This window comes from Tenrec ecaudatus, chromosome 7 (genome assembly GCF_050624435.1).
Source record: "Tenrec ecaudatus isolate mTenEca1 chromosome 7, mTenEca1.hap1, whole genome shotgun sequence".
Lineage (NCBI taxonomy): Eukaryota > Metazoa > Chordata > Mammalia > Afrosoricida > Tenrecidae > Tenrec > Tenrec ecaudatus.
In genome coordinates, this window is record NC_134536.1 from 123896008 (window position 1) to 123967545 (window position 71538).

The 71538-nt window shown below is 43.6% G+C and overlaps 2 protein-coding genes across 2 annotated transcripts in view; both read right to left on the reverse strand.

Moving 5' to 3' along the window:
• Window positions 1-4806: 4806 nt before the first annotated feature.
• Window positions 4807-32974, reverse strand: OPN5 (opsin 5). The gene is made up of 6 exons (XM_075554077.1): window positions 32845-32974; window positions 28172-28291; window positions 22936-23106; window positions 18024-18358; window positions 7324-7565; window positions 4807-4870 (listed from the first exon to the last, which is right to left on the reverse strand). Exons 1-6 carry the CDS (start codon window positions 32972-32974, stop codon window positions 4807-4809), a joined length of 1062 nt encoding a protein of 353 aa, XP_075410192.1.
• Window positions 32975-68996: 36022 nt separating this feature from the next.
• Window positions 68997-71538, reverse strand: part of ADGRF4 (adhesion G protein-coupled receptor F4) — a 13379-nt gene continuing 10837 nt past the window's right edge. Inside the window, exons 6-8 of the mRNA XM_075554078.1 lie at window positions 70590-70631; window positions 70123-70182; window positions 68997-69050 (exon numbers count right to left, since the gene is read on the reverse strand). Coding sequence (XP_075410193.1) covers window positions 69003-69050; window positions 70123-70182; window positions 70590-70631 — 150 coding nt within the window. The 3' untranslated portion in view covers window positions 68997-69002. The remainder of the gene's footprint in view (window positions 69051-70122; window positions 70183-70589; window positions 70632-71538) is intronic.

Below are 71538 nucleotides of genomic sequence, written 5' to 3' on the forward strand. Positions count from 1 at the left end.
CAGCTGCTCTTCAAGAGAAAGATGAGACTTTCTACTCCCCTACAGATGACAGTCTCAGAACCCTGAAAGAGGCCATTCTAGCCTGTCCTCTCGGATCAAGGTATGTCAGAATCAAAGTGATGACCATGAGTGAGGAGAGAAGGTAGAGATGGAGATATCCAGGAAACCAAACCCACTGGCACAGAATTCATTCCAACTCCCAGGAGCCCTCGGTGGGGTTTCAGACAATGTCTTATCTATGGGAGCAGACAGTCACATCTTTCTCCTGTGGATCAGATGATAGGTTTCAAACACCAACCTGAAAGTTAGCAACCTATACCTACCCCAGAGCACCCTAGGGTCCAATATCTCTGGGGGCGGGGTGGGGAGGGGGCTGCATACCTCAGTAAACTTAAATGAAATTTGTGAAATTGTTTGAGGACTTCACAAAATTTTCTTGAATCATTGTAAGTCCCTGGGAAACTAAAACCCACTCAGAAAAATTATCCATCCACATAGAGTCACCCATGCAAGAAAATCTTCAAGGACTACTGATTCTTTTTTTTTTCTTTTTTCTTAATACCCCCAAGGTTCAGCTTGCTCCTTCCCTATCAATCCTGCCAATACTTCTAGTGCCACCCAGCTCCTAAAGTACCATTAAAAATACAATATGGGGAGGGTGGGGGGAGAAAGGGGAAATCTATCACAAGGATCAACCTAGAAGCCCCTCCCTGGGGGACAAATAATGGAAACGTGGGTGAGGGGTGACTGAGGACGATATAAGGAATGAAACTAATAATCTATAACTTATCAAGGGTTTGTGAGGGAGGGCAGACAGGTCGGGGAGGGAAGGGAAAGAAATGGGGAGTTGATATCAAGGGCTCAAATGGGAAGAGAATGCTTTGAAAATGATGGTGGCGGCATATGTGCAAGTGTGCTTCACACACTGGATGAATGTATGGATTATGATAAGAGATGTAAGAACCCCAATAAAAGTATTGTTTTAAAGAAAAAAAATATATAATATGGAACCAGACCATAGAGGATCACTTTTTACATCATACTTTTCTAATTGGAAACAGAAGTTTTTCTAGGATTTTCCCCAAAGCCTCAACTATTTAAATTCCATTTTGCCTAATAACTATGCTAATCCTTCCTTATACCTGTGTTCAGGGCCATATTTTAGTTAAACAGTTGATAAATGGCAGGGTACAATTTGCCTTCAGAGACTTTGGCATGATACCGTTGTTAAATTTTTAGACAAATAGACACTACCCTGAATGTTCTTTTCTGTCTTCTGTACATCATTCATTTGCTGAATCCTCCCATCCAGCACAAACAGTCTCCCTCGCTTCATTTTCTTCAAGTCTTTTGAAGGCAAATTTTAAAAGGCCCCATAGCGTCCTTTTCCTATCTGCTTGACTCCCGAACTTCACAAACTTCCATATTATCAGGAATCATTTTAGAATATCTTGGCCTATGTTGCATAGCTCCACCTGGGCTGGGCAGCCTGCCTTCTCCACATCCCAAGTATAGCTCATCATCTGGCCCCCTGGGCACTCTCCTCTTCATTGGACACCATCATCCACATAGGATCAAGCCATCTTTGACTCCTCTCTCTCCCGTACAATCCACTGTTAGTGCCTCCCCCATCAGAAAGCATTTGAAACCCCCATGCTTGCATCCAGCTCTAGTACCATTCCTCAATTCAGGGCCTCATATATGATCATTTTTATAAGGCCTTTTACCTTATATCCCAGCCTCTAATCTCGACCCATTCACAACCCACCACACTACCCATCCCTCTGCAGTGCCATTTATACTTATAGATGGCATCATTTCCTTTGCTGGCCTGAAATGCTGGAGGACCTCCCCCTCCCTTTCTAAGTGAAATCCATAGAACAGTATAAGCCACACAGTCTTTGGATAGCAACTATTCCTAGCCCTACCTCTCACCCCTCCACCTGCTTTAAAGGTAATAACAGTAACCAGTGGAAGTGATGATGGCAGTCAGTTGCTACTGAGTGGACGCTAACTCATGTGGTCAGTGTAGCGCTGTTCTCCATAGCGCTTTCAATGGCTGATTTTGGGGGTAATGAATTGCCAAGTCTTCCTTGCGAATATACCTTTGGGGGACTCTGTCGGGCCAGGTCATTATTTAATGTGACTGTTCTACACACAGTCTCTAACTCCCACCAGGCGACCTCTCCCTGCATGGGTCTGGTAAGAAGGTGGGGAAGATACTGAGAGGATTCACCTCTGAGTAATTGTGAACAGGACTCCCTGAAGTGTCGTCCTGCTGTGTATAAAATAAGCCCTCTGAGAAGCAGCAGTGATCCCATTACCAGCAAGAGCCACGAGTGGGGCACATCCTATGGACCTCAGATTCCCGGGCAGTGAACCTCCTGGGTCCAGAGTAAAGCTATCCCATCAGAGGAGCAGCAACAGAAGCAGGAGTGTGAGCTTGGGACAAAGCGATGGACTTCCCAACTCACAGAACAAGTAAAGCTAAGAGCTTTTGTGCAAGAGGCTGGCTGGTGGAGTGGGGCGCCTCTGGGGACTGACTAGGGGAAGTTGACTTGCTGACCCACAGGGTTGAGTGCCCTCAGGCTAAGGCTGACTGGAATGGGGTGCCTCTGGGCCCTTAATCTGGGGGGCTGGGTTTGCTGACCCAGGGACCTTGAGCGGAAAGCCTTCTGGTTGAAGTTCATAACACATTGGGATGGCCCATGGGGCATTTATTAGCAAACCAGAAAGAACTTTGTAACATGTCTTCCTGGTCAACAATACAACGCGGTGAGTGTTTCTCAGGCGCATTACAACTTGTTAACTTCCTTAATAAACCCTTTGACCGTGGATTTTTCCTGTGAGTTCTGTGCAGTCATTGCGATGGATGCTAGAACCCAGAGAAATCGAGTACACCGATTAAGACAATAGGAACTCAATCTTTAAAAGAAAATAATAAGAATTTATCAGCCAAGTACCTTACCTGTTCTCACCACCCCAAAGCAAAGCAAGCCAGTTAACTGTCTTGAAGTCGGTCTCAGCTCCTTGTGACCATGTAGGGTGCAGAGCATAACTGTGCCCCATTGGAGTTTCGGGGCTATAACCATTCAAAACCTAATTGTCAGGGCTTTCTCCTGAAATACCTCTGGATACACTAGAATTTCCAGTAGCTGGTGAGTGCTTAAATATTTGTGCCAGGTAGGAACTTTGATCATAATAGCAATCGTGAATAGTGCAGAGGGTTATAGGCATTTCGCTGCAGGAACAATGCTAACTGACTCTCGTAGGCATAATCCCACTAATTCTCAATGTAATGGTGATTGTTGTTACTGCTCCCATTTTACAAGGTTTCTAGGGCATATAGACCTAGGCAGTCTGATTCTGCACTCTAACCCTGCTTCCCCTCCACCTAGGGGGTATGCCCCTGCATGCTTCTATTCTTGATATTTGTCTACATCTGCCCACATGCCAGTTCTGCTTCTTCTCCCCAGACTCTATGAAGTGATCCCAAGACACTGGCAGAGGTAGGCCCTGTTTGGGCTTGCTCATAGAGCATGCTCGCACACATGTATCTATGTGGTCCTCATTATACTCTTGGCACACATCAGCCTATTCTCATGCTACACCCAAGGTCTCAAGAAAACTAAAATGCAAAGACACTGAAAGTGTGTGCATTGAGGACTGAGCCATGGAGGAGGATCTAATTCCCTATAAACCCTTCGAGGAAGGGATAGAGAGAGAATTCTCACTGCTGGAGAAGCCCCTTGCTTTCTACTGTCACTGCCCTCACCTCTGGTTAACAGAAAAAGTGATCAAAGGACATGAGCAGGTTCACAGGAGGCAAGAAGGACACTTAGCTAGACCTTGAAGGGATCTTGGGGATTTGTTCCCAATAATTATAATATAGACACACACACCCACACACACGCACAAAATGCCAGACAAGGACTGAAGTCAAGGCCTATTTAGACCTAGTGTTTACCCACCAGCCGCTTTCATGAGCTCATAACGGGCAGGGATCTAACTTGGATATTAAATCCTCTCTCAGACTTTTATCCCCTTCCCTGATCCTTCAAGCAAGACCTTCCTTGAAGAAAAAGAGCAACAGAAAAGGAAATAACAGTAACAAGAGGCAACCAAGTACAAGAAACAACATGCATAGAAAGCTACTTTCAATAAATGTGGTAGCTGAGTAATTATAATTAGTACGACTCTATTACATCTACTATATTAGTGATTAGAACTTAATGAGAAAAGCCCACATAGGTAAAATTACCATCTAAAGGGTTATTTTTGTCCTCAAATTGGGGAAAGTGTGCTACCTAGGGAATTAAGACAAAGCCAATTTCCCTAAAGGGCCAGGTGAGGGAATCACTGCCAGGAGCTCGTTACTGCTTTCATAGGAGGAGAGAATGACCGAGGAAACAAGCACCTGCCCAACCCACTACGCCCACGATGGCCCCATTGAAAAAGGATCGAATCCCCGACTTGCCACTGAAAAGTAAGTCAGTACAGCTTGACAACATTTTCTCAATATCTTGGACTGTATGCTGTCTGGGACACCAATAGGTTTTCAAGGCTGAGACAAAGGAAATTAAAAGAGGGCGTATACTGACAATACTCCTGGAAAATTCCTGAAGAATAGTGTACGCTCTGACTTTGGAATTCCCCAGCTAACCCTGGATTGAGGAAAAGGGGGAAAGGTGTACAAAATATAAAAATATAATATAAAGAGAAAAGTGTGATCACAATCCAACAAAACAGCGGGGGAGAGACAAAGACGTGGGCCGAGGTGTCCGTGGAGATGCTGCGTGCCCATCTTCATACCTCTTGATGGATTTCCAGCACAGCAGAAGACTCCCTGACTGTGGTGACGGTATGCAGCCTAGAGCAGGGGAGAAGAGGGTCATGTAACATGTGTAAGGAACGTTACATGCACGAGACTCTAATGAGAACTACATACAAATAAATCATGTAATTTAGAATATTCAGAGTGAAGGACTCCTGGACCCGAGGTTTTCTCTAGGGTCTGGCACGCGGAGCGACTGTCTTACACGCCCGTATAAATCTCACTGCACTGACCTATCTCTCCAATGGGGCCTGTGTCTTCTTGGGAAGTCAGCCATTGCGAAGGAAGGGGGGTGAGGTTACCATAGCAATGCCGGAGTTGGGAGCATGGTGCTCCCTTGCTCTTTCTCCCTCGTAACATACTCGCTGCCAGTGAGCCCATTGTGACTCCGAGTGATCTTCTGATCGGACTAGCACTAACCCTGTGGACTTCCAAGGCTAGAAATCTCTCAGGGAGTAGAAAGACACAGAACTTCTCCCTCCCCATGAGCCTCTGGTGGAGTCAAACTGCTGACCCTGGGGTTAACAACCCGACACACTACCCACAACACTACCAGTCCTAGAACTGTACAGTGTCTCACTCCTTCCATGTACACCCCAATGCCTTTGGAACAGGCATTTTCCATCTAAGAGTAGACAAGCATTTGAAGCCAGCCCTCACAGGTCCCTGACATGGTGGCTCCTCAGTGTTGTTAGTGTTAGATGCCCCTACCCCCTCATAGTGCCCCCATGTGACCGAGGAGAACTGCCTCCTGGGATTGTCTAGGCTGGAAACTTTCTGGAAGCAAATTCCCAGGTCTTTCTCCCACAGAGTACCTGAATGAGTTTGAACAACCAACCCCTTAGACTAACAGCCTGATTCAAGACTCTAAAACCAAACAAATGCACTGACATCAAGTCTATTCCAATGCATCCCAACGCTATATGTGGTGTCTGAGGAAGCAAATCTTCGCAGGAGTAGAGAGCCTCACCTTTCTCCTGCAGAGCAGCTGGATGAGTTTGAACCACTGAAGTTGAGGTTAGCAGTCCGATGCGGACCAAGCAAGAATAGGATACAGACAGACTCTGCATTCTCCAGTGGAGTGCCCAGGGCTTTGAAGCACCCAACTCATGGTTAGCAGCCCAACAGAGAACCCTCGAGGCCACAAGGGCTCCTTCCTTCCACAGTTCCCTACTTTCTCCACCAAAAGCTAACGCTCTAGAAATAACCCTTGCTCTCCTCCAGAAGAGGAGAGCATTTCTTATAAATGGCTAACAGGAACGTGTGAACTAAGCTGTCTCTTGGCTGGCTGACTTTTTCCAAAGGTCTGTGGCCCTAGATCACATAAATTCCCCTCCTTCCACATCAATCTCCTTCTCCCTGTTGGTGAGTGCTGAGTATTTGTGTGCTGCTCACGCTGGGAAGAGATATGCAGAGCACAGGGCTAGGCCGAGGCACAATTACAAGGTAGGTACAATTTGTTTTCAGCCATTCCTTTCAAATTCCCATCGTCTTCAGTGCAAGAAGTGGCCCGTGATCTTTTTCCACCCCTGCTCTCAGACACTTATTCTCACCACCTGCGTTCATAATAAAGCATTAATAGCTGATAAGGACAAAATGGTATTCCTTCCAAAATAGAAGCATTTTAACATTTGAATGTAACTACTCAATTCAAAAGAGAATGCTTTAACTGCCAGTTATGAAAGAGGAGAAAGGGAAAAATACTGACCGTTGTCGGCCAAGCCCTAACACATGCCCATTTAGTTTAAGGCACGCACCTCAATAGAGGGCATTTTTATCGCTTTATCCCAATTTTAGGCTCTTCTCATGAATTTGTTTTCCCCAAACTCTGGAAGCTACTGTCAACAGCAGGATTTTTCTTAAACAATGGTGTTTCCCTTCCAAATTGTGTATCGTTTGCACCGTACCACTTAGCAGGGCACCACAGCAAGAGTGTGCCTTCTTGTAGCCTTTTTTCCTTTGACACTAAAGTTCAAAAGATTTGTCACTTGATCAAGCAATCTGAAAGAATAAGAGATTTTTAAAAAACCCACATCTTCCCATATAGGTGCCTTGTCAGCCTCTGACTATCAGGACCTCATATAAAACGTCGTCAGACCATTGAAATCCATAGAGTTTTCGTTGATTGTCTTTTTCAACAACCCTTTCTTCCTAGTCTCTCTTACTCTGGAAGCTCCAATAAAACCTTTTCAGCATTGTAGCAACAAATAGATAGATAGATAGATAGATAGATAGATAGATAGATAGATAGATAGATAGATAGATAGTCACTGGCCCCTACTTTATCAAACCCAACCAATTTTTTCTCACCATGTCATCGAATTCCCACATAATTGATGTCAAGTTTCAGGAATTTCAATGGAGAGAGAATAAGTCCTCATTCCACAAACCTCAGTGGTGAGCTCTAACCCCAAGCTGAGTGGCATGAATTCCACAGGTTGTTGAAACAAAGAAAGTACCATTCATTTTCCAAGCTTCGGGAATTTTACCTGAAGCCTTCCAAAGACTTCTTCTTGGTTGCTCTCAAACCACCAGTTTGGCAACAGGCAAATTTGTAATCAATGACCTGGTAAATGATCGGGTTGTACATTGCTGCGGATTTTGCCAGTAGGGTTGGCACCACAGAGAGCTGAATGGGGATGGAGTCCGGCTTTCCAAATGCTGACCACACAGAGACCACGGCATAAGGGATCCACGCAATCAGGAAGCCAGCACAGATCAACATCGCCACCTGGTGAGAGAAGGCAGCAGGGAAGAGAGTCAAGAAGTCTGAAGGAGGAAGAGAGCTTGAACAATCGGGATGGAGTTCGGCGTACAGAACATTTACAATCAAGAAAGCTTACCGGTTTCCTTTTATCTTGCTCCTAGAAATAATTTTCACACATACTTCTAAAAAGTGAAGTTGAAGGGGGTTGTTACAGCTCTTCAAGCCATTGACCATTTCCTACACTGACTCCTATCCGGATTTTGCGCACACCCAGCGACCCTAAAGAACTCTCGGATTGTGGGTACACACACCACGAACTCTCAGATTGTGCGTGCATGCACCACGAAGTCATGCTTAAATTGTGATTCTGAGATTTTTAGACTCCTCAACCCACATCCACTTACAAATCTAGGCTGAGCATATGTTCACCTTGATGAAATTATAAATCACCCATATTTGCCTCAGGAAACTTAGCAATTGTGCCCCATTTGACATTTAAATAGGAATCTTCTTCAGAGATTTCAATTACATGTTATTTCTTTGGGCTCAAGCTTTTCTTGATTTTGAAGCTCAGATATTGGTATCCCATAAAATAGGTTCCTCTGACGTCACCCCAAAGTGACACCGTTGCAAGAACAAGGCTTTTCCAGAAAATATCTTTCTCCCTCCCAAAACTGAGATTGTGTTCGGGTTTGGTCTCTTTCTATTTCTACCAAAGAAAAATTAGAGATGACCCCTAAGGTGCTCCTCCTGGTTCTTCACCACTTGCAAGGTAATCTCGTTAGCAATGTTGTAATTAGCGATTTGGTGAGGGCACAGGGGGCTCGGTCGTAGGAGTCTTCCCGGTTTGACTCGTGGCCGTTGCTTCTCTAATGCAGCCATGACTTATCTGTCAATGAAGACTCGCTTGTTACTCTGCTGGGGAGCAGGTCCTAGACCATGGGAGCCTAGAAAGACTTGACAATCGACCTCTGAAAATTAGCCGAGGCAGACAGTCTGAGCCTGTTGGGCACAAGGTCTTCATGAGTTTGGGGCCAGCACAACCATCCGTGTCTTTTAATGAGTACTCTCTACTCGACCCTGTAGATCCTTTCACTTAAGTTTGACAGAATCGAAACCCTAGACCTAACCAATACAATGAGTGCCTGTGCTGAAGGTGCCCCTGGTTAAACTGAGAATAAGTACATACGACAAGGCTGAGGTGATTTAAGTACCATGATTTAGATGTCCTCAGAGGAGGACGAAGCTATAGCCTATCAGTCAGATGAAGAACGTGTGTGTGTGTGTGTGTGTGTGTGTGTGTGTGTGTGTGTTGAGTAGGGTCTATCACCTGCCCCCTTGGAAATGGAAATAAATAGTATTCAAGATATAAGGTAGACATGAGTATAGAGACAGGGACCTGTGAGGTAGTATGGGGACTTGTAGGTAATAGTCACTGATGTTTGAGAACACAACAAAAGATGAGGCTGGAAACGGGCACAGCCTGCATGTACGCAGGGTTTTCTATAACAATCAACCTGCATTATAATAATCAACATGTACCTGTAGTAATCAACAGGCATTATTAAGCCCCTCCTCTATATTTTGGGTCGAGCATAAAGCAACGAAGAAAGCAAACACAAACCTTGCCCACAAAGACCTTCCTCCCACAGCAGGCTTGCTTAAGCAGCAAGAAATAATGATGAGATCTTAATTAGGGTAATGACATTGGCAAACAAAATGCAAGCTTTGGATTTTATTTTAAAATTGGGATACTTCAGGTCCTAGTAAAGAGATATTGACTTTGAAGTATCCTTTAAAAAATCATGGAGAAAAATCCATTATCTTTCAACTATTTTTCATGACCTTTTGAAGTCCCCTTGTACTGTTATCTACTAGAATATTCTATGTGCAAATGAGCCCCTTGTATTTTGTTTTGTTTTTTAAGTTTGTTGTGTTTTTGTTTTCATCTTCCCTATATACCTTCTACTTTAACATTTTTTTTTGTATCTTTCCTACAACCTAGGTTGAGTCTATGGTGTTTCAATCATAGGCGTGACAGGACCCAAGCCTGGGGACTGTACACCCCTGGCTACAATTATAGGAACAGGGATTGGCACATGACTTAGTGAACAAAATTACGCCCCTCCTTTGGGGTATTATAGAATTTTATCTCGATTTTCCTGCAAGATGGTAGGATGGAGCTATCTGAGACTCGGCGCTATTTCGTCTACCCCTCAACCATTTATTTAAGAAAAATAAGATATAACCATTACCATAATCAAGGTCATGACAAACTACTGTGAAAGATCAACGCTGAACCAAAAGGTACAAAATGTTTTGCTACTTGTAGAATAAGAATATTTGGCTTAGAAACACAGCTCTCTGCATGTTTTCCGTAGAATGCAGTCTTATGGGTAGGGGTGGATTTCTGTCTTTGGTGGGAGCAGATCCATTGACTGCGAAGCCTGGTCTCCTGTGTTCAGTTTACCTTACCTGTGGAACTTCTTGTCTGTAGAGTGTGTGTGCTCTCTCAATCTCACATTTGGCAGACTGTGTCAAGCAAGAAGCTTAGAAAATCTCCCCTGGAAACTTACCAGAGTCTGAAAGTTCGTCTAATAAGTACAAAACCCATCTCTAAAAATGAATCTTACAATGGAAAAAAGAAACAAGAAAAAAAGAGTCAATGCTCTTCAATGTATTCTTCAATTTAGCAAATAAAGCATCTACAGAGAGGGATGCATCAACGGAGGCCAGTTATCGCGTGTTGCTTACACTCCTGCTTACTGGCTTTGAGTCAACCTTCTCATCCAAGCTTGACATTATACTCAAGTGCTAATGGAATCGTTGGGGGACACTAACGATGAACGTTCTCAGCTGCTAGTGGAAAAATCCACATCAAGAGACCTCAGAAGAAAGGCTTGGTAAAATGCTGCACCCTCCCCCAACCCACCCCTCAAAAATCAGTCTTTGAAAACTGTATGGACACACTTGGACGTCACCATGAGTCAGAATAATCTCAACAAGCACTCCTTTGATTTCGTCTTAGGTTCGGTTTTATGTCTTTAATGCACCCCTAGAACTATGTATCCTATTGGGCTTGCTAGTCCCATCTTTCTGTTGAAGTTTCCCCAGGAGAAAAGTTGCTTTTTGTTTGTGTGATTTCTGTTTGTAAATGGAATAGATGGCTCAAAGCTTTGAAGTGAGAACTATTTTTTCCTAAATCCCCAAAGAAACAATAACTACATAAAGTTTGCTTCAGCAAATGTCTGGGGTCTTAATATAGCTCCATCCCTCTTCCTTCGGTGAGTCATCCAATGATTTTTGCAGAATTTCAAAAGCTATTTTCTGTGCTGCTCTCAAAGTCATTGACAAAAAATAAGCTAGCACTGAGTCTGTAATAATCTTACATAGTTTCTACTTTTATGGGAGTGTGTAATGCAGAACAGGAAGGACTTAACGCCTTTGCATCATGCTATCCTTCTTAAAGTACACGAGAGAATTAAGTATCCGGCTGGTTTTTAAACACAGAGCAAATGAATGATTGTGGATTTTCTGGGAATAAAGTGAAATACTTCAAGCTGAATGACTATTAATTGTGTCTAAAGCAGCAAGAGGTAGAAGACTAGACCTAGAATATTACTTTGATTTTGGAGGTGAATACAAGGTTAACTGGTGTGAGACACTCTTCTTCACCAATTCATTTAAAAATATATACCCCCAAATTTTAGAATTATTTTACAATAGACAAAAAGTGTCAAGACTTTCACTCATATTTATGTTTCCACCACCTTCTACCCATCTTGGAACCTGTTCAATCCTTTCATCAGTCTGTTCCTTGTTTTCCCTACTCCTAGATGGGTCCCCATTCTTCTACTTCCCAAATTTTCTTTCTCACGTTGCTTTTTATTTTTCTATTTCTTTTCACCCCTTGGGCTCCCTGAAGCCCTGGTGGCATAGTGGTTAAGAGTTGGCGCTACTAGCTGCAAGGCTGCTAACCAGCTGAGGTGATTGTTCTCCACGGGAGAAAGATGGGGCTTTGGACTTCAGTGAAAAGTTAGTCTTGGAAACCCACAGGAGCAGTTCCATCTTATAGGATCTCTGTGAGTGTAGGGAGTTTGGCTCCTTAGAAAAGCAAGAAGACTTCACATCCCTAAATTACACAGTTTCTTGGTGGGAGATAATTCACAGAACCCATGCTTAGCATCTAAAAGAGGAGCACACATCTGTAACCCAAAGCAAAACAAACCCAATCTATAGAGACCCTACACCACAGGGTAGAACTTCCCTTGATAAAGCGCCCAATGCTATAATCTTTATGGATGTCGACTGCCACATCTTTCTCCCACAGAGTGGCTGCCGGGTACAAACAGTCAACATCTGGGTTAGCGATCAACTGCTCAGCCCTTGCGCCATCAGAGTTCCATATCTGCAGGCGGGCTTATCTTCATTCTCTTTTACTGCCCAGAGCCAAGGGCCATCAATAATAGCTCAAGTGGTGATTCATGCGAGCGTCACGTAGCAGTGCTGCCCAGGATCGATCTGCTCAAACGAATTAAGCAATTACCGCAATAATTGAATAATTAAGTTGAAAGTAAACCCTCCAAATTACAGACACCTCTGCCTTTAGATCCCATACATCTAGACTACTCCAGCAGAAACGATTTCCAAGCAGGGCAGTCCTACCCTCTTTCCATGTGCTGAGCAACGTGCAAAATGCAACGTGCAAGGTCTTTCCATGTGCTGAGCAGCGAGGGCACTCGGTGACAGAGAGCTTGCCCAGTCATGGCACGCCTGCACTGACTCGTGTGAGGGGAGCCAAGTCTCTGATTATCTAAGGACTGCCATGTCAGAAGGAGTTTCTAGTTCCTCTCACCAGGCTTCTTTGCCCAGATATGAATAAGACTTCAGAGAGCACTGGAATAAAAGCTTAGGTCACCTTGAATACGAAAATAGATGAGACCAGACATGAAACCGATGTGGAATTGAAGACTTGGGATAAGGGTCATAGAGATGGAATAATTCTCCACCAATAGCAGGATTGAATCACATCACCAATCCAGTGAAAGCACTGGTAATATTTCAGTGGCAGGGATGAAATGAGGCCACAAAAGGAGAACTCACATCTGTGCATTGAGAGGACAGGAAGGAGAAGGTCCCCGTTTGCTGTGAAAAGGGTACAGCTGTCAGAAGCCCAGGGAAGGTGAGATTTGGCTTTTCTATTTTGGGTCTAGTGAGCAAGCACAGGAAGGTCTTGCTTTATTGCGCTTCACAGGGATTGCCTTGTCTTTCTTTCCTTTTTTGTAAACTCTTTTAACAAACTGAAGGTTTGTGGCAACCTGACTGTGATAGGTAGGTTTGTTGTGCCAACATGGCCAATGAACCCATGTGAGATTGGTTGAAGAGTGAAGAGATAAATGGCTCGGTGAGCCTCTCTCTCTCTCTCTCTCTCTCTCTCTCTCTCTCTCTGTCTCTGTCTCTGTCTCTGTCTCTTGTTGATCACCGATGAGTGTGTAGCTGCCTTGCTCATTCTGTGGCTCCATTCGCAAGCTACACTATCTGTGGGTCACCTACCCATGGACTGTGTCGGCCGTAACTTGAGGTTCCTTCAAGATCTGCTTTGCCACACTACTAGAAGGTTCATCTCTTGAGCTTAGGACGGTCAGACCCTGTCATCTGGCTGACTTTTGGTGACCTGCTTGCTGTTTGCTGCCTGTGCCCGGATAGCCTGAATTGCTCTACAGAGGACTACCTGGTGGCCCTCAAGACTTGAAGGACTGCCAGTGTCTCACAACTGTCTCACGGGAGTGAGTTGCACTGAGTCATTCATAGTGTTTTATAGATTAGTTAACCGTTTATATCTGTTGTATATATCTATCTATATAAATATATACAAAATTATTAGTGTCCTGGTTTTGTTTCTCTAGAGAACCCTGTCTAACACAATTGGTACCAGGGTACAATTGTCAGAAACCCAGGGAAGGTGAGATTTGGCTTTTCTATTTAGGGTCTAGTGAGCAAGCACAGGAAGGTCTTGCTTTATTGAACTTCGCAGTGGTTGCCTTGTCTTTCTTTCCTTTTCAGTGAACTTTTTTAACAAACTGAAGGTTTGTGGCAACCCGACCGGGAGCAAGTCCACTGGCGCCCTTCCCAGCAACACAGGTGCCCTTCGTCCCTCTGTGTCACTCTGCCATGCTTTTCACAACTCATTTCAAACTTTTCCAAATTGCTATTGCGTGCTTAGTAGACTACAGCAAAGTGAACACCTAACTGAGACATAATGAGAAAAAGTCGAGTGATTCTCTTTATTGCGACAGTTGCTTTATCGAAACTGTCTGGAATCCAATCTACAAAATCTCCTAACTAGTCGCTACTTATCCATAGAAACTGGGATCTAAAGATGGCATTAGAGCATGTTCATAAGAACCCCCAAGTGACAGAGGAGAAGTCCCCCATCGAGTTTTCCAGGTTGTCATCTTTATGGGAGCAGATTCCAGCTCTTTGCTCACGGAGCCCCTGCGGGGGTGCAGACGGCCAACTTTCAGGTAGTAGCTGAGTTTCACCATGGGACCAGCGGGGCCTGGTGTGAGTCAAAATTTGACTTGGTAGCAACTAGTGACAACAACAATGCAGTTACAAGAGTGTTAGCCCCACATGTGGGCTGTCGGTCACCGAGTAAGCCAAGAAGGCTTGTCAGCCATCCTTGGCCTTCAGGTCCCTCATATGTCAACATGAGGCCATGCTCCATAACTCTTCAGAAGCTGCTCAATTTAACATCCGCAAGCTCATCTAGTTTGGGGTCTCTCGCCTTCTACTCCCCCACAGAACAGCAACTGCACAACCAGCCCCAACTCTCCTCAATGTGTCGATGAAGAAGAAAACGTCTGCGCTCTTGGGCAGGCCTGCCATATGTCAGCCTGGTTGAGATCCACGGAGAAAATATGATTTCTTACTAAAAGGGATAAATAAATGCTGTACACCCCACTTGCACTTTTCTCAGATCTCAAAATACCGCTACACTATAAACAATCCAAAGCTGTGATTGAAAAGAGGAGATGCAAATTAGGTCATGTCACTCTACACATCTGTGTTTTTGAGTTTGGGTCTAAAACTGAGCACAATATTTCCCGACTCAGCAGTGGCTGGCTTCAAAAGCCAAAGAAGAGTGATTATGAAACAGGGAAGCCGGCTCAATGGAACAGGGAAGAATTGACTGTTCATTAGCCCAGGCCATTGAAGTTGGGACACTGCCACATGAAGGGAAGGAAATACTCCGGTAGAGGTGCCAGATGATTTCGGTAACTTGGGCACTGCCAGAGACCTTGCCATGACCACACCAATCCAGTGGTTTTCATAGAACCCCAGCATTGGAGGGGATCATTTAGAGATTATTCCATCTAATCTCTAGATGGACAGCTAAGGAGCTGAGAGGTTAAATGGGCTATCATCTGTTGGGATCTGGTGTTGCAAGTAACAGACATTGACTTTGGCTGAGTGGGACAGCAAAGGACTCTCCTCAAAGGGCCTCAGTGAGCACACAGCATCCTTGGGAAAATGGGACAAGGAAAACGGAGGCCACATAGACAAAGATTATGCCCAGAGCTAGAAGAGTGAGCTCTCCCAGAGCTCTGCCGCAGCAGGCATGACGGCTACAGCCAGGGCCTCAGCAGAGAGCGCCCTACGCCTTAACACACACCATTGGTTCCTGAGACAGGCTGGTGTGGGAATCTCTGCTCTCCGGGCCTGGGGTCCCAACCTCTCCAAAAAAAGAATGCTAGGCTTCACAGTAACCATGACAGTAAGAGGTCTCTACCCTACCCCTAGCACAAAACAAAACATTAGAGATTCTTCAGATTTGGAAAGATGTCCAGTCACTGGGTTGGCAGTCAGCTAGCAGCAGCCAGGCTGAGCTTGACTTCTAGATTTAATTCTAGGTCACTCTGACCTGATCCTCCTCTCCATCCTCCAATGTGGCATCAGCCCTGTTATATCAGAGACGTTGTGTTAAGTGCTTGCACAACAAAATGAACAAAAGGACATGGTAGTTAATGTCACTAGAGAGAAAGACAGATTGACTAGAGAGAAAGACAGATTGACTAGAGAGAAAGACAGATAGGGAACTTAGAACCAAACGCGAAAATGAGATCATTATAACTTCTATGAATATTGCATACTCTGCATAAATTTGCCAAGTTCTATGAAAAGGTTCTAAGGCTGTCTGTCGTAGGAGACTCATCAGAGAAAAAGAATGTCCATTGGGGATTGCGTCTCTTGGGGAGTGACACTGAGGCTAAGAACAACTGAAGAAAACCACAGGAAGCCATTAATAAAGTCATTTTTTTTGGTAGTCATACAGTTCCACTTTCCCGAAAACTGTGCTGAGAGTCCATATGGGGAACTCTCAACTGGAACGCTCAGTGATAAACAGCACATAGCACACAATAAATTGAATCATTTCAGGGAAACAGAGTTTCATGTTTCAAACGTCTTCAAAGGCTTCACACACACACAAACACACACACACACAGCTTCACTGTCAAAAACAAAGGAGAGCAAGCTGTCCCATCAGGTACAGAGAGACTCACGCTCGGTGAACAATGGGACCATGATGGCCAGAGGTCAATACATTCATCACAGTCATTAGATTAACTCGGCTTCTTCAATTATGCATGCATGCAAGCCATCCTGAGGAAGCAGGTAGAAGGTAGCAGCCGGTAGTGTGCACTAGTAAACATGAGCAAGACACACAATGCCTGCCCTCACTTAGCTTCAAATCAGTCACCTCTGACAAGCTTTCCCCCCCCCCCCCCCCCGCAATCCCTAGTGTATCTTCCTACAGTACACATGGAAGGAGATCATCTGTCCTTTCTTCGGAGGTGTCTCAAGGTGAACTCAAACTTCCAACCTTTCAGACAGCAGGCAAGTGTGTTAACTCTTCACACCTCCCAGGGCCCTTTGCTCAGCTTGCTGCCGTGGAAAACAATCCAGGACTATATGTCTGGATAACCAGCCTAGAGCAAGTGCCATTAAAGGGACTGGGCCAAGAGCTCTGATGGCAGGGAACAGAAGCAAGGCAGGAGCAGGAAGGCTCCTGAGGGAGCCAACTACCCTCCATCCTAAGGGAACCAACTACCACCTGTCTCTTGTTTGACTGACAGTGGGGGTGGGGGTGGGTGGGGGTGTTGCTGTGCTGCTGGAAGCTGTACTGCTGGTATTTCAAATAGAAGCAAAATCACCCATGGCGGCAGGTTTCAGGGAGTGGGAGGTGCAATCTTCCAGATTAAAACAGGCTAGGAAGAGAGAGCTGGCACGGAAAAACCTTATGGGTCACAGTAGAACGCTGCCTACCTTATCTGTTTGGGATATGGGATCATCGAGAGAGACCAATCGCTGGGGGAGAACAGCCTATTTGGGGAAGTAGAGGGCCAGCAAGGGCTAGGAAGACTCTCTAAAGACGGGGTGGGCATCATACCGGCAATGATGAACTCACATGCCCCAGTAGTCGGGAGGGTGATGCAAGACTGTCCACGCTTTGTTAGGCAGGAGGTTACCATGAGGTGGGCCAGCTTGATGGAGATTAACAGCCGTGGAAATTAAACAGAAATGCAGGTGCTAAGTAGACTCGATACATTATACTTGACCAGTGTGTGCTCAGTGACTAAGTATGAAACATCAGCCCGTGCGACATAAAGCTATTGAGAATTTCACCCATGCTCTCCATGGACTTCATCCCCCCACCGCCCCCAACACTTCACTTCGTTAAAGAATGGGGCAACAGCATTGTTTGGGGTGAGGACTTGGCAGGAAGACATTTAGAGCAGAAATGCAAAAGAGAGGTGCAAAACATTCATTTCTCAGCTGCCGGGTTTCCAAATGAACATGTGAAAGTGGGGTATTCTCTATAAAATATCAAATAAATGACTTTGAGGATGACTTATGCAATAGAGCTGTTCGAACTCACCCGTCACTCTATAGGAGTGGATGAGGCTGTCTACTCCCATCAAGGTTTAAAATCTCAGGAGCCTGAAAAGGCAGTTCTACTCTGCCAAATAGGGTCACCCTGACTTAGAATCGACTCCACATCAGTGAGGTGTTTTTGGAGTCCATAGGAAATGCCCCCAAAGGTCTGAAACTTTCAACTTAATATGTACAGTGAAAATAAAAGTCAGTTTTCCCACCCCAGAATTAGTAGGAAATTAAAAACAACAACCAATTCACTGCCATAGAGATTCTGACTCACAGAAACCCCATAGGACTGACATAGACTATCATTTATGTTTCCAAAACTTTAAATTTTTATGTGACCCTTCTTCCAAGGAGGAGCTCTTGAATTCAAACTGCTAGACCTTCATTTAGCAGTTCAGTTTGTAAGCCACTACATCACCAGGGCTCCTACGCGTGTAAATAAGACATTTAAGCTAGTCTCCCAGCCTCCAAACTACCCTGTCCTCTGCCCTACATAGCTGACTAATAAACAACTCTGTAAAGTTTGGCTGCATTTACCTTGGTCAGTTTCATTTCCAGCATGTGGCTGCTATGAATCCGACTGTCAAAATGAGCTATTTCTTTGGAGGAGGACTTAACCTTGGCAATGATCTTCACGTAGGAAAACACAATCACAGCCGTTGGGAGCAAGAGGCAGAAGAAGAGGATGTTCAGGATGAAAACCTGGCCCCCTACAGAGGCCTGGGCCAGCCACCAGTCGAGGGTGCACGATGTTCCGAAGGGCTCAGGAACGTAGTCCCCCAGACCGACCAAGGGCATGGTGGTCCAGAAGGAAGCGTAGGCCCAGATGACAGCCAGGCAGATGTAGGCGTGCTTTCTCTTCAGCCAAACCCCTGGAGGTGGAAGAAAACCATTACCAGGATATCATCTGCCCTGCACCCAAATGCCTCCCTCTCACTATGTAAAAGTCCACCTCCAGAGAGAAATTCCTTTGGGTGCTGAGAGGAGTGGGAGGGTGACTGAAGCCCGAGGGAGAGGGGAGAGAGGGAGAAGCCGTTCCAGAGCCTTGTGCCTTTCTCCAGGAGAATAACACTTACCGAGATTCCCCAGGGATGGCTTTGTCTAGCTCTCTGCAGCCTTGGGGAGGGGGGGGGACAGTGACAAGAGCTGAATAGAGGATGCTGAAGACAACCTTGGGGATCATCTGGAGTAACCTAGCCAAGAGTTGGGGTCAAATGGTATCATAGTAAAACCAAGTTTTTTTTAAAAAAAGGTGTTGTTAGTAGGTAGACTGTCCTTTGGGTAAAGAGAGAAGGAGGATATTTCTTGTGTTTGTTTTGTTAAATACTGTGTTTTCCCCCAAAATTTGTAGGCATGAGCTTCTCTCTTGTCACTCGACTTCCAAAGAACGTGCCAAGAGGACGAATGACAGGAGACCGCAACGATTGGAGAGGTGCTCCACGCTCGGTCCAGATGGTCCTTCACGGTGGCGTTCAGCATCCTCTTCTCCAGGTTCTGCCAAGTGGGGATTGGTGGGCCGTGGGGGTGACTGTCCACTGCGCTGCTCAGGTGATTGTCTCTGCGCCGCCCTTTGTGGGCAGATTTGCATCCTCACACATCATCCTGAAAACGGTCATGCTCTCATAGCCACACCGGGAGAGGAAAAGAATCTTCAGTGTCACCTTCTGCAAGACTGCAGAAGGCATTCTGGGTGAAAAACGTCCCCTTGGTTCTTCAGAAAGAAGGAAAGCAAAACAAAACCAACAAAACTAACTCTGTGAGTCGGAGTTTCTCTTAGCCTAACGAGGAAGAAATACGGTGGCCATCAGAGTGGGACGCTCTAGTGAGCCTTTGCCGACGTTCAAAATAACCCCCCAAACGGGAGCCTGATGTCCGAAGGCTGTCACGATTCACACAGGACAACACTTCCACACTAATGCTTCCAACAAAGGGAGCTGAGGAAGGGGATCCCGCCTTACTGCCTTGACTTTGGGTTAGTATTGTCATTCTGACTCATGACTGTCCCAAACGTGGCAGAGTATAGCTTTTCAATGGCCCAGACCTGTCTGAGTCGGAGCACTGTGCGGGTCTCCCAAAGGGCTCCCCGTGGGTCAGAGCCGTCAACCTTTCAGCTAGTCCTCAAGAACTTTGCCATTCACACCCTCCATCTGTCCTCTTAGTCTTGTAGGAAAATCCAAACTGGAGGATATAGGCATGCAGGTAGGACCCCTGATGGCCTATTGGCTATATGTAGGCTGCTGACCTCGAGGTCAACAGTTCGAGACCACCACCTGCCCCGAGAGAGAAAGATGAGGCTTTCTACTCTGGTGCAAATTTTTAGTCTCGGAAACCCTCAGTGGCAGTTCTCCCCTGCCCTATAGGGTCGCCATGCGTCAGAATGGACTCGACCACAGGGAGGTTTTTTAATGTCTGTATGCATATACATTAGATAAAAGCTGACTGGTTCTTCAACATAGAGGGAAGGCCTGCCTCTGCTGCGTGCAGTGCGAGGGTTGAGAAGCCGAGTCCAGGCACGCCACGTTGGATCGCACCGCACGCATACTGCAAGTGGCACTTTCGTAAGCGCTGGGTCATAAACGTTCTCTGCCTCTTTATACTGTGCTATTTGCTGCCTCGTGGTGGCCCGGAAGCAAACCCCCAACATCTCTCAGGTTTGCCTGTGCTTGCCCGTCTTCAGGAGACCGTCCTAAACATCGCTGTGCTTAGCAATCAAAGAGGGCAATCACCCAAGTATGGCCCGGGGAAAACGGACTGCGGTGGCGATCGCACTTGGCATGATGGAACTGAGGAATGACGTGATGTATATGCTAACTACGAATTAAAAATAATAACTATAAAAATAGAAACAAGAAGGTAAGTCTGTGGCCAGGGGGTGAAAGGAGACCTTATGAGGGCAGAGACAAGCATCGCAGTTGAGGTCCGTGCGTGCGGCAGGTGCCTTGGGCGCCACCTGAAGGGGGCATCACTAAGCACTGCTGTGAACCACAGGGCTTTCCATTGTCAGCTGTGAGCGATCACTCAGCGAGTTCAAACGAAAACTTGCGGTGAGAACCTCCAATGGTCAGGGCGACTGTGATCTTGCTTGCTAAGTGCTGAAGAGCAGAAACTTGGGGTGGGATGAGGGGAGGGACTTACTGGGAGCCCCCCACGGGCCCCTTTCATCGGGGGGGGGGGGGGGGGTGCATGGGGGCTGCCGCTGTCATGTTCCTGTGGGGCCATAGCATGTTCAGTAACACAGGTTGACAAGTTTGACTTGCGTTGCTGAGCTGCTATTAAGCACAGGTCTCTTATGGCAGTGGTTTGGATGGGGTCCCATTTCAGTGTTTGCAGTAGGCGCTATTTTCTATCACCGTGCCTCTGTGTAAGTGATCGTTTGCACGTCACAAAGCACTACCTTCGGACATAGTTTTGCTCCTGAATTAGTTTGTCTTATTTGGCCCTAACACGAAACTATAACCCTTTGTATCTATACTCCATGGTCTCTCTCGCGGGTGCTCTCTTTTCTCAAATACAAGGCAATAAAATGCAAATTTCTCAAACTAAACCACAGAGGGGTTGCAATTATGTTGCCACAGGATATGTCAGTTCCCGATTGTCTCTAACAATGGGCAAACCGTGGACATGGCTAACCACAGATGGGTATAAAAATGTGCATAGGCATACGTACAAGCATTGTGGTTCCGGTTTCTTGGTGAGTGTTTTATACTTACATTCGAGTGTGGTGAAAGGCTGGGAAGTGCAGGAGGGAGTAGATTAGTAGATTGATTCTGTGTTGCTCCAGAAGTCAGAACTAGGACCAATGGGTGGAGGTTACAGGGCGGCAGTTTTGTCTCAATATAAGGAATAACGTTGTGACAGTGCAAGCAGACCAATCAGAGAATGGGCTGCCTTGTGCAGTAGTAAGCTCCCCGTCACTGGTCCCTGGAATTACTCAAGAAGAGGCCAAGTGGCCGCCTGTCAGGGGTGCCTTAAAACAGTTTAGCACATTCATGGGAGAAAGGTTGACATGCCTACACGACGTTCTTACTCCCAAACTCTAGGACACCGTGTGGAAGGTTTTTGTCGTACTTCAAACTGAATCATGAAGCCATACTATCAAGACTCAATTTCAGAGGAAACTGGAAACTGTCTACACCCCACAGTGACTCTGGGGTGTGCAGGATCATCTCTTTCATAGATGCGAAGCCTAAGCTCAAGAGAACATTTAAAAGCAGCAACAGCTGCTTTAGTTTAGCACTCCTCGGATAGTCTCAGGAAGCCAGACCACCTGCTTTCTTGCCTATTAAATCTACAGCTAAATCCCATGTTTATTTCATGATTAAAAGTTGACAATAGGATTGAAAATAGGCTGATGTCATCCACAATAATTGCATTTTTCAAATCTTAGCAGAAGTTTGGATTTAGTGATCCACTATTTCTATTGGAAGCTTTATATGTTTAGAAAAAGACATGCAAGTTAAAAACAAAACAAAAATTCCAGATCGTGAAGATCCTGGTCTGTGGGCACTCACCCATACATTGTTTCCTGGGGATTTGGAGAATCATATTTTTTTTTCACCTATAAAGGAAAATTCCACCACATCTAAAGTGTCAACTTGACCTTTCCCATTCACCCTCGGTCCATGCTCTGACAGTGCATGGTCCCAAGCACTCGGTCTGACAAATGTCAAAGGGGCACTTTGATTGGGGGTGGGGGGCAGTAATCCTGCTCCATAGACACACCTGCTTCTCAAAATCAAACTTCCCAATATCAAACGCTTCTTTTTCAGGTTCCATAGATTTCCAGAACCCCACGAAGCAAAACCCCCAATGTTACCATGTAGAAGGCTCTGTTCTAATCCTCCAAAATCAACAACTGTTCTCAGAAAGCTTTGCTTATCGCTGCCTCACCAATGTTCTTAGCCATTGATCTATAATGACTCTCTACCTATAATTAGCCCCCAAAATGTTGAGCAATGTCCCTGTGTGTCCTGGGGTGTGGCCACAGTTGCGTGGCTTCCTAACCTACAGGTGTTCTTTCTTTGGAATGCCTCATCTCCAAAAGCTTGTGGAGCCGGAAACCTCCGAGAGAGTCATAAACATCCTTTCTTATTCGGTGTTTGGGAAACCAGCTAATCATCAGGGACCTAGCAACCTTTCAAGACAGTCTAGTTCTTTTTTTCTGCTCAGCCAACCAGGGTAGAAACCACCATGGTAGGAAAATGACACTGTTTAATAGCATCATCCCTGCACACCAGTCATTAGCATGAGAGTTGAATGAAAGGAAACCCTACATCGACCCGGGCCCCAAAGGGTAAGCACATGTGAGAACACAAAGGCTGTCCTTAGAAATGGTCTCTGTCTCTGAGGTTAGTCATCTTCATTTATCACCAAGTATACAGCGGGAAAGGTTCTGATACTCAATCCACCTAGCTTTCACTCTCGGGGAGCGAGAAACCTTCCTACTTACCATAAGACAAATAGCAGATTTTCAGATATCTGTCCAGGCTGACGGCAGTCATGGTGATAAGGCTTCCACAGCCAAAGAAAAATCCGGCCCAGCCATACCAGCGGCAGCCAATCCAGCCAAATACCCAACGGTGACAGAAGCAAGAGATGATCGTGAAAGGTTTGCCTACAACTAGAGCGCCAAGCAATTTGTCAGGGGACAGTGTCCCACCAGTTCAAGTGTCCCCACCATCCCCCCTCCATTCACCAGGCCCTCCCTCCTCACCCTCATGCACACCCACCACTTCTAGTATACAAACAATAAACAAAACCAAACTCCCTGCCATCGAGTTGATACTGACTCATTGTGACCCTATAGGACAGGGTGGGACTTCCCTGTGGGCTTCTGCAGCTGCAACTCTTCATGGGGGCATAATGCCTCCTCTTTCTCCCACTGAGCGGCTGGTGGTTTTGAACTTCTGTGCTTGTGGTTAGCAACCCAAGGTGTGACCGCTATGCCCAGGGTTCCTCATTATGCAACAGGTCAAGTTCACCCGAGTCGTGCAGTAGTCTCTGAACCCACTGAGTCTGAAGCTACCCAGAGAAGTTTTCAGACAGCCAAAGATGGAGACAGACTTAGAAAAAAGTATGTTTGTTTGAAGGCATTAGGATGAGAAAGGACTATCTGGAAGAGACACGGCTTTGGGAAGCATAGGAAATGTGATTTGGGTGGACAGTGGCCAAGAGCAACTATGCCTGAGACCTTGATTAAAAACGAGCTGCCAGAGAGTCAACTCCAACCCAAGGCCACCCTGCATGTGGCTAAGCAGAACCGTGCTCTACACTGTTGCCTCCTGGAGCGATGGTTCTGGAGTCAACCACCTGGCCTCTCTTCCAAAGCATCTCTTGGTGGACGCAAATCTCCTGTCTTTTGGGTACCAGTAGCCTAGTGTGTGCATTCGCGGGGTGCCAGATGCTCTGCTAAGCTTGCTTCTAAAGCTGAGTGTTTGATAGGCTTTTTCAATAACATCCAGGATGCCTCTTTCCCTGGAGTGGGTTGGTTTGGGTCTGGCTACACATTAGACTTGTTGGCTTGTCTTATGATGTTCTAACGATCCATACATAGAACTCTGAGCTGTACATATTCTGATATAACTGAACTGAGGTTAATATATATGTGTATATATATGTTTCATATATGTACATTTTCTTCCTCTCCCTCCCCTCAAGGTGACACCTAGTGTATACAAAGTGGCAAACTATTTAGACAAGTAAATTGCATCGATGCAATAGATCTGTGTCCTTACGTTTTTTAAAATAAAAATATAACTAAAAGGAAAGAAAACAGACATTTAAAAAAACGTTTATTGAAAGGGAAAGTGTATTAGAGATGCTTAAATGTTGTAAAAATGATCTTGCTTAGTCAGAGAAAGCAGTCACATGGAAGAAAACGCTCTCTGGTGCATTGCTCTGAAGACAGGGTACATTATAGAGAATAAAAGGCATTGGTTGGTGCCTTAGTGGGAAACCCTTTGGACTGCCCCCAGCAGGGTCAGAAGTTTGAAACCTCTACCCACCCGGAGAGAAAAAAAAGCAGGCTTTCTAGTCTCATAGAGATTCGGGACAGTTCTACTCTGGCCCAAAGGGTCCCTATGGACTCAATGGCTAGATTTGGAGGGGGGGGGGTGACTGGTGTTGTAGAGCAGACAGGCTTGGTGGAAAGCATGTTCAATGTAGCAACTAATCAGAGACATTTCTATCTGGTCTTAGAATTTGCTTGTGAAAGATGTGTCTGAAATATCCGGTTTCATTCAACTATTTTATGTTCCGGACCAAGAAAAGAACTTTCAGGACCAGCCAGAGAAGCTCGCCACAAGAGCAACCATTCGTGTTGCCACATCGCCATCGTGTGGACACCGTGCGAAATGGCAGTCGTTTAGGCAGATGATAAATTCTATGGGGTTGCTCCTGACTCTGCTCACAGAAAGGGGCCTGATAAGTCAGGCTCCTCTTACAGTGTGTTGTTCATATGAACTCCCACATGTAAGCCTGCCCACACTGACAAAGGTTTGATTGGAGGCTCAAGGCCATCCACTCTCTCAATAAGCAGTCATCACATCTGCTGTGGGATTAAACAGTAACTGAATACGTGGATTCTTCCTGGGCCTTGTTTTTAGAGAAGACCCCTGGCATGGAAACCACTTAGAAAGACAGAAACAAACATCAGAGCCCCTCTGTAAAGAGAGGCTTTGGGTGATTTCGATGGAAAGAGCAGTTGATATCTACTGTTCAAATGCAATTTTTCTCTAAGCTCGCTAAGCTAGGAGGTGGCACAACTGTTGGCACCAGCCTGACGGCTGGTGGCTTGAACCCAGCAGCGGTGACACTGCAGAGGAGAGAACTGGGGACCTGCTTCTGTGACGTTCACAGTTAAGAGAACCATCATGAGCCCAGCTCTCCTCCGTGGCACGTGTGTTGGCGTGACCTAGACTCAACTTGGCAGCAACAGGTGTGTTTTCTGACAACATAAGGTGTCATTATGTTATTTGGGTGATGCCACTGAGTAAACATTGCATTGATAACTGCTCATTGTTAACACCAGCTGCTCTACTGGAGAAAAAGGAAGGTATCTGTTCCCATAAAGAATCGGGGGACCCTTTATAGGGTCAAAATCAATGTGATGGCAGCGGGTTTGGGATGAATAACAGAATGTTGGGCCAATGACACATTAACGTGCATCTACCTCCTCCCACTCCAAAAAAAAAAAAAACAAACACCAGAAAGCAAAAACTGAACTCACTGAGATATAGCCCATTCTGACTCACATCAACCCTAGTTAGGGTTTGTGAGGTATCCTTGATATTTTATTTTTTAAATGAACGGCAAGGTGATTTCTCCAAAAACATCTCTTTCTTCAATACATTCCAATTAAAGAGAATTTTTATTCCTACTTCTCTTTGCTGGATCATCAGAGAGGCCAAAAAAGCAAGAAAGAAGCCAGCCAGGGCTTCTCCAGAGACATATATAAGCCAAAGAATGCAGGGATGGATTGGGGGCTTGCACTTAACGTTAGCCTCAATTGGAGAACAATGAGTTCTGCTTGACCACCCTCATGAAGAGATCACTGAAGATATGGGCGCCAAGCAAAGTGTGGTGAAGAAACTAGATAGTGCCAGGCCGTCAGAAAGTATGGTATCTGGGGCCTTAAAGACTTATTTGCAAGCAGTCATCTAAGTGAGGTGTCAACTAGGTTCACATGAAAGAAGCCTGTGTGATCTAAGGATTGTAAGTAATACCATCCAAATCTAAAGGAGGGGCTGGTATCAGAGCTTAAATGGGGAACACCTGGTTGCCTATGAGTGAAGTGGAAGCCCACAGTCCATTTGCAGGGTCCACACATGGATTAACCCTCCAGTGAATTCCCTGCAATCATTGAGGAATGTGAACAGTCCTGTTATCAGACAGAAAGCAATGTAAAGTTGATTATGGTAGATAGATTCAAAATGCAATGTCTTAATATTTGCTCTTGCACTTGGCCTGTTTTCAAGTTGTTTCGGTTGGGGGTTTTTTGTTTTGTTTTCTATTAAGTGAAGGAGGAAAATATGTGGATTAAGCCCTGGTGAATCCTGTCTGACCATGGACCCAGGATGTGAATAGATTGTCGCTGATGCAGTTAGATTAGAATTTAACACCCTATCATTTGATCAGTTTTATGATCCATGTATATTGGATGATATGTGAAGTATATGCCAATCAAGCTATTGGGGAATTTTTAAAAATAAAGAATGCAGAGGTGGGGTGGAGTGGGGAGGAAGCCAGTGGCTCTCAATTTTGGCTTCCAATTAAATATACCTAGAAATTGTAACAGCCAGATCACACTCTCAATCAGCCTCCTCAAAATCTCTTCTCTGAGTATGAAACCCAGGCATGAGCATTTACAGAAGATTCCTCACGTGTGTGGTTTGTTTGTTGGGGGGTGAGGGGAGCGGGTACAGTCAAGTTTGAGAGCACTGAACTAGAAGTTTCCAAACCTGCAGTCTCCCATAATTCACCTCTGAAAGCTCATCTCCCCGTGTCCTGTGCACAGAATGTCTGGGCCTACTCAAGCCTGCATGTGTCCTTCAGGATTCACCCATGTTCATTTTAACCACATTTCTACAATAAGGGTATAATGGAGCTCACAACAGCGATCAGGACCTGCAGGTAAATGTTTGTCTTTTAACGCATCCAGCCCATTGCATTTTGAGCTGCTGATAGAGGGCGTGAAAGAGTTAGTCCATGGTTAGTTCAAGACTGGAAATGTAACATCGTTTGGGAATTAGTCTGTTGGGATTTAGTTTGTTAAAAGGGTCTCGGGATGGAACAGCCCCTCCCCTAGAGTGAAAATTCCTTTGAAACCTGTTAAGTATTCAAGGATGCTTTAATTGAGGAAAGGGAGAGTAGGGCCATTTAGAGAGGCAGGGAGGTTGAAACGTTGGGGATACCAGTCTGACACCCCCTGGAGTATTGAAGATATCAACTGATGGTCCCTTGGGGAAATGTAGGCTGATTCCGATGAGCCTTGCTCCTTTTGTCCCATCATCTGAAGATTCTCTGATCACTGTAAAACTTGTCAATTATCCCCTAGACCTGTTGTAAAACCTGTTAGTGATTCCCCACCCCACCCGGCCTCTAAGTTTGAGTTTGATTTTCACTGACCCTTTGGGACAGTTCAGAGGTGGAAACCCCACCGTCTCCTCCTGGCAGCATGCAGAGACCTGGTCTCTGTCTCTGGCTGTACAATAACAGGCTCTCCTGACCCCTGGTCAGCTAGCTATTGCTATCCATTGAGCTGCTTACCACAGGGTCAGCATTTCAAAACCACCAGCCCCTCCGTAGACGGAAGAGGAGGCCGTTTACCCCTTTAAAGCTCTGAAGTCTCAGAAACCCCAAAGAGGGCGTTCTACGCTGTCCTACAGAGTTGCAAGGAATCAGAATCTACTCGGTGGCGGTGAGTTTGGAAGCAGCACATACTATTCCAAGATCTATCTTTAGCATCTAATAGAGAAAAGACCCAATCAACGTTGAATGACTAAATCCACAAGCGATCTCTGGTCAAGTAACACCCCATGGAGTTACCACCAGCTCATTGAGTTATAATCTGTAAAAGACTAGAGGGCAGGGGAGTGGGATGGTGAAGTCGGAGGCAGTGAAGAGTTTAGAAAGGTAGAGGAGCGGGGGAGTGCTTTAAAATCACCTTGAAGAAATGATTGTGTTACCTGAAATCCCCAGATCACAGACTGCTAAATTGATAGTCATTATTTCAGCAGGTCTCAGCTTCTTCTTTCGTCTACAAGACATATAAAGGACATACCCATTCCCAAATGTGGACAGAATCCCTACAAGGAAAAAATATAAATTCCCATCATTAAAACTAGGACTCGGACAGTTCCTGAGACATGAAACCCTTCTCGATTAAAAAACCAAACAAACAGGACACCATAGCTTAGAGAGGGAAGGGCAGTAGAGGACTCTAAATGAAAATCTCAGTTAAGAAGAGGGAAGAAAAGAGAGGCGTGCTGAGTGGCAGGCAGTGGGTGGCCTCCATAGGGGAAGGAGGCAGAGGACGAGGCTGAACTTACCCTGGAGAAGGAACCACTAACTTCCAGGTGACGCTCAGGAGGGTGTAGGAATCCTGATGGTCACCGGGTGGAGTATTGTTTGCAGCCGTGTGTGTGTGTGTGTGTGTGTGTGTGTGTGTGTGTGTGTGTATTCTTGGCTTTCACAGAACTCCCTCCCTCTGGTAAGTAGGGTGAGCCCCTTGGATCTCGCTACATTCTGAAGATGAAGCGCTCTGAACGGAACTGGGTGCTTTCACTTGGCCTGTGGAAGCCTGAGGGAGCCCCAGCCGGCCAGAGAGCAGGAGTGGGCTGGCACAGCCCCTGGCGGGAAAGGGGCCTTTGCTGGACACATGGACCCTGCATGGCCGGCAGACAGGGCAGTCCTCAGCTGCTGCTGGACCAGGTACCAGAGAGAGGTGGGTGAAAATGATAACATGGTCTCTCCCTCCCACCAGTGGGAGAGAAAGTGACCTTGCCCCACTGAACCTACCAACAATGACATAAACGTCTTCCCATTGCCTTGCATCCTCGCGTTAAGCACTAATTGGCGTTGCCATTGCAGTGTCACCGTTCAAAAGGTTCCTACAAACCCAGTTTAAATCCAAAAAAGACCCAATCCCTACTGACTGTATTTAAGAAAAGAACACACCTACTTCCATAGCTTAACATGTAGAGTAGATTTCTTCAGGAATCCTTGCTTCATAGTGTAGCTGTTATAAATGAGAATCTGGTACAGCTGCCTTTGGTAGTAAGGAACAAGGAGAGTATTAACACAGAAACCCAGAGTTTTCTACCTTCACGTCTACTTCTCCACCACAATTCATTTGGGGGCCAACGGGAGGGCTGTGTGTTGCAGCTCGGGGTCTGAAACCAGCAGGAGCTAAGTGCACGGTGCTCTTAGGAAGCTCTGTCTGCCTGGAGTCCAGACTGCCTGGCAGCTCGTTGAAACCTCTTAACCCTCTTAAGGCAGAAAGGGGAGGGACATGAAAAGGCTCTGGAGCCCTGGGAACGGACTGGCTGAAATGAAACTTGTGTCTCTTCAAAGGAAACCAGCTAGCACAGCACACTGGGGAAGTGAAACGTGGCTTGAGAATTACTGAGAAACTGCCACGTGCATTATATCCCAAAAGAGGTTCCCAGTAGTTAATCCACACAGGCATTGGCTACACGAAGTTCATGGGAACATTTCTTACTTTTGACTCACTGTGCAGGTCTTGCTGTGTCTCCACATTCTTTTTTTTTTTTTTTAACTTTTCCTGTCTAGAATTTTCTTGACTCTCTCAGCTTCATAAGAGTTCACCCAGTATTCAAAGCTCGATCAAAACAGCCTACTGGCCAGCGGGTGCCAGTAGATGTTTCATGTTCCAAACCCACAGGCTCCTGGGGATATTGTGGGTTACGCGTTGAGCTGCTAACTGTGAGGTTAGCAGTTCGAGTCCACCAGTCGCACCTCTCAAGGACAATGAAGGCTTGTTGACAGTCTCAGAAAGACAAGGGTGCATACAGTTCTGCTCTGTCCTGTAAGGTCGCGACTTGTCACAATCACCTCCATGGCAGTGAGCTGAGTTTTTGGTAAACATGCAGGAAGTTTGATCAATAGATGACTATCAGCTAGGGCGCTGGTGGTGAAATGGTTAAGCGCTGGGCTGCTAACTGAAGAAGGAACTAGAAGTTGAGGAGGGAGTAGGAACCCCGATGGTCAATTCTCTTCCACTTGCCTCCCAGGTGAGCAGTTCAAACCCACCATCAGTTCTGTGGAAGGAGAGATCTAGTGATCTGCTTCCATAAAGATTTTAGGGTTGGAAACCCTAGGGGGAGTTCTGCTTTGTCCTATATGGTCCATACGTGTGGCCATCCACTGCGCAGCACAGGACAAACCCAGGTGGGTGAAGAAAAATGCAAATTTACTTGTCATTGTAGTGAAAGGACAGCATTCTTCGGAAGACCGTGACTGAAAGGGGGCGGTGTTTTTAGGCTAAAAAAAGCCTGAATCTTTCCATCAATAGGAAAATATGAAAACCTCATCTATCGACTAAAGACAAAGGTGGAAGGTAGAGAAGGGGTCTGTCTCTGTTACATTTTCCCCTAAGACTGTTTGTTGTCTTTCCATGTCCCAGTGCTTGCTAAGGCTTCTAGTATTAGACTGAATTCACGGAGAACCTTGTTCATTCTACCGTGGTCTCAGGAGAGGGGCCTGGGCTCACACGCAAACCTACCTTAGGAGAGGGAAGAAACCGGTCTGGAGACACAGCCCAGGCCCCGGAGACAGACCCAGGATAAGTCCAGATCTCTCCAGCTGACCCTCACCCCACTCTCGACCACGGGTGCACAGTTGCCTAATGTACTGTTGACCCCTTGGTAGCCCCCTGACTCACTGGATTACACCCAAACCAAACCAGGCGTTGATTTCGATTCACCATGACCCGGTGTGTCAGCACAGATCATCTACCACAGGGTGTTCAGCAGCTGATCTTCCAGAATAGCAGGGTCTCCAGGGGTTCTTGAAAAGCTACTCTGGGTGGATTTACCCATCTGACCTCTCAGTTAGCAGCCCGGGGCATGAAACATTTGCATCACTGACTCTCTCCTTGTTATGTAACTCTCTGGGGACTTCCCACCACAAGCCCTCGCATCAGGATATGACTGTGCACGGTCCCTCTAACTCCCCAGGCATCATAAGAGATCTCCGGACTCTGCCATGCACCCCCTCTGGCGGCCTCTCTTCCTGGTCTGATCCTTCATGCCTGGGTGGGAAATGCACTGATGTTTCTCCCAATTTTGTGCCTCCTACAGAAATTTTTCAGGTTCAGGACTGTCTTAAAATTTGTTCTTTGTGATCAATTGAGACAAATTCAGATGTCTGTTTCTGTGTCTTTCCTAGCAATTGAAAGTACGTCGGTTTTTTAAAAAGCGCCATTTAGGTTTAACAGCAACAAATTCCCCTGCAAGCCAAGTTTGCCTGTTTTCTTCCTAGCACCTGAAACAGTGGCAAAGGGTGGGCATTTAATGTGAATTTGAGCTTGGAAGAGCATGGAGTCTGTTTATAAGAAATTGCATTAGGAAGATGTAGCTAACAATAAAGACAGCTAAGAAATTGCCTTGCTGGGGGAAAAAAAAAAAAAGCTTCTGATTCAATCTGGTAGAATCCTTTTGTCCCCAACAGTGGCCTTAGATGAATCTCAAAACCAGGCTTATTTACCAAAGTTAAATGAAATGCTGAGCAGGCAATAAATAAACAGAGAGACATCTGTCATGTCTGAAACTTCAAGGCCTAGACAACAAAATACAGAGCCCACCTGCATATCATTTCCCTAAATTAAAAGAAACCATTTTAAGTGCAAGAAAACTGCTGTGGCCGAATCCAAAGTGTCGAGATTAGCGCTGCCCATTGGAAAAGTAAGGCAAGCCAGAAAGAAGAGTCACATGTGTATTTTTTATATTTTTCCCATAGGCAAAATAAACAAAGTGAAAATAAACAAGCCAACTAATTTTAATAATATACTTTAGTTAACCTCATATAACCAAAAGATTGATGGGCCAACATTCATTCCATTTGATTTCATTTTAATAAGCCATTTCATAATGCTTTTTTTCTGTATGGGTTGCATGAAGTTTCAACGTGGGTATTTTGAAATACCGTAAATGCAGTCACAGTTTGCATGTTCAGTAGACACGTGTGACTAGTGGTCATCACACTGGAGGATACAGGTTTGGAAGCAGACTTGCCTCCCTTGTGAATGACACACAAAAGCGTTTGACCCAGGACTGACTTCCATTGATCACCAATACATTTTCTCCACTCACCAAAAGACCATTTACGTCTACTGTCGCAATACCAATTAATGTTTAGGTCATCACAGTTCAACCACAGTAACTAACGCACGTAATTGAGTGTTTTCTTCATTGAAAGAAAAGATCCAATGAGGTCATTTCCAAGGTCCCTTCTCAGTCTAAACATCGATGATTATAGCAGTATTTTTTCCATGCAAAAATGCAGTGTGACTGCCATTAGTGTTGTTGTTTAGAAGCTAGATCTCTTATCAAAGTAACCAAAGCACAGTACAATTTCAAGAAGAATGATTTGCTGTCAAGCTTCTTTAGGATTATTGATCAATGACATGTGGATCGATAATAATCACAAGAATAGAGTCGTTTCTATTAACTACCTGCTGAACTCCGTGTGCCACCCCTACCCCCAGTCTCCTTCCCATCCCTCATCTCCGCTAAACAGACCCACATCCATCATGGAATTTTTGTACAAAATCATTGTATCAGCCCACGAGTTTTCTAGATGCAGCCTTTGAACAGAAGAATGAAGGAAGGAAACTTACCAATTATGATTAGGTAAAAGCCAGCTCCTAAATCCGCCTCCCAGGAAAGTTTGGACACAAAGGGGTCCCCGTCTCGCAGGTAGTGTGGAAGGCTGTCGTCCTGGGGTGGGGCCGTGTGATTTAAGGCCATGGTGTCCTGAGTCCCCAGCGATGCTGCAACGCAAACCAGTGCAGATCTCAGAAGCCCTGAACACGCAAATTTGAATGACTTTTCATCAGGTTTCCTTTTTTATAACACAGATACATTAAAAAAACACTCCCCAGGGCCATGCTGGATTCTCTAATGAATAACTATTCATATTCTTAACCTTTCTCTTTCCTCATCCAAATGTGTCACTTCTTAATGATCATGCTGGTAGTCTCATCAAGTCTCCTTTTGGCTCTCCCGTCTTGGTCATGCTGCCCTCTCGAAACCACTTCACCCCTCACTTGGATGAATAAGAAGATAAAGACCCAATGACCCAACTGTCCATTTTATTGCTTTCTGGAGGATTTGTAAGCTCTGTGCTAAGAGAAGACGTTTCCTCTCCGTGTCGGCGCACACCATGTTCAGACCAGTCTTGTTATGCACAGCGGCTGTGTTCCCTTCCCCATGGACCCTGAATTAGCAGACACCGGACTGTATTTGTCCCTGGGGGAAATGCACGCTTAGCTTCCTGCAAGCCTCTGAACACGAATTGCTCATCACCTGATCAATGCACAATCCTGCTTTATATATAATGTTTCGCTTTAAAGACCTCTTATTTAATCTATGACATGACCACGATGAGAGTAAAAGAGGAGACTTGATGTATCTATCAGCACTATAATTACTGACGCATTTGGATGAAGAAAGAGAAATGAATAGTTATATGTAAATAACTATTAATAGTAAAAGAATTTGAATAGTTATTCATTAGAGAATCAGCATGACCCTGGGACGTGTTTTGTTGTTGTTGTTTGGTTTGGTTTTGGGGTGCGCATCTGCAAATAGCCAAGCCTGCCGGTATTGAAAAAGTTCAGGGGCAAATTCCATTATCTTTTCATTCTATTTTTCCACAAACTTTCTGAAGTCCGTCGTATACACGTATGCCTGAATGGACTTCTCTATCTAGCACACGTGTTTTCCTCGTAAGGCGCATCCCAGGCTTCTTCTGCTTAGCGACACTAGACCGCGCTTCTGCACAGCACCGCCAGCCACAGAAAGCACAGAAGCATGACAGGAAATAGACCGTGAAGAGAGCCCTTGTTTACAAAATGATAGCAGACACCAGAAGGTAGAGAGTCACGTCATTTTAACTCAGCCCAAAGGTGCTGCCACCAATTTATTCTTCCCCCCACTGGAGAGAGATGGCACTTTCTACTCCCTTAAAATGTGACAGCTCGGAAACACCCCAGGGGCCTAGCCTGTCCTATAGGGTCACCAAGAGTTGGCATCGGCTGATGGCAGAGTTGTTTGGTTGTTGTTTCGTATTGGGTTCACATCTGCAGATCGCCAAGCCTGCAGGTATTGATTTGGGATCACACTACATTTTAGCTGGGGAGCAAGTCTATAACAACACAACCTGCGACTAAAGAGAATTAACGACATTGCGTTTTCCTTCTAAAAGGTTTGCAAGAAGTCTTTGATAAAGCCCTTCTGTAAAAATAAAATCTCTGAAATTTGCAAAATACAAAAGATAAGGGAGACTGCTTCTCCTGAGATAAAGCTTCCTGATGTCTCGACCTGCTTTGCAATGATTGTGATGGTTTGTTTTGAAAGGGGGAGAGTACCCATAGAACTACTTCTGCACTTGCTTATTCCAAACGGTACCAGTAGATGTCACTGCTGAGCCCCCTGGGAAAGGCAATGTAACCCAGATTAATGTGACCCAGGTGTGACCCTTGGCAAACGAATGTAACCCAGATTAATGTAACCCAGGTGTGACCCTTCCCAACTAACAAATTACAGTTTAACGAGAACTTTCAACCCTTCCAGTGGCCCCTGAAGCTACCATCTACTTCTGACGAGGTCTGAGGGCACGTTCACATACTTAACATTCCTGGAGAGTTGAAAAAGAAATCTCCTGCTCTCTACCTACCAGACCTGTTCCAAATGGAAGTTTACCTTTAAACTCCTCATTTCCCTTCAGTCGCCCCTCCTCACTGTGGATGCCCTGTGCCCACTAGCAGCTCAACCCTGTGCTCCGCTTGACATTCAGGACCATCAAACAAGGGTTTGCACCCAGTTCTGAAATCCACCCTCTGACCTTGAGCCAGTTATTCAAATTCTGAATCACAATTGCTTTGCCCGTAAAATGAGCAGTATCGCTCTGATCCACCACTCGTTGTCACTACGGGAACAAGCAGATGTTGGTTGTGTGAGTGGTGCGTGCTATGGAGTTACTACTTGGAGAGAGAGACATTTGCTTTTCCCAAACGTGCCCATCCATCACGACATAATGATTTTGTGTCAGATTTCCACAGGATCCCATAGTTAAAATGTCTGCGCTTGCCCTTTAGTCAGGTATTGATTGAATACCAATCCAACATCACAAAGTAGGCGGAGAATGAGCTCATCCAGACTTAATAACTTCTGGTATTGTTCTGGATAGAGAAATGATGTAACGAGTGACCAGGAGAGGGAAATAAAACACAAAGCAGAGAAATCCTGATTTATTTTGGTTTCAGACATTTTTCTAAAGCAAAGAAATAATCAGATGATCTTAGAGGTGAGCTAGCTTACATGTATGTATTCATGTACATAGATTTACATACATGTATTTCAAAAAGCCTCTGAGGAAATTCCACTAATTTTTAATACCACTCTTCCATGAACTATTTGAAGCCTCCTCATAGCTCTGATGGTGAGCTAATCCCAAGGTTGGTGGTTCTAAACCACAGCTGCTCCATTTGTAAAAAGATGAGGCTGTCTAAAGTCTATACAGCGTCTCTATGAGTAAGAATCAGTGCAGTTTTTTCTTCACCTACATATCCACACAAAAACAGTAGCTCATTCCGTAAATAATAGAAATGTATTTCCTCTTTTAGCTCCAGTGTTTGAAAACTGCCTACTTTGTATGATGGTCCTTCTATGTTACTGGGTGGTGAGGGCCATTATGGCTGTCTACCCCAGTGCCCTGCGATGTCACCCTATGATCAGAACCAACGGTTCTCAGCTACCTGCGTATCTCAATCACCTTTGGCTGTGTCATTGTTGTGTTTGTGGTTGTGTTCCAGTTAGTCTCTTAGTAACATGCACTGACTATCTACCCCAAAAATCATTTTCAAGGGGAACCTAGAGTACATAGAATTTGACAAAGTTTGTAACCATGGAAACTTGCCCTTCTTGCACACTAGCACCTGGTATGCGCGCTCACAGGCATGACATTGGGAATGAATGCTTTAGTGAAAATGCTTTCAAAAGTCCAGAGTTAAATGACACAACAGTGCGACTGGGGATTTTAAGGAGTGTGTTGGACCGAGAGGAACTGAACTTTCTATGGAAATGAGATGCTGTCAGCTGCCTATCCCTGGAAGTGCTTCTTCAAAACCCAAATATTTCAGGGCAGGTGCGAGGCAGGCTTGGAGGGACGCGCCCTGCTTACAAGGGAGGATGAAATAGATGGATTCTACACAGTCCCTCTGGATTTGTGTTTCTGTGAGAAGACATAAAGTAAATCCCTGGACTATAGTATTTGTGATCGTGCCCCTTGAAGGAAAAAAAAACAAACTTACAGATGTCACTGCCCTGCCAGCGGGGGTCCTTCTGGCTAAAAGCTTCAAAAGACAGTAGAGAAGCAGACGTCGCCTTCCTCAGCCACAAAACAATGTAAGTCTCAACGAAAAGGAAGCCCCATCTGTTGCCACAGTAAAATCTCAAAAGCAACCAAGCATCGTCAGATGCACATCTTCCTTCGGAATTCACTCACGAAATGGCTATTTCGCCGATGACCAAAAGGAACGAGACCAAGGCTCCCGTCCCGAAAGGAACTAAACACACCAAGGTGGCATCTAAGGCAGGAGCCCAAGTCTGCTCACAGTTGCTGCCCACGAATCCCGTCCCCACTCCCAGCAGCCACGTGGTCGCAGCGGAACTGTGCTCGAGCCGCTGAGCGCACAATCAGCTCTCCTCCCAGTGGGCGTGCTAGACTGCTCACAGGGGTGCCACGGTTGTGAATTCCGTGGGGAATTCCATTGGCCAGGGTTCTCTTTTGAGGGGCTTCTAGGTGGACCCGAATGCCATTCTTCTGGCTGGCGGTCAGCACTTAACCTCCTGCTCCCCAGAAACTCCCCGTTTGACTTGATCTGCTCTTGAGTATGACCTTCAGCGATTTCCCTTTGCTTGACCAATCTTCCCTAGTTTGAAGGTCGGCGTTAGCTGAGACCACGGGTGCTGGGGAGAGCTCCTCCTCCTACCCAAAAGGGTCTTCAGCACCCACCTGCTCTCACCACTCAGATGTTTGTGTTTTTGATTTGGGTTTTGTTTTTTTCTTAACCTTAAGGCATGATCATCACCAAATCCCTTTCTAGGCACAGATTGACTGCGAGTATAAGAAGTCATGAATCTATCATTATCTGTGGAAACCTGAGCATGAAATGAATTGATTCAGTGATGCTTGGCAGAAGTCGGAAAACCTACAGATGAATGTGACACAGGGTCCGTAGTGAGCAGAGGGGGGAACGATGAAGTCCGTGGGTGACCATGGGAGGCAAGCCCAGGAAGTTAATGAGGACTGTCAAGGGCGAGGGGAAGGATCTCATGAGAAAGAAGATAAGCAGTAAGAAGTGTCACTTTGAAACTATCAGGGAAGCTAAGCTAACATTTACTTAGTGTTAAGCATGATGAACAAAGAAGCAAGAAAAAGTTTGTTAACCTGTGGCTGGTTGACAGAGGTCTCTCTCCAGTGGGTTTTGCTCATTTCTACTATGGTCTTCAAAGGTTCTCTTTATCAGGCCTCTAGGGCAAGTGGTGTGTGATCAGATTCCTATTTACTTCAACTCCAGAGATCTATGACACCCCTTAGATTAAGGGTGTATGGTAAGAGGCCAACAACTCAGAAGGCAGCGGCTCCTACCTCAATGTGCCAACCACTGGGTGCAGGAAAGACTTAAAAAGGACCACAAGACAACTTTTTCTTTGGCTCCTCAGTTCTGATCTCGCTCCTCTTGTCCTTCAACCTACAGCTTTCCCTGTCCCGAGATTAGCATCACCAGGGTCCTATGCCAGCTCACCTTTGCCTTCCAAGTCTTTTCTAGAAGCCACTTGAGCTGCTCAATTGCACTGCTAAAGTAGGGCAGCCCCAATCTATCTAGAGGAAGACACGAATGAGCAGAGAGCAGCAGAACCTTTCTTTAATAGAGAGAAGAACGTAGCAAGAAAAATATCTAGAAAGAGGCATATCAAGAGATCAAAATTGGTGATGATGGATATTGGAACGCCTTTGGTTTGGTGTTACCTACATTTCCTAATTACTTAAATAAGAATGGCATATGACTTTTTTTTTACATTTTATTAGGGGCTCATACAACTCTTATCACAATCCATACATATACATACAGCAATTGTTATGGTTGGTGCTTTTTTTAATGATCCGTGATGGAATGCTTACAGCACTGATGAAATCTGTACACCATTCATTCGTTCATTCATTCATAAACTGAGCATTTATCCACCGCAGCTCATGTGGCAGGTCACACTCAGTCGGGGAGACTCTGCCTCACAGGTGCCTCATAGGAGCTATGATGGAAGGGTTTGTTTGACTCTTCATGATTCCAAAAGAGACCCTGCAGAAAGCTCACCTCTGCCCTCTGACCTTCAACCTAGCTCTGCTCTGGATGAGGCATGGCCCCTATTGACATCCCAGAGATTCGCTCCTCTCGAATGACACATTTTCTTGCTCACAAAGCACAAGCCATCCTCTTCCTAATAAACATATTTCCCAATGTTACTAATTACTACTCCTTAATACGCACTAAGTAACAGTAACTCAACATCGTGTCTTAGTACTTGATCTAGATTCCAGTGAGAATTTTGAGATTATTTTGGCATCTACAAGAGGATATTTCATCTCTTTTATTTTGCACCTCACCCGACAAAGTAGCAACCAAGAAATTAAAAAATAGTTTGGGCACTCAAATATTCCCAGTCCTGGTCTCCAGCAGAGGAACCTTTAGCTATTAACTAGTGCTAATGAAACCCTTGCCTTCTCTCCAGGGGTAAGTTCACAGTTACAAAGAACACTAATGGGTCAGCTGAGGTGGGCTGTCCAACAGAACTGCACATACACATTTCAAGGTGTTTCTGCCAGGGCTTAGCATGATGCAAGAGAAGAAAATAAAATAGTATTTCCTTCCACAGGCCTCCTGGGAAATATGGCAGCAAGGGAGTGAGTGAGGAAGGGGGCGAAGGGAAGAAGATTACGGTGTCCTTGCAGAACGAAGGCAGCACGACCAAAATCAACCCAAGTCAATATTCCCTAAGTCATGGACACACAGGCAGAGGGGGCTGTTAAGGGCAAAAATAACTCCTGTGTCAATTTCTTCCCAACAAGGGCAGCTTGAAGCACATTGCCAAGGACAAGATAATTTGAGGACTGTGAGTGATAGAGTAGCCCAGGATTATATATTTCTTATGTTTTCTAACATTGTCAGTATAATTTTTTGGAGTATCAACTTACTTTAACTTCTTCCTAGTTTGTTTTCTCCATTTTCTTCTCCGAACTTCCAAGTTACATGTTTCAAATGGATTTATGTCCAGATTGTCTCCAACCCAGGCAGGAAAAAGATGATGTGAAAGTGTAATACACCAAATATGACTTTAATTGTCATCCTAATGTCACTCATTCACAGAACAGGAGGCACTCCTGGCTCCAGGACCAGATAAGGATGCTGTGTCCTTGCATAGGGCTCATTCCACTCAGTGGCTCTTCCTAGGGAAGCCATCACATGACCCAAACTTCTGTTGATACTCAAGCCAGCTCCTGGTCTAGAGTCTGGCTTGAGATCACACAAGAAACTGTAAAATCCAGAGGCAAAAATCCCCCAAAACTCAGAGTTCCTGTGGCATCCTAGCACAGCGGCAGACCTGCAACTCTCTCTCGCCTGAGAAGCACCCTCCCCATGAGCATTGTAGTTCCTTCTCTGGCCCTCAAACGACTGGTGATAAGAAACACAAGGCCAAGATCAAGAACTTGGAGAGCTCGTCAGTTATCCCCTAACTTACTTCCCAAAGGCAAATACTACATTTCGTTGGTGCGCAGATCTGTACAGATCATGTTAGCTGTGATTCAGTTATAAAGTTGCCCTTGATAATAACTGTCCATATGAAAATCCTGCAGAACTTCCCAGAATCAAAAATAATTAAATTATACCGTGCAAGGTTGAAAAATCCAGACGAAACATATACCCTAAATACACACATTTTACTTTAACAAGAAATTCAGAGTACTTCATAACAAAAGATGAGCAAAGGCAATATCCCAGTCTCCCATAAATCTATAAATTGTAACTGGATTATTTTGGGGGGTTGTTTTCTTACTGATAGGAAACCTTCATTCTGAGATGCCTTTCTGAGATAAAGATTGTTGACAAATTCTAACCTAAACTCAACAGCATGGGAGGAAATGGGGAATCCAATGAAATTCATCAATTATGTAGTAATATTCTGAATAAAGACAAAGAGCTCTAAATAAGTTCTGCATTCTTACAACCATAAAGAGAACGAGGGGTTGGGAGGGGGAAATCCTCTAAAAATTGAATTAAGAACCCTTGTCTCCGCCTGAGACCTCAGTTCACTCCTTATTTTCTTCAATTGACCATTCAATTAAAAATCCTACTTTCCAGACAGTAAACCTTAGAATGTGTGGTTTCTTAGTAGTTTTTCTTTTTGTTAAGTAAAACTCACCAATTTAAGGTGCTGGAGAGAAAGTCGTTTCTCTCCCTGGGCTTCCCGAGGGGTTTGCCAGGTCTCGCCACGTCTTCCTATTGGTTCTTTTCAAAGCAGCACGGGGCACTGGGCGCTCAGCTGAGGTTCGGTCTCATCGCATGGAAGGTGCTCATTTTCTACACATTCCTCTCGCTCCGCCCCTTTCACGGAAGGACCAATCCTGTCTTTGGGGGGAAATAATCCATTTGTATTGAATTATATGAGGCAAGATGCAATTTTGGGAAGCTTAATTTACCAGTGTTTAAAAAAAGCAGCAGCAGCAACTCTTTGGCCTTCTATTGATCAGCAACTAGAAGAATAATTCTGTTTAGTTTCTGTAATACTGTTTGCTGACAATCTTCTTGTTTTATTTTGGATTTTAAAGTCTCAGATGATCATTAAATAAGCAAGAATTAAACCCTGAAGGTTTTAAGATTTTTCTTGCTAAGTTGTTTGTTTTTGTTTAAAAAAAAACACACATACACACACACACACACACACACACAGAATACACCCTGTTTGGCTCCCTACTAGAACAGCTGCAGAAAAACCACTTAAACTAGAAAAAGGCAAGGTCACATATATTTTTAAAATATAAAAGCTAACACTTGCCTTTGCCTGGGCGACAGCCCTACAGGTTTGTTAGGATAGAGATCAAGTATTTGTTCTTCAGCATAAAGCAAGCACTATCTTTCCTATCCAGCATGTAGGAGGCTACTCCTGGTAACTGCTACTGACTTAGTGTTGGCCATGCCTTCTTTCATTCTGGTCCCACAACAAAAATGCCATGAAGTGAGTGATGGCAGCTATCATTTTTTGATCCATAAGAATGATGAGGGTTTAGAGAGGTTAAACTGCTTGTTCAAAGTCATGTTCCCCTCCTCTTAGCAGGGGCTAAGAGGTTACAAAGAGTTCAGATGTTGAATGTCAAAAGTTTGGAGGTTTTAGTTCATCCACAGTTGTTTCAGAAGAAATCCCTGGTGCTTTGTTTTATTTTTTTAAAAAAATCAGCCATTGAAAATCTGATGGAGCCAGTCTTCTCTTGACACATGTTGTGACCACGAGCCTGCTGGCAACCGGTTCTACTGGCTGATAGACTCATGAAACATTTGTTGATGACAATGAATGAATCCTTAACACCATGTGACATTCGCATTTTTCCATGGAGAATTTTTATGTATTTCACTGAGGAAAGAAATGCATTGTGTAAGGAAACACATACTTTAGGCATGTGTCCTCGAAGGGAAGACAAGCTCGTACCAGACCCCGGAAAGAAATGTCCTGTATCTTCTGATACAGATAGATAGATAGATAGATAGATAGATAGATAGATAGATAGATAGATGATAGATAGATAGATAGATAGATAGATAGATAGATAGATAGATAGATAGATAGATAGATAGATAGACATATTTCAGTCTTAAATATCCTGTCTCATCAACCCTGTCAGTGTGCTTTTCAGATCACAGGACTGTTTTTGTAGTTTCTCAGAATAAATTTTATCTCAACGCATCTTCCATTTACCCCACTTATCCTCAAAACTCTTAAGACAGATTTGGTTTGGGTTTTTTTCCCCTCGAGTTGTGTAATTTTCCTTTCGCATTTTTTAATCCTAGAAAATACGGACCCTTCAATAAAAGGTGCTGAAATGGGAAGGGTGATAAAAAGATGGTTAAGAAGGGAGGAAGCAGAGCAAGCTAAGTCTGAGCTGCACAGATCCTCCGCTGATTCGATGCCGGCCTCAAAATGACATTGCTGTTGATTGAGCAGACCTAGGCTCCAGGGTTGGGGCCTCACTACATGATTGACTGTACCCCAAGTTCACTGGCTGCCTCAGCTCCAGCGAACTTCATTTCAGCAACTTATTCCCATTACCACGCCCTGAACACTGCCTTGAACTGTTTCACTTTGGAATCATAAACTCCACTGATCACCCCGTGACCAGGACCTCTAGTCTTCCTCTGACGGTCAAGTATTGCCATGCCTGGATCTCTTTGTTCCGCCCCAACCTGCCTTCCCTCTTATCTCGCTGAAAATCCAACGTCTACTGTTTGAATCAGTCGCCCAACAAGTTTCAAAGATGTCCAGCATCCTTCCATTTCTGCGGGACCTGCCCAGTGAAATTCCAACCTCAGTTCATTCAACCATTTGCTTCCGCTCCCTCAACATCCCAGACGGTGGCAGAAAGTGGCCCACTCTGGAGCAAAGGCAAACCGAAGTCATCGCTGCGGTGTCCATTCGGACTCCTCCTGACATTGAGGGTAGAGCAGGACCACATCGCAGGGTTTCCGGTCTGTGAATCTCAGCGGAAGTAGACAGTCCAGATTGCTGCCCCAGAGTAGCTCGTGGGTTTGAGCTACTCACCTTGTAATTGGCAGCCCAACGCGCAATCCCGTACCCCCAGGACCTCTGCCGTATGCTTGCACAATGACACCACTGTCCAACTGCCCCAAAACAATGCTTCTTTAAAATTTCTGCTTTGGCAATCCGAAAGCTGTGAGGTGGCACTGACTGACAGAGGAGAGAAAGGAGAGTTTGTGACTACTGCGAAGTCAAAATAATCCACTCAGGTTACACAAAGACACCCTGGTGGAGAGTGAATTACGAGTTGGACTATTTACTGCACAGTCGGCACTTTGAAACCACCAGCCATCAGGGAGACTTTCTGCTCCCGTCAAATTTGACAGTCCCAGAGACCCACAAAGGCAGGTCTACCCAGTCACTATGTGTTGGAATCGACTGGATGGGAGTGAGTCTAGTTTAAATAGGACATGGCCTTGCGGGCAGTGAATTCTTACTTTCAAGACTTGCATTCTAATTGGAAAGATAAGGAACAGAAAGTTAAAATAATACCAACAGATAAAGATAACAGCAACAGAACGTCAAGTGCAGAAATTCCAAAGAGAAAGAGGACACTAGTGGTATGGAAGATGTTTCCAGATTTTTGGGGGGTGTACCCCCTCGTGTAGTCAGTGTTCTTTCTGAAATTGCGTGACAATAACATTGTAGCCAGGTATATATATTATACATAAGGTGCCCTGGTCACGTCGTGGTTATGCGTTGGGCTGCTAACTGCAAGGTCAGCGGTTCAAACACCAGCCACTCTGTGGGAGAAAGATGAGGCTTTGGACGCCTTGAAGAGTTACAATCTTTTTTTTTTTTTAACATTTTATTAGGGACTCATACAACTCTTATCACAATCCATACATGTACATACATCAATTGTATAAAGCACATCTGTACATTCATTGCCCTCATCATTTTCAAAGCATTTGCTCTCCACTTAAGCCCTTTGCATCAAGTCCTCTTTTTTCCCCTCCCTCCCTGCTCCCCCTCCCTCATGAGCCCTTGATAATTTATAAATTATTATTTTGTCATATTTTGCCCTATCCGGTGTCTCCCTTCACCCCCTTTTCTGTTGTCTGTCTCCCAGGGAGGAGGTCACATGTAGATCCTGGTAATCGGTTCCCTCTTTCCAACCCACTCTCCCTCTACCCTCCCAGTATCACCCCTCACACCCCTGGTCCTGAAGGTATCATCCACCCTGGATTCCCTGTGCCTCCAGCTCCTATTTGCACCAGTGTACAACCTCTGCTCAATCCAGACTTGCAAGGTAGAATTCGAATCATGATAGTGGGGGGATGAGGGGAATAGCATTTAGGAACTGGAGGAAAGCTGTATTCTTCATTGGTGCTACATTGCACTCTGACTGACTCATCTCCTCCTCTAGACCCCTCTGTGAGGGGGTCTCCAGTGGCCGACAAATGGGCTTTGGGTCTCCACTCTACACTTCCCCCTTCATTCACTATGGTAAGATTTTTTTTTTTGATGCTGCCTTATACCTGATCCCTTCGACACCTCGTAAATGCACGGGCTGGTGTGCTTCCTCCACGTGGGCGTTGTTGCTTCTAAGCTAGATGGCTGCTTGTTCACCTTCAAGCCTTTAAGACCCCAGACACTTGTTACAATCTTAAAGACTCACAGGGGTGGTTCTACCCTATCCTATGGGCTCACTATGAGTCAACATGGACTCCATGGCAGTGAGTTTGACTTTGGGTTTAGTGATTAAAATATAACACTAATTTATCAAGTAATTTTGATACAGGGCAGAGATATTTAAAACAATTATATATATCTTAAAATCATTTGGAAAAATTCAAGATAGTTTCCAGTCAAGGCGGAAGCAGTTCTCAAAATCTTGAACTTAGAGAGCTGAAAGCAGACTAATATTCTTATGAGACAAAGGAGGTGGGGTGGAAAGAAATGTTGCTAGGTAAATTATTAGCTGCAGCTCAAGTGACAAGTCTGATTATTATAGGTTAGCTGATGCCGAGTGTTTTTGATTCTTGTGAGGAAGGAGCATTCATTGAGATAGATTTTCACAAAGATTGTTTCTTTATAATGCCCAACTGTGTGTGTGTGTGTGTGTGTGTGTGTGTGTGTAATCCATGGGAAGCAGTATTAACTTACAACTATATGTTTGAGAGTCATCAGAAGCAAGTAAAAGTGACAAAGCGATTGAGGAAAAAGAGGGGACAGGGAAATTTATAGCAAAATCTTGAGCCGAAGGCTTAAAAAGGAGATTGTGAAGTGATGAGTTTCCTTGAAATATCCGAAAAATAACACTGAGGTTGAAAATTTACAGGTGATATAGAAGAGAGAAAAGTAGACATGCACTATAAGAAATATTAAAGTATGTCTTTCAGGTGAAAGGAAAATCATGTCAGGCAGAAATAGAGATCTACCTAAAGAAATGTAACTGCCTGGGTAAATGGATCAGATGTCTTCTTATCACTTAGAACTCTTTGGAAAATATTGAACAAACAAAGAAAAATATAGAATATAATGGATACTGTGTACAAAAGCAAAACAAATGAAAGTAGCAGAAAGTTCAGGAAGAATAAATGGGAGTATAATGCAGGAGGACTCTCATACCCTACCCCCAATGAAACTGCATCACTTGAAGCTAAGTGTATTATGGCACATCTACTTTCATTTTTTAATATGTGATAAGTTAAAGATATATCTAATAATTATGATAGCCACAGAATTTACAATTAAAATAAGAGTTGTAATAAAAGCCATTAAAATAAATGGAAAAAGTAGAGAACCAATAACAAACTGAGATTTAACCTGAGCCATACTAATTAAAAATCATATAAAGGCAAATATTTTCTAATTAGATTCAAAAGCAAGATGTTTTTGTGCTGTCTGAAAGAAATACACTGAAAACATAAAGACACAAAGGAGTTAAAGTATACAGAATGGGGGCTGGTGGGAGAAGAAGTTCCCAGGTTAAAACATCCAGGCTAGGGATAACTCCTAAACCCTCTGAAACCCTCTGATAACTCCTAATCCCACTGTCACCTGATTCTGATTTTGATGCTAGAGAACAGCGCGAAGCTGCTCCTTCATTTTAGGAGACGATAAATCGTTCCTGGAGCAGACAGCCTCCTCTTTTCTCTAAGGAGTGTCTGGTGATCTCCAACCCCATGGGTCCTCTCTGCCTGCTACTCCATCAGGATCCCTACTGTTCTGTAAATTCCTCTTGACTTTGAAATCACTTTGGGCCCAATCCTTACAACAAATTCTTCATCACAATCACGTTCACTGGTGAACAAGCAGTTTTTTAAATCATCCAAAAGCTTTTAAAATCACTTTTCTTACCCTAAACCAAGGCTAAGTCAGAACTGTTAGGAGCTGGATATGCACCTTGTTCTGACTTACCAACAACTCCAACTTCAAGAATTAGATACATGATTCAGTATCATCTCATTTGCAACCCAGAGACTACCTGTACCATGTTACCGCCAATCAAAAAGGCTAAGTGACTATCAACAAAATCCCCTGGACCCACTGCTATCCAGCTGATTCCAATGCATAGAGACCCTGTATAGTGTGTCCCAGCCTGTAAATCTGACTGGGACAGATGCCTTCATCATTCTTCTTTGGAGCAACTAGTAGGTTTGAACCTCCAACCTTATGGTTAACAGTGCAATGCTTATTCCACATGGCCAGCAGGACTCCAGTGGTAACACAGTGCTTATAAATTAATTGGATTTTAATATCCAAGAAGAGAAAAAGCTTAATGAAATTGATCTGGAGACATTTGTGTATTTATGTTGCTATTGAAACAGCTCATGTTACAAATCGATAATGAGAAATATTACACATTGTTTTCCTAAAGTGTTGGTACAGTTCAAAACTGAACAGCTGACTTAAGATGTGTTGAAGTACAAATTAGTTTCAAATATTAATGGCCTAATACTTTTAAAAATCTCAATCATTTTTCCTAATTACATTAATGAACACATTGCACATTTATCAGCTTAACTAAAGCACATGGTTAGAATTAAATTCACCTATCTCTTTTACTGCACCATCCCCACAACGTCACTGTGTTTGAGACCACTGGATAGCCACGGTGTCAATCGATCTCCTTTTTCCTGCTGACCCTCGACTTTACAAAGCACGATGGCTTCTTCCAGGAACCCCTCTCTCCTGACGATGCGTCCAATGGGCCTGAGACGGACAAAGTCTTGCCATCCTTGTTTCTAAGGAAGACTCTGTTCTTCTTCTAAGACAAATCCCTTTGTTCTTCTGGCCGTTCACGGTACTTTCCGTATTCTCTGCCATCACAACCATCCAAAAGCATCCATTTTCCTCTACTGTTTCTAGTCACTGCCCAACTTTCACATGCATTTGAGGCAACTAAGAATACCATGGCTTGTGTCAGGTGCACCTTAGTCCTCAAAGTGACAACCTTGCCCTTCAACACCTTCAAACAGTCCCAGACAGCAGCTCTGCTGAGCGCAATGCAGCCCTTGGTGTCCTGACTCCTGCTGCTATGAGCTTCAATTATTGATCCAAGCAAAATGAAATCTTTGCTGTTAGAAATGATTAAAGAAGAATTATGTATTTGGAGCACATTATATTTCTGTGGGATAGCATGCCTTGAAGATATGGAATGGCAAATACAGCGTATGAAACTTGAAACTTGCCCACCTCTACAGTTTCTTTAAGATGAGTGTTAGTCTGGGTCCTTTAGAGAAACAAATCCACAGAAACTCATGCATAAGAGAGAGTTTTTCGTAAAGGTTAAGTGCGCTTCAAGAAAACATCCCAACCCAGTGCTGCCCAAGTCCACAAGTCCTACTAACCCATTAGCCCTTTATGTCTGACACTAATCCACAAAGTCCTCCTCCATCTCACAAAATGCACACTCTCATGCTGACTGCAGGAGGAAAGCCGACTCAGTAAATATGTAAGCATCTCAGCGCCGGCAGGGGTCTCCAAATGGCTGCTCCAGCACCCAAGGCCGCATCAGGGTAGGTTCATGTGGCTTCTCCTCAGGGATGTCTTGCAGGAAGTGAGCCTTGTCAGCTGAAGCAGGGAACTGGCAAAGGCAATTGCACTCTGGTCCGACCATCACAAAGCAAGAGACGCGAGAACTAGAAAGGCGAGACTCACTGAGCCATTTATCCCACGGACCTTCAATTAATCCCACATGTGTTTATAGGCCAGGTTGGCACAATTGACTAACCAGCTCAACAAGACTCACTGAACACAGAGACGTATAAGCTTCACTGATTTTGCATCTCTAGAGAATCCAGCCTTACATAGAAGGTAGTTTGGATGATGTTTTCAGTAAAATTGAGAGACTACTTTTTAACTTGCTTTTTAGTAGCTTGAAAGAAAATGAGTTCTCGAGCAACAAAACATTGAGAGTTTCAAAAGTATTATGAAGCCTCAATTTAATTTCTAAATCACATGATAAGATTTCTGGTAGGACAGATGAGCCCCTCTGGACCAGTGGTGAAAGTGGTGATATCGGGAGGGTGGAGCCAAAGTAAGGTAGAAAGGGGGAACCGATTACAAGGATCTACATATAACCTCCTCCATGGGTGACAGACAACAGAAAAGTGGGTGAAGAGAGTCGTTGGACAGTGTAAGACATGACAAAACAAAAATAATTTATAAATTACCAAGGGTTCATGAGGGTGGGGGAGCGGGGAGGGAAGGGGGAAAATGAGGCACTGATACCAAGGTCTGAAAGTAGAAAGCAAATGTTTTGAGAATGATGATGGCAACAAATGTACAAATGTGCTGGATGGATGGATGGATGGATGGATGGATGGATGGATGGATGGATGGATGAATTGTGTTAAGCATTGTAGGAGCCCCCAATAAAATGATTTAAAAAAAGATTTCTGGTTTTATTTTATAATGTTTGAACAAGTTGACCTATTACTATATAGTTGATTTTGACTTAGCAATGTCATCGGTATCAGTGTAAAACTTTATTCAATGGTAAGGGTACAGTACATTTTTTTCTACCAATGTACATTTGGGTATTTATAATATCGATACTAGTCAAACTATGGCCATATTGGCCAAACATTTCATTAACTCATTCCTAATGTGATAGCTTCTCTTGGGTGAAGTGTGTGATGCAGGCTGGTTTTCACGGGGATTTATGGGCCCTAGAGAGGCTGCAGGTCAGACATTCCATACACCTGTGGAATATCTGTGCCTCCCAAAGGCTGATGGTTTTCTTTTTTTAAATAGATCACCAAGTGTCTCTCTTGAAATATCTCTGGGGAGACCCAAATCTGTAGCCTTTTGGTTAGCAACTGACTGCTAACTGCCGTCACCACCCAGGAACGTAATTGTGTTCACTTATAATAAATCAGAATTTTTATCATTGGAATACAACAAAGGAATTTGCTTTGTAAGAAATCCATTTGAAAGAAATCCTGGATGTAGGTATTATAACTCATAAAAGGATTTTTAAAATACACTTTTGGAAAATTCCAGGGCTAATTGGTAGAAGGTTGAATTTATTTTAGTAAAATAAACTAGAAGCTATTTTATTTTAATGAGCCTTTCAGGTTCATTTAGGGTTCAATACATGCAGAAACAGCTTCAGAACAAGTCATTATAGAAACCAACAGTTTGCATTATATTTGCACGTTCAGTACTTGTCTAGCAAAGAACAAGAATGTGTGAATACTGGCCATCAGTTGGCTGATTTAGAAGAACTCTGCTCTACAAGTCCCTGATAGCCTCAACTTTTAATTGGACACTAAAAAATAAATGACTTGCAGTAATCAGAAAGGTCAATACACTAAGCAAAAAGGATAATAAGCCAACAGACTTCAGAAAGCTATATTTATTTTTAAAGAAAAGACTAAATTGGCCTGCTAGGAGATGTGAAGCAGATTAACAGTAAATGGTTTCCCAGAGCACCTGGCTCCCATTACTTATATCAGAAGAGAATCGTTTCAGCACACGCAGAGAATAACTTTCCTTTCTCTCCAAAGTGAATAATATTATATAATAGCCTCATAATATCAGAATGATAAACACAATTGCTTCTTTTCTAAATTCCCTCTGTCTTGTCTTACTAGTTTATCAATATTTTCTCCAACCCTACTGCTAATTCATATATTTTTCTATTATTGTTTTAATATAAGCCGTCTCAAAGCCTTTGTGGAATAGCAGAAGTGTTAGCGAATAGATAACTTAAATAAGCACTAACTTGGTCAACTTTGTTTGTCATCAAGGCCCTGTCCACATAACAGTCAAGTGACGACACCTTATCTCCTCTGAGACGAGGACCACTTCCCATCCTCATAGGACAGCAAGGGCCAAACCAGCCTCAACTCTGCTGCACAAACCGTGAACAGAGATTTCTCGCACACCTATACTCTCTACAACAGCCACCAGGAGACAGGTGGTCAGCGTCTACGAACACGCCAACATACAACCGTCATTTAAATTCAAATACAACACCGCAATGTCTCAGAGATGGCAAATCAAGTTCACACAAAGAAATAAAATAGAATGACTCAAACAAATGACCAAAATACAAATCAAATAAAATGTTCTAAACAATAGCACAGAGACATACACATACCTTAGACTAATCAATCATCTGAGATCAAACGGGCAGCATCTACCCAAGGACAGAGTTCAGGGAGCTCAGCACATAAGGAGGAATAGAAACACAGGGAGGAAATGGGATGTGCGGGATCACATTTAGGGGTTGCCATAAATGAGATGAAACAAATGGTGTATGGGTTGTTCAGTGTAAAACGGATCATCTGCTTTGTAAACCTTCAGCAATTCACCATTTCAAACCCCTTTAAGAAAAAAAATGAGGCGATGTTGAAGAATTCAGTAGCATCAGACCATCCATATTAATTGCAAGAAAAAGAATATTGCCTTCCTTAGTGGAAGAGGATTGATGATAAACTACAGAAATAATAGCAAACACCAAAAACATCTCCCTTGGTTCATCTTACACAATCCTGACTGAGAAATTAAACTTGAGTGAGCTTTCCAGCCATGGGTGCCCAAAGTTTTACACTCAGATTAGCTGCAGACTTGCTATGGGAATTTAAACAAGTGTGATGGGGATGCTGAAGCATTGCTTTGAGGAATTGTAACAGGAGATGAAACACGATTTCGCCTGAAGACCAAGCGCAATCGCAACAATGACTGCCAAGAGGGTTAAGTGGTCCAGTCAACGCAAAAGCAGACTAGTCAGGAGCAAAATTCAGGGCAATCATTTTACTTGAGATGCTCAAGGAATTTTGCTTGTTCCCTTTCTTGAGGGCTAAAGAACAGTAACATCTGCTTATTAGGAAACCGTTTTTGAGAAAGTTAGCCAAAGTTGTTGTGGAGGAAAAAAAATGCCCCAGGAAGCTTCACAACAGAGTCCTTCTCCACCCCAGCAAAGCTTCGGCTCATTCCTCTTATCAAACTGGAGCATTTAAAGAGATTCCTAAATCATAGGCATCCAGCTTATAGACCTGATTTGGCTTTTTCTGACCTTTCCCCCATAATCTTAAACCTTTCAAGGGTGCCCATGTTTCTTTCGTTAAACATGTAAAAAAGACTGTATCGACATGGTCAAATTCTCAGAACCCCTGGATCTCTAGGGATGGACTAAATGGCTGATATCATCCCTTACAAAATTCTCTTCACTTGAATAAGACTTACATTGAAAAATATAGTTTTGATTTTTAATTTTTACCTTTATTATACACATAAATTATATGCACATCCCTGAACAATCACTGTAGTATTTGTTTTAAAACAAGGGCAGAACTTTTCAGATTCTCTATTGATGTGAGTTTGTCTTTGACAGGAATTCAGCACGATAAACGGCATCTGAAATGATGGAACAAGGCATAATCTAGGTAGGGGCGGGTAGTGAGAACACAGATAATATCATTAAAAACAACAAAAGACAAATATGGAACTCAGAGAGATCTCCCAACTTTGAGCAATTTGACTTCAGAGAAGTTCCCTGACCCCAAAGAGCCTCCCTCAGTTTTCTCAGCAGGTTTCCAATAACTATATTTCTATATGCTTTCTTCCTACAACCATACAAGAAAATCCCAATGAAATCTTCCCCCAAACTACTAATAAGTGTTCATTTCTAAAAACTATTAATGATTACTAAAATCTGCTAATAATGATCATAATCGAATCAGTAATTTCCAGTTCTATACTCTATGGAATAGAGGATTCAACTGTGCTTTACCTTTGGAGATGGGTCATACAAAGGTACTCATTTTCCTAATCGCTAGGAACTATAAATGTGTTACATGGCAAAGGAATGTATCAGATGTGATTAAATAAAAAATATTGAGAGGAGGAGATGATTATGGATTATCTGGATGGATACAATATACAAAAGAATCCTATCAGGGAGTTTCCCAAGTGTCCAAGTCAACAAGGAGATAGGGCTTGGCACTGGAACTCAGGCCGGGGGCCCAGGCAACCTACCAAAAATGTAGGCAGCCTCTATGTGCTGGAAAAAGCCAGGACAAATTTTTTCCCGAGAGCCTTGATTTCCGGATGTCTGACTTCCAGAAGTGCATTTCTTTTTGCTGGTTTAAGCCATTCCTTGGTGCTCCGTTACAGCGAAAGGACACATCTAGACCTTTCACACGATTCCACAACTGCCACAAAAAGAATTCCACACGGATGGAGACAGCCTTCTACAGAGCTGGTGAGGAGTTCTTTGGAAAGTCATCGGTAATGTGCATCCCAACACTTCCAGTGGTGCCTACTCTGATCCAGTCGCACCACATCTACTACTCTATGCCAATGAAATACTCAGACGTCTAGCCAATGTTGGTACGATTGTTACAGCAACAATTACAACACCAAAATAAAACAAAAAGAAATCATTGAAACAACGAATGATGGGAATGTACTGACCGGGTAGGAGTGTGGCTGTATACGTTATTTAGCATAAAAAAGAATGTATGAAATATTTTATAGCAAAACATAGCCAAGAAAATGGACTGATGTTGGAATGTAATTATAGAAATAAGCAAAATAGCAATGCACAAGGTTGCCTATATAGTATATCTTCGAGTACATGTTTTTTTTAAAAAACATCACAAGGGGTGAGGCAGAAGCAACAACCATTAGGAAATACAACAGAATGCAGAAGATGGTCATCCTTTCACTGAGGAGTGGTGGACCGCGTTCCAAAATGAGTGTTGTAGGAAGTTTCTTCAGTGAGCAGCAGCAGAAAACCTACCTCCTCCCGACTGGGGACACAACTTCTTCATTGTCTGTTCATAGTCTGGAAGCTCCGCTGAAACCTGGTCACCCTGGGTGACCCTGCTGGCATTGGAAACACCAGAGACAGAGCTTCCAGCTTTACAGCAACACACAAGCCACGACCATACGAAAAACTGGCAGACAAGGGGTGCTATGTGGGGAACTGAGGCCACAATCGAGTATAGACGCATATGGCTGATGAGAAAGGGAGTCGCTGACACACAATAAGAAATAGCCCAGCTCAAAGCAATCCATGAAAATAACCTGCGCATCTAAGCACTTTGAAAATAGTGTGGTAATCAGGGGCAATGATACATCCCACATAACCGGCTACTCTGAATAATAAGCCATTCTCTCACATTTCCCCCATTTGGTAGGTCTTCATATTCTTGCAGTGGAATGTTCAATGCATGCATTATGCATTTCTACCCACCATTAGCCTAGGAGGATCCTAGGATATTGGAACACATCGTTTGAGCCGTCTACATATTCAGTTTCTTCCATATAAACTGGAGATAAAAATACACATCAGCAACTTCAGAGACATCATGCAAAATAAGACACATACGTTTTTACATTTTAGATGATGCCAGGCTATTGCAAACATCAATACTGGTGGTTGTGAGGCTGTCATAGATGATTCCTTGTGAAATGTTGAACTACACAGTGCAGTTCATTCCTCCATCACACGTCCATATGCCACAGTTTGTAAGATTTTAAGTCCTCTTTATAGAAGGTGAGGTAGCTAGTTCATTGTGCCAACCTGGCCGATAAACACATATGGCGGAGGGATAAATGACTCTGTGAGCCTCTCCGCTCTAGATCTCAGGTCGCTTGCTTTCTGATGGTCGGACCAGTTCCCTGCTTTAGCTGGCAAGGCTCACTTCCTGCAAGACATCCCTGAGGAATATCTATATGGACCTACCCCCAATGCAGCCCTGGGTGCTGGAGTAGCCATGTGGAGACCCCTGCCAGCGCTGAGATGTTTATACATTCACTTACTCAGCTTTCCTCCTGCAGTCGGCATCATTGCATCTGTTTTGTGAGGTGGAGAAGCACTTTGTGGATTGGTGTTGGACATATGGGTTAATGGGTTCATGTTGGACTGTGGGCTTGGGCAACACTGGGTTGGGATGTTTTCTTGATGTGCACTTAACCTTTATATAAAACTGTCTGTTATACATGAGTTTCTGTGGATTTGTTTCTTTAAAGTACCCAGACTAACACAGAAGTGGGGGAAAAAATAGGCATCAAAATGAGTTTCGCCAGAACAATAATCTCACTCATTTCATCAACAAAAACCATTCATTGAACATTGGGCGATGGCTCAGCCCAGAGGTTAGGGGATGGACAGGGGACTCGAACTGAATTTGGGGTCCTTGTTAGGTGCCATCGAATCCGTTCTGACTCATAGCCACCCTGCGCACAGAAAAACGCAACTCTGCCCTGTCCTGCGTCTTCCTCCCAACTGCTGTGATTATGGTTGAGCCCATTGCTGCAGCCACTGTATCAATCCATCTTGTCGGATTGCTTTGAGCTGCTGTTCTACTTTGCCTAGCATGCTACCCTTCATTGACTGCTCACTCCTGATGCTATGTCCAAAGCATGTGAAACAAAGTCTTACCATCCCTGCTTCCCAGGTGCATTCTGCTTGTATTTCTTTAATCATTTCATTGGGGGCTCACACAACTCTTATCACAATCCGCACATAGGTCCATTGTGTAAAGCACAATTGTACATTCATTGCCCTCATCATTCTCAAAACGTTTGCTCTCCACCTAAGCCCTTGGCATCAGCTCCTAGTTCCCCCCCTCCCCACTTCACCCTTCTTCATGAACCCTTGATAATATTTATAAATTATTATTTTGTCATATCTTACACTGTCTGATGTCTTCCTTCACCCACTTTTCTGTTGTCTGTCCCCTAGGGAGGAGGTTATATGTAGATCCTTATAATCGGTCCCCCCTTTCAACCCCATCCTCCCTCCACCTCCCAGTATCACAACTCTCAGCAGTGGTCCTGAAGGGATCATCTGCCCTGGATTCCCTGTGTTTCCAGTTCCTATCTGTACCAGTGTGCATCCTCTGCTCTAGCCAGATTTGTAAGGTAGAATTGGGATCATGATAGTGGGGGAGGGGGGAGGAGACATTAAAGAACTAGAGGAAAGTTGTGTGCTTCATCGTTGCTACACTCTACCCTGACTGGCTCATCTCCTCCCTGCAACCCTTCTGTAAGGGGATGTCCAGTTGCCCACAGATGGGCTTTGAGTCACCACTCCACACTCCCCCTCATTCACAATGATACGATGTTTGTTTGTTTTTTATGCCTGATCCCTGATCCCTTTGACATCTCGTGATAACACAGGCTGGTGTGCTTCTTCCATGTGGGCTTTTTTGCTTTTGAGCTAGATAACCGCTTGTTTACCTTCAAGCCTTTAAGATCCCAGATGCTACTTTTTTATAACCGGGCACCATCAGCTTTCATCATCACATTTGCTTATGCACCCATTTGTCTTCAGTGATCGTGTCGGCAAGGTGAGCATCATGGAATGCCAGGTTCATAGAACAAAGTATTCTTACATTCAGGGGGTACTTGCGTGGAGGCCCAATGTCCATCAGCTACCTTGATATTAAACCTGTAAATATAGGCAAATAGATATATTTCCCCATCCTCATATATAAAATATTTACATATGCACATGCCTTTATTTAGACCTCTATAAATGCCCTTTTCCTCCTAGCTCTTTCCTCTATTTCCTTTTACTTTCCTCTTGTCCCACTACAATGCTCACTGGCTGTATTTCTTCCAGTACAGATTTGTTTGTTCTTTTGGCAGTCCACACGGTACTTTAACATGCTTCACTAGACCATCATTCAAATGTGTTAATATAGAGAGAAACAAAATGCCTATATTTATTTATTTATTTATCAATGTTTTAGCTGTACAGAAGAGGCAACAGCTCTTTCTTTTTTGCGTCTGATTAAAACAATGATCAGTATTTTTAAATGTCAGACCCTGTATCCTCATGCCAAGATGATTGCAGGCTCTGATGTGTAGTCCTATAAAAAATTTTTTCTTCCCTTGCTATCCCAATTCAGTTCTCTAGAACTTACATTTTCTCTATTCATCTGGAAGATACAGAGCTCTATTCTTGGGGAGGGGCGTGGGAGGGAGAAAGGAATAAGTTATAGAGAAAATGAAACAACCGCTGGCTCCTCAGGGTGACTTTATTTGCACCCTCTGAGTCATTTTGATTCACCCAGGTAAAGTCAAGGTTTGAATTAGACCCTTTCAGGCTGAGCAGGTTACACTGTGCCCAAAATGGAGCCTGGTGAAAGGAGGTGTGACACAGTGTCAAGTGAATCATTATCAGTTACAATTAGACTTTCTTAATCGCCTGCCAAGTGCTGGAGAGTCCTGAGCTCAGAGATGAACAGCCCCTGCTGAAGGCTCCCTTGACTTCTGGTAATCTTCCCCAGTTACTGAAAATTATCGATCCTGTTTCCACACATATCAATATTAATCAACTCCTCCTCAAGGGCTTTGTGGACGACAGAGACCAACTTGACCGGTCAAGTAAACAGAGTGGGTTGTTATTAGTATTTCCTCTCTTGCACGTTAAAGAGTTAGAGACCACCGACCGAGGCAACTTTTAATATGTTCTTAAAATAAGACCCAAAAGAGTGAAAAATGAGACAAACATTTCCAGATGACCGCTTTAAAAGATTTTCTATCTTTGGCAGTAATTCAATAGCAAAATTGGTATGGCAGACAGGCAAGACGTAGGTGAAGATAAAACTAATAATGGAGCGCAGGAGAGAGAAATGGATCATAAAGACTCTGGAGTCGATGGGTTTCGATCCCCGGTCTTTCATTTCTTGGCTATTTGTAATGATCTTAAAAAGGAAAATACAGATGTTTCGTTCTCAGTAGTTTCCTCTTAAGAATGCAGAAAAAAACTTTTAGCAAAGGCATGAAATACCGTCTGTATCCTTGAGCAAGCTCAAGGATGAAGCTTTCCCACTGACAAGTCACCTGGAGTGTCCAATACTGTCTCTGGTGATATTGTGAAAGTGGGGTATGGCTATCTTAGCTTTCTTTCCTTTTGATTCATAAAGTTTAGGGGAGACATTTTGAAGAGATTCATATTTACAGTAGCACTTACAAGAGCCTGGCATCTAGTGAGCCCTAACTAAATGTCAGTAATTATATTTATTTCTGTTAAACAGAATAGATTGAAGTCTGTAAAAAGAGCCCTGGAAAAACTGGGTTACTTTGTGTGAAAAATAAGTTGCATGTCCCTATAGCATCATGATGTTCAAAAGCAATGCTATAGACCAGGATTTTTCAACATCTAAAGCTGGTTAAATCTTTGGGATGGGGGCGTTACTGTGCATTGTACAGTGCTTAGCTGCTTCTTAGTGCTCTACCCACTACATGCCAGTAGCTCTCAGTCTACTGAGTGACAATAAAAAGGTGTCTCTAGACATCTCTAAAGGGCCCCAGAAGTCAAAATCTCCCCTGGCTGAAACAACTGCTATAAGTTGATTAAATGTCTAGAGGCAGGGGCATATCTTTTTGACATTGAAGTACAGAAGAATTTTTTTAACTAAAACTTTAAAAAACACAAACATGGTCTCATGGTGCCACCCAGGCTACTTTGTTGACAGACAAGAAAAAAAATGGAACCCCAGGTACCAGTTAAGAGGCTCTTGAACTAATTCTGGTGTTCAAAATCTCACAGCAGACAATGGTGGAGATGGGATTTAAATCTGTGTTGTCCTACTTCAAGTTTACTTACTACTTGGTAAATGTCTAGAGTCTAGAGCAGTGGTTCTCAACCTGTGGGTCGTGACCCCTTTGGGGGTTGAATGACCCTTTCATAGGGGTCGCCTAAGACCATCGGAAAACACATGTTTCCCGATGGTCTTAGGAACCGAGACACCGCTCCTCTATCCGTCTCCAGGCGGGTCCGCCCACATGCAGATACATCCACCCAGTGTAAAGACTGTTAACCATGCTACATCATGCTTCAAGACAAAATTTCCCGTATTTGTCATTAGAAATAAATATTTCACAATATAGAATTACATATTGTTTTGTGATTAATCACTGTGCTTTAATTATGTTCAGTTTGTAACAATGAAAATATATCCTGCCTACCAGACACTTGCATGACGATTCATAACAGTAGCAAAATTACAGTTATGAAGTAGCAATGAAAATAATTTTATGGCTGGGGGTCACCACAACATGAGGAACTGTATTAAAGAGTAGTAACATTAGGAAGGTTAAGAACCGCTGGTCTAGAGTAACTGTGGAATGTTGGAGGTTGATGAAAGGAGAAAATTAAGTCAGCTAAATAGGTCATATGATCACATTAAAGTTCTAGCTTGGAGATACCATTTAGTTATAAATAATCTAGGAGGAGGGGTTGGAATGTCAGGTAAGATCCAGGAAAAATGTGAGCACATTTTTATGCCTACAGTAAATGCCCTATGGTGATGGGAGAATTGGACATTTTCAATGTCTAGCAGAAAATCGTACTAGAGGATGGGAGTGGAGAAAACTGGTTTTGAAGACATGTCACAAGAAATAGTGCCAGGGGGAAAGCTCTGGAGATCATTGGAAGAGTGTTCTGTAGCTGAGAAGGCGCTGCTTCCAGGGATCTTCATGGAGCTTTAGTTAGAAGGCTGTCTCTATGACTTGGAAGGAGGCAAACTCACTTGCTATCCTTTATCCAGACCTGTGCATGTGCCTCTGCCCTGCATCTCTACTACTTTTTGTGGGCACAGACAGGTCCTCTTGTAAGAGAGACTTAAGTATAGCTTTCTATTTGAAACACTGCATCTGAACTACATACTTTACATCAAACAACAACAATGAAACAATGGTTTTCTCTTGAGTGGACGCTGAGTCATGGCAACCTTCTGCAAGCAGACAAAGAAATGTTCTCCAAATGGTTTTCATGGTCTGATCAGAAGATGTCAGTGGTCCATAAGAAGGATTGGGAACATAAAAGTCTGATCAATTGTATGGAATAATATTTGGGTGGGGCTAAGATTTCCCCAAGTCACCTCTTGATTGATTGGTTAATGATGATTCCCATGTAGGTCTCATTGGCTGTCTATTTTCTGCTACATGTCTTTGCAATAACATGCTAAACTCCTGAATTTCATAAGTGAATTTCCTCTTTGTTGTACTAATTGGCAGTACCAATGCATCACCCCAGCCTTTATTCTTACGATTCAATCACAAATAATAAGCCTAATATCGTGCTTAGAAAATAGCATTTAAAAAAATCCTTTGGAAAGTTAGCTGCAAATCGATGTCATTTTGAATCATCAACTGATAAGTTTCAACTACTGAGTAGCACCTAAGAGAAATTTATTAAAATAATTTGTGCTTACATTATTGCTTAGCCAAATTTTTAATTAATTTGCCAATGACTTATTTGTTGCGAGGTGAGTCAGTTCTGACTCATAGTGACCCTATGTGCTTCAGAAAGAAGCACTGCCCAGTCCTGCCCCATCCTGACGATTGTTATGATGTTTGAGCCCGTTGTTTCAGCCGCTGTCAATCCATCTTGTCAAAGGTCGTCCTCCTTATTTAGAACTACCTGATAACAGCTCCTGTTTTAGTTTCTTACTTATCGAGAGTGTAGCAAGGTATTACAAATGTACTGGTTTGCTCGTCCAAAATGACTTTAGACAGTTGAGAATAGAGCTGTGTTTCTTTCCGGCAGCTGTAGAATGTAATGCATTGCTTTGCCTTTTCCAGCTTCCAGAGACTGCCTGAACTCTATGGCTCATGTCTCTCCATCGACTTCAAAAACAGCAACATAACATTTTAATTTCCTTGCACACTTCACTTGAAACTGTCTACTCAGTACCTAATGGTCAGGCAGAAAGATACACAAACCAAGCCACCAAGCCAAGTATCGAATTTTTTGTTCACAATTGTAAGTAGCTATATCACATTCGCATAATAAGGGGAAAATGCTATGTATTCTAGAAAGCTTTGTGCTAAATTTTCAGAAGTGAATTGTCAAGCCTTTCTTCTGAGATACCTCTGGGTTGACTGGATCGATCAGAAGCCTGATTTGTGACCCTAACTCCATCACTAAACAATCTCAATCTGTTTCCGTCCGCTTGATCTTCTTTCCCATTGATGCATCATCAATGCTCATGTACACACCTTTCCCGCATAGTTAATGGGCAAAAATATCAGTCATGAGAGCTACAACCTGATACTGTATGAAGGTCTCCATTCCACACATTTCCACAATTGCCCCACTAATAAAGTAGAAAAACAAAACATTAAAGGGTGAATATTAGTATGACCATTTGGGACAAGCTATCGGTCAGCATCTGACACTCAGCCACAGACGAGCTCAAGGAGAGTGTTGACAAAGAGTCACAGCTCTCTGAACAGGAACAGGAAGCCCTGTGACACACTGACCACTCAAGCATAGAAAAGGGACTTCCTAAAAGTTAGCCCTGGCTCAATTCTCTAGTCCTTGTAGGCCTTCATAGGGCCCATTGCACAGGGCATGCTCACTGCTATTGGGTCGACTCATAGCACTAAAGGGCTTATCAAGACTTGTGAGTACTTTCTTAAAACACCATCTCTTGCTCTTGTGCTCACTCATTCTCTCTCTCTCTCTCTCTCTCTCTCTCTCTCTCTCTCTCTCTCTCTCTATCTCTCTCTCTCACACACACACACACACACACACACACACTTCTGTGTTGTCTATGCAAAATGAAATTAAATCAACAAGCAGGCATCTGTGGGGCTATGAAAACCAGGACCAAACCTTGGATAACAAATGAGTCAGAAAGTGCAACTCTTGAGAAACAGACCCAACCGAACAACTATGATGCCACCCACTCCTAACTCTGCCTGACATCAGCGTAGACGAGATAAGCACGTCTGCTAAACTAGACTCGTTTTAGTAGGGCGAAGACAACAGAAACACCTTAAATCAGCTGGAGAAAAGTGTCACCTCAATTGTCCATGAGGATACTTAGTATTCGTATGGTTAAATGAAACCAAATGTATTAGAAAAAGAAGAACTATCTTTGTATGGAACTAGAGTGTATGCAGAGAGGTAGGTGGGGGGAATCTACAGAAAAGCTATTAGACTATCAATAAAATTAGCAAAGTGACTAGATGTAGTTAAGATGACAATATATAAAGAGCCATTACCAAAAATACAACTTTAAATTAACGAGTTTAAAATATATCATAAAAAAGTCACCAAATACCTAATAAATAGGGGACACAGAAAACTACAACACACTATGTAGAGAAATAAAAGATGACCCACAAGTTCAAAAATCTGTGATGGAAGAATAAGTCATATTAATCCATTAGAAGACAATATCGTAAAGACGGGAATTCTTCCTAATTTGCATAAATTGAAAAGCACCACTCAGAATCATAATGACACAAGTGATCATTAATAGTGGCACAGCAAAGGGGTGATGACCTGGCATCTAAACTTAATCATTTTTCTTCCTTCCTGATTAATGCTGGCTAAGTCACTTCACTTACACAAGTCTCGCTTTTCACATCTCTAAACCAGATGTCTCCTCCAAAGGGTCCAACAAGGGTCAGATGGGTTAGCTTAGATATCATCTTCTGCACAACTAGCTGATATTAATCTTTCCTGTTTAATGACCTCTTTCTTGGAATTATAAAAGCAACTCTGGTAGTGTTAGCTATAACATAGCACAAAATAGCAGATTCTAATTTCTTAAAGTAGATTGTAAATTCCTTGAAGGTGGGAACATTGCTTAATTAAAAATTATAAGCCCACTGTATATACTCAATAAATGTATTTTGAAATACTGTAATAGGAAATAGATGGCAGTTTAATCAAATATCAGATAAGAAGGTGCTCCTCCTATATGTGGTAAGAGAGGCTTCCTAATACGTTGACATCGAATGGTGTACTATGTGGAATCTATAATCAATGCCCAGGGGAAAAGGTCAAGAAATCCAACAACATATTTTAATGGGTAAATCTGCTGTAAAACGTAAAAAAGCAAAGATGCCACTTTAAAATATAAAAAAGGAACAATGTCACTTTGGAACCAGGCACCTTTCCAATCTTCCTCATGTGCCTGTTAAGCCAGGGCAATGAATAAGGAGATTCAAAGGAAAAATAATGCCTTCGAAGATAGTGAAGAATACTGGATATACACTAGACTGCCGGAAGAATGAACAAGCGTGACGATTAAAATGTCCAGCCAAAACGCTCCTTAGAAGTGAGGATGATTAGACTTGGTTTCATGTACTTTGGGCTGGTTATCAGAAGGGACCAGTCCCTGGCGAGGGACATCATGCTTGGTAAAGTAGAAAACCAGTACCCACGACCAAACCCACTAGCGTCCAGTTCACTCCAAGGCAGAATGGAACTGCGCCTCTGCCTTTCCAAGGCGATCCATCTTCACAGGAGCAGAAAACATCTTTTTTCGCTCACTGAAAAAGTAAAGGGTCATAACCGAGAGCATCACGGGAAAAGAGAAAGACTATCAGCAAGATGGGCTGACACAGTCGCTACAAGGATGGGCTGAAACACAGCAACGATGGTGCAGATGGTGCACAACTAGACAGTACTTTGTTCTCTTGCCCACAGGGTGGCTCTGAGGGACCCGCCTTGACGACACCTCGCAACAATGCCATAGGATAAAGGAGTGTCTGAGAGGAGATACCGGGATCTGAACATCAGCCCCTGAGGAAAAGGGAAAGGTTGGAACCAGGTCAGAAGCCCAGACTGAAATGGACCTAAATTCAGAAAGGTGTATAAAATCAACGTTTAGGCTTGTTATCACAAATGGTACAATATAAGACATTTATATTAAGAAGATGGTTCAGCTCTCTTCATTTGAAGGTACCCAATGAATGGTGGTCTGGGGCAATTATATATTCACTATTTTATACTATTTATACTATTTTATATTTATTATTTCCATGCTCACCTTGCTTTCTTATGACATATCCTAATCTGGTTGGCACAGTTCTGCCTTTGTGAATGAGTGTTATTGAAAGCTTTGCCCTATCACCAACCCCTAGTGTTCAGGTAGTATCCAGTCGCTTACAAGTTTAATTTATACAAGTCGACAATTCATGCATCACACTGAAAAGCCAGCCTCTATTTATATAATTTCCTTTTCTCGACATGTTTTGAATTCTATACTATTGGCTAAATTAATGACACTATCAATAGAATTACCTTATGCCCCAGGGGGATGGTTAAAAAGGTTCTCCATCATAAATTGTTAATGATGTGTCTAAAGTGAACCAGAGACATATAGACTCCATAGCTATATGAATGGATTGGGAGCTTTGGCTTCAATTCTAGCCCCAATCTATGAACAATTTGTTCTTACACCATGGCGCTGCTTGGTACTCACCCTCATGAAGTGATCCCTGAAGAAATGGGTGCTATAGAAAGTGAGGGCAAGAAACTAGATGGTGCCCAGCTGTCAGAATGAATAGAATTTGGGGTCTTCAAGGTTTGTCTTCTATCAAGTAGCCATCTAAGTAAGACATCTACTAAGTCCATGTAGAAGAAGCACCCTAGCCTGTGCGATCCAAGGATTGTAAATAATAAAATCTGAATCTGAAGGAGGGAACAGTATCAGAGTTTAAATTATGAACACCCAGTTTGCAGAAGACTCTGGATGACAGTGGAAGCCCAAAACCCATTTGCAGTGTTCCCACATGGATTAAGCTTACAGTGTTCCCCGCCAAAGGTAGTCCAGGGATATTCTCAAAGAACATTGTACACTTAATTGTGGCAGATACAATTAAGTTAAAATGTAACACTTTATCCTTTGACCTCCCTTTTGACGCATTTTAAATAAATTTGTCTCAGTTTTTATTATTTCCTGCTTTCTCTTCGATTGAGGCTTTTCTCTGCTTTGCTTGTCATTGTTGTTGGAGGTCTAAATACAGGCATATACATATGTAAATATATTTATATATGATGATGGGAAAATAGATCTATGTGCCTATATTTATAGGTTTAGTATGAAGGTAGCAGATGGACACTGGGCCTCCACTCAAGTACTCCCTCAATGCAAGAATACTTTGTTCTATTGGCATTCCATGATGCTCACTTTCCCAGCATGATTGCTGAAGACAAATGTGTGCATAAGTAAATGTGGTAAGAAAGCTAATGGTGCCTGGTTATCAACAGATACAGCATGTGGGGTCCTAAAGGCTTGAAGGTAAACAAGCGGCCAGCTAGCTCAAAAGCAAAAAAGCCCACATGGAAGAAGCACACCAGCCTGTGTGATCACGAGGTGTCAAAGGGATCAGGGATCCGGCATCAAGGAACAAAAATTCATATCATTGTAAATGAGGGGGAGTGAGGAATGGGGACCAAAAGCCCATCTGTAGGTAACTGGACACCCCCTTACTGAAGGGTCGCAGGGAGGAGAGGAGCCAGTCAGGATGCAGTGTAGCAATGACGAAACATACAACTTTCCTCTAGTTCTTAAATGCTTTCTCCCCACCCCCCCCTCCATTATCATGATTTCAATTCTACCTTACAAATCTAGCTAGACCAGAGGATGTATACTGGTACAGATAGGAACTGGAAACACAGGGAATCCAGGAAAGATGAACTGTTCACGACCAGTGGTGAGAGTGGGGATACCAGGAGGGTGGAGGGAAGGTCGGGTAGAAAGGGGGAACCAATTACAGGGCTTTATATATAACCCACTCCCTAGGGAATGGAGAACATAAAAGTGGGTGAAGGGAGACATCAGAGAGTGTAAGATGACAAAATAACAATAATTTATAAGCTATCAAGGGTTCATGAGGAAGGGAGGGAGGGCAGAGAGGGAGGGGGACAATGAGGAGTTGATGCCAAGGGCTCAAGTAGAAAGAAAACATTTTGACAATGATGATGGCAACAAATGTACAAATGTGCTTGACACAATGGATGGATGGATGGATTGTGATAAGAGCTATAAGAATATCCCAAACTCAGCAAGACCAAACTCACTGCCTAGAGTCAGTTCCAACTCCTAGTGACCCTACAGGACAGGGTACAACTGTCTCTGTGGGGTTCTGAGACTGTCTCTCTGTACAGGAGCAGGAAGTCTCGTCTTTCTCCCAAAGAGCAGCTGGTGGTTTTGAAGTGCCAACCTTGTCGTTAGCAGCCCCTTGTTATAAGCATAAGGAAATTGTTTATGTGGCCTTGTTATGACACCAAATAAATCTACTAAACAAAAGGAAATTATTTGGGTAGAAGTTATATGGTGCACTGAAATTTCTAGTTCTTGGGTTATAAAACATAAAAGTCATTTTTATTGTATCAAAAATAAGGAAGGAAATATAGATCAATAATGCTTTAAAATGTATAAGATGCATATTCTCCACTATGAATACATTTAATTTTATTAGAGGAGAATAATTTCCAACTGACTGAGCCCTTCATCCCTTACATAATTACTCCCCGATTTGAAAGGAGCCTGATTGCTCAGTGGTTAAAGCTCTCATCTGAGAATCAAAAGGTCAGTAATCTGATCCTACCAACTGTTTATTGGGGAAAAGATATAGCAGTCTGTCCCTGTAAGATCACTGCCTAGTAAATCCTATAGGGACATTTGATTGTGTCCTGTAGGGTCACAGTGACTTGTTATCAACGTGAGGGCAATAGGTTTGGTTTTTTGTTTTGTTTGTAATCTGGTTTGAAGACCATCTTTGCCTTGATTCCAAACTGCCCCTGGTTAAGGTTTTGGAAGTTGCCTTCCAAGGAAAATGCAATTGATTTTTGTTTTATGACTTCCTTGTTATGCAAAACCGAAGTGGTAGTAGAGGTTTCTTGGAGAGTGTCGGAAAGACTAGTTATATTTGTGAGCACATGGTACTAGCATTTTCTGACCGCCGGTTGGTTGTGGTCCATGAACTGCGGTGGATAGACGCAGAACTGATGCCTACGATGCTGGGCTATCAGTGGAGACGTGCACTTTGAGTAAACCCACACATGAGCAAATTGTGAAAGGTCAGTATATGCGATTTTATTGCTAAAATAATAACCGAAATCTTCTTTGCATATAGTGGTTTAAAGACATACTTGCACAGAAATAGGAATAACTACACGAATAGTTTTCCTTTGTCACAAGTGAGGATATTAAAGAACTAAATTAAAGAGCTAAATCCTTTTACTTGAGGTCTAAAATAGAAAGACATTTTAAAGTTCTTTCTTTTCTCCTGTCCCCTATCTTTAGGAAACCTCCCACTCTTAATCTTAGCTCTGAAACTGGATCTAATCCCTCCCATCAAAGAGCCTAAAATACAGCCAGAATAATGGATGACGGAGTCCATGAAGACCCACAACAGGTCTCAGAAGCATGCGTTGTGTTGCCAAGGTTTGCCTTGGGAAGTCACGATGATTTGTAGGTTGACCAGGAAGTCAGGCTCTGTTGGGTCACAGGAAAGTTCTCTAACTTCTGTCTAGAAGATAGGTCAGACTCCATGAAGTCAGAGCATCCATTCTTATTCCCACAATAGTCTTGCTCTGAGGGCTTAGGTGCCACTCATGGCAAGAACAGCAAGTCTTCCACGTCAGCGGCGCTCTCCAGCTTCTAGCTTCTCATTCCAGCCTGCTTTCCATGGTCTCCTTCTCCCGGAGCCCACTTCTCCGTCAAAGGACGTAGGCTGTCCATCTGCCAAATCAGAATGGTTGGAACGCTGGTTAGTAGTATGAATAATAGTTGGCATTTGTGGTAAACTTAGAGTCAGGTGTTATGCAAAGGATGTTTAATGTGTTGGCTCATTTAATCCTGAAGCCATCGACTAAGGTATGAATTATGATTCGCCCCATTTTACAGAAGAAAAATAAACAGTCCCAGAGGCATTGAGCAAATTCCTCAAGGTCACACAATAGGAAGCCTAGTCTCCTAGCGGAATAGTCTCCTCGCTGTATTTTTCTGGGGACCTCCACCCAACCCAACTTCGGGTCCTGACTCCATCTCTGGAACCTTACTCAGTGATGAAAACATGAGCTGTCAAGCTAAAAAACAAAACAAAAATGATGGGAAGGAAAATTCAATGCAGGTTGCTAAGAGAAAGATGTATGCTTCCAATTATATGTCATTCTAGAAAAGGCAAAACTATAGCAATGGTATAAAGATTAGTGGTTACCAGACATTGCGGGAGAGTGGAGACAGGGGTGAATCTGTGCAGACAGGAGCATCGTAAGGCCCGTGAAAGGATTCTCCCTGATCCTATAATGGTGGCGTCTTCCTTATCTAGTTCTGCTATGACAGAAATACCACAAGTGGGTGGCTTCCACAAACAGAAATTTATTTTCTCGTAGTTCAGGAAGTTAGCCATCTGATTTGGGGGAGGGGTGGGGCAGTGGGGAGATTGGGGTGGAGTGGGTGGGGGCAGGCTCTGCTTCTAAAGGAAGACTTCCTCCTTCCTCTGTCGGCTCCAGGAGGAGGCCTTTGTCCCTTCTGAGCCTCTGCTCCTGGGCAAGTTGCATGTGGCTGACCTCCCTCTTGCCCCACCTTGGCTTCCCTTTTAGGTCTCAAAATAGACTGATCGAAGAGATACCCTACACGAATCCTGTCTCATGAATATAACAAAGAAAAGTTCTTCTCAGACAGGATTCTTGATTGTTTTATTTTCTCACGCCCCACGTCCACTCCATCAGCAAGTCCTCGGGCTCAGTTTAGAAGCCTGGTGGTCAGTGAGTTAAGCATGGGGCTGCTCAGATGAGGTCATTTGGTCGAACCCATCAGTGCAATATCTGGCTCTGTGGGATCCGTAGCCCAGCAGGTTTCGTAGGGTCTCTTCCCTCTCAGAGGACCTCTGACACCATGAGTTCATATGAACCCCTGGCCTCATCCCACCGCTCACTCACAATCCATGGACTGTGACTCAGAAAGGAAACACATGTGAAGCAGGAAGTGGCTGCTCCCAAAACATGTTCCAAACACAAGTCAAGCTCTGAGACCCATCTGTCATCAGAGAGGAAGGTCCTGAAGCATCTCCAGGACAAAACCGTGACCAGGGCTGCTGGTCCCTTCCGCATTCTCCTCGGCAGCTCTTGGATGATCGGATGCCATTTCATGACTGATTCTCCCCTTCATGAATGCCTGCTATTTGTATTGAATTGATTTCACCAGTGAAAAACAGAGGCTGCAGGGGTTGGCCATGAGTCGGCAGCTAATCTGCCACAACCTCACCCACACCCCCTTAGGAATGATCCTGGGCCCACTTAATTAGGGAGACACGGGTCTATTGCTTTGTGATTTCAAGCAATTAAGTCTTTCTTCTCCACAGCGGGGCTATTATGAACATCACCAGGCACAGACAAGATGAAATTAAGGTGTGTGAAGGCTGTGGACAGGGTGTGGAAGGGGTACCCTGATCCGGTGCAGGTGTGAGGACAGCACCCTCTCACTGAAGACAGGAAATGAAAGGCTTAGCCATGTGCAACTGGGACAGCATTGTTTTAAAGAAAATATGCACGTTTTCCTGGATATACTGAAATTTGAAGACATCTCCATTTTCTGAAAGATATGTAGACCTGCCTCCTCCCAAGTCACTCCAGCATCACCTAATTGGCAATAGCTTGCCCACAAAAGGCACTTAGTAGCTTGTTGCAACTTGCAAGCAAAGCGTCCATGGTGTTTTTGATACTCACTTCTCCTCAGCCACTCATTAATTTAGATCCATTGGTTGGACTTAATGAGGGGTTCTAAATAGAAAAAAAGTAATGTGGTGTCAACAAGTCATGACAACATCATACATATATTTATCGTTATACCTATCTAGTCATAAACACGCAAAAATGAAGGCATGCAATGTACTGAAACTGAAAGAGCTATACAGAACTATCTGGAATATGGTTCTTTAATCACGTTTCACTGAATAGAACACTGCACTATACCCGTACCTTTATGTTCCACTGAAAAATAAAAGGTCTAACCATTGAGCCATGTCTTTCCACTGATTGTGAGATAAAGTCCAATTTCAGACGTGTTAAAAAGTGAAGAAAATATCTATTAGACATTGATACTGAATTGATAGTTAGAATTGATTAACTATGATGCTAAAAGTCATACTCGCTACTAGATAAACATCAATGCTAATTTGCAGTGTGTCCTGAAAATGTTCTGTTCATTTGCCTGTTTTTCAAGAAGTAGCACTTATTGGGAATCTGCGAGTTGAATAATTATATCCAATACACGTAGGGATGTTGGCAGTTTTACTTGGTACTTCAGAAAACAAGCAACCCGGTCAAATGTCCTCCTCAGGATCTGTAGCATAGAGACGCCAATCAAAGGAAGCGTGATTCACTGGGGAGAGTCCTAAGAAGGTGGCTAGTGAGACTGCCACTCCACTTGGTCCTGGTGTGGTTCTTCTTCATTAGCTGGTGACATTAGGAAGCTCCCCTAAGTACTCTGAGACCTGGTTTTCTTACCTATAAAATGAGTGAGTTGCACTACAATTACTGCCTGTAGCAAATTTCCAATTTCCCAGCTGGCACATTTCCTGACTCTAGAAGGCTGGTTTCATGCTGTCCTGCCTCCGTGCTCCAGGTGTCAAGCCGAATTGTGCCCAATGTGAAAAACCCTTTAAAAGGGCATATTCTGTTGACCTGCAGTTTAGCAAGACCCTCAGATGTGTTGAATGAAGAAACAAATGAATGTTTGCTTGCCCTACTAATTCTCTTTAACATCATCTGAGCACTAACGCTAAGTAATCCTCTCTGCACAACTCAGCTGAAAAAAAATGGACCCTCCCATGATGATATTAAAGGGGCTTACCTCTGCTGCCCTTGACTTCCCCTTCAGCGAAGGCATGCTCATCCTCAAAGCATCTCTTATCTAAAGAAGCAACGGAAGAGAGAAAATACCTCATAGACATCAGAGAAGACCACATCTATCCCCAAGGCTCAGACCTTTGTCCTGTAACACAAAACCAATAGTCCTGGCAGAAATAGCACCGGATCCCTTGTGAATTACTAAGCACGCTGTTGGCCTAAGACCTGGCAGTCATCACCACATGGCGAATTAAGGTTAAAACTGTAGTTAGGGTTACCATTCTTTTCAACAGACATGCTCCCTCTCTTATGAACTTATTAAACAGTGCAGGGTGAGTGCAGATAATTGTCTTCTTTGCTCTTGACCTCCGACTCCCTGAAACATCCCCTTACCCCCAGACTTTGCTCCACCTTTTTGCTTCCCTTGACACATGGGACTTATTTACACCAAGGGAGGGGATTTCAAATTACCTTGTGATCCATAATGGTTCCAAACAGCAAGATGAAGAAACCCTGTGGCAAAATTCAACAGACACATGAGGGACGGGATTGCCGACAACATCCCAGTCATTATCTTAATGGCCTAATCCCTAGTGGTCAGCGAGCTCGATGCTAACTGAAAGCTTGCAGATTCAAGTCCATCCAGAGACATCCCAGAAGAAAGGTCTGGTGGTCTATTTTCAAAAGGTCCCAGTCACTGAGGCTTCTGTGGAACACAGTTCTACTCTGACATACCTGAAAGGGCCAAGAGTAAAAGTAGACTCGACAGCAACTGTGTTGTTGTTGTTTAAGATCACTCTGTCTAGACGCTGCCTAAGACCCTCATTAGTCATCAGCAATGATCTTTCCCACTGGTCGGATCAACTGCATCACTGTCCGTTGGAAAGTGGATTATTGCAGATGTGGGTAGGTTACAATTTAACATCTGATCATCTGGTCTCCCTTTTGACCCAATTATAAAGTTGTTCTACTTTTTACTGTTTTCTTTCTTTTCTATTGAGGTTTTTTGCATGTTACTTTGTTATTGTTGTTAATTTTTTGCTGCTGTTGTTTTCTTTTGTAATTGCTTTTCTGTATATGAAATCCAGGCTTGGTTAATCCATAGTGACAGAACCTGGATTAATGATTCCTTGGTGTATGCCTGGGGAGAGGGGTGGAAGAGTGGGGTAGGGGCTGAGGGGATAGGGAGCTAATAACAATCAATGAGCACCAACTGAAATGTCCTCAAATGGCCTGGGGTGATGGTACAACTTTTCTTAATAGGCTGGAACTATTGAATCATATAGCTTGTAATCATATGCCAAGAAAACTATTACTTTAAAAAATGCATTAGCGGGCATTTGTTTGTTGAACTCTACCTCCCCTCTTGGAAAAGAATCACCCTCAGGAGACTGTGTACGGTGTTACAGATCCTTATGCG

What these genes read in the sequence shown, in the direction of transcription:
- OPN5 (XM_075554077.1), bottom strand. Translation starts at nt 32,974, where the DNA reads ATGGCCTTAAATCACACGGCCCCACCCCAGGACGACAGCCTTCCACAC. An exon ending in AATCTGCTATTTGTCTTATG is followed by an intron (nt 18,359 to 22,935) that starts GTAAGTAGGAAG and finishes TTCCACCTCCAG; the next exon opens with GGGTTTGGCTGAAGAGAAAG. An exon ending in TGGAAATGAAACTGACCAAG is followed by an intron (nt 7,566 to 18,023) that starts GTAAATGCAGCC and finishes TTCTCTCACCAG; the next exon opens with GTGGCGATGTTGATCTGTGC.